Raw genomic sequence first — 59,955 nt, forward strand, 5'->3', positions numbered from 1 at the left:
CATGTTCATCGCCTGAATATAGCTGAAATATTGCTGCTCGGGCGTTAAACCCAAGCAAACAAACAAACAAACGCACATTTCACTGCTATTCTACCTTCACTGAATCCATTGATTTGCTCTCCCTGGTATGTGTGTAGAAATCATGAAGCAACCGTAATTTCACGCTATTTACTTTTGATCTCTGTTGGTGTTTCTATTTTTCGTGGTGGTTTTAATTTTTCTTTAGCTTCGTTTTCATTATTTTTGTTTTAAGTTTTGGATTCTTTTTTTTCTTCAGGAATTATGCTTTTTTAACTGACTTATCTGCTTAAACTACCAAAGAAATGAGACGCTTATGCTATGACTTTTCCCACATTTTTAGTTAAGGAAATGAAGATATGACTGAAAAAAAGTCAGTTTATAGCTCTGTCATTGTTTGAGAGAGGTGAATTTTTCAAACGATTTACTATTGTCGTATAGGGGAAATAAATAGTACCGTTCTACCTATAGAGTTCACCTAAAGCTCAATAAATTGTGTAACTACATCTCGGTATATTATAAAATTAATAGAAATAGAGTTTTAGATTAGAATTGTCATGAAAACAAGTGCTACAGACTGATTAAGAAGACGATTGAGTTTTTTCTTTTACGTGATTCAATATTTCTAGGCTGAAAATTCACTATTCAACGTCTGATATTATCTGTATAACAAAATTTTCTTTGCATTCACAAAAAAATCATTCCCGTTCCCAGCAAGCAATGTTTTCGTAAAAGAAAAATTGAAGTAACACCAGAATTTCACGATGAAAATATTGTTTTTCTAACTACAATGAAACCAGTCTAAACCGAACTTACGGCAGATTTTCAAATATGTTCGGTTTAGACGGGTGTTCGGTATAGACAGGTTTCCATCTAGTGTGTTCGTTTTACCGAGGTTTACAAAAACAATGTAATATAATAATATATTAATATAAAGGGAATTTAAAGAGTGTTCTGGGACTATTCAGGGTTCAGATTAGACATATTTCACATTTTAAGAATGTCGTTTACATTTAAAAACTGTATCTGCGGTTGATAAGATACATAGCCATACTCGAAATATCGCACTCTATTAACACGATGACAAAAATAAATTTTAATCAAATAGACAGCAAAATGCACCCGGAATTTATACATTACAAGGCAAATAACGGGACAATAGTAAAAAGAGGTTATCGATTGTATCACAAAAAGTCAACTTAATGCAATAAAGCTTTTAACATGCCCCATGATGGATGCTCATTGTATTAAGTAATCTCGGTTAGACCAAAACTCAGCAGTATCCTTAAACATAAATTTACAACCATTGTCATGGCTGATTTCCCATGAGATCTGAGGCTTCTGGAACTATATTAAATGTTGACATTTGATTATAGATTAAAACCTCTGCGCTAAGTACAATACCAGTATCCGGTGTCAGCAGTCATGATCCAAAATAAAATTATGAACCAGACAATACTGTTATGTTACAATACCAGTCTATCAATACAGAAACGATAGATATTGCTCATGTGTATAAAACGAACGACTTGGCTTAACTTAAGTCGCTGTTATTTCATTGTGATGCATAATTTTGTATATCACAGATAAAAGAGTAATCAAGGGAACCAAGATTCTATATTCATGTCTGTTTTTAAATTGTTCCAAAGTTTTAACGATGTCTGCATTTTTTTTTAATCTTTATTTATGTGCACTCTGCTTATGTTTTGTGTTGCCTAGGGAATTGTATGCATGTACGTGTTGTTTGCATGAGACGCTTTCAAAGGTTGCTAAATGGTGTAGAGGCCCAAAAATTATCAAATGAAAAATGATTAAAATTATTAAAAAATACCGTAATTTCATGACGTCACATCGAAATTTGTTTAACATCTCCGAGGGTTATTTGGAGTATCTTTGTTGGGTTCACGGTTTTTTTTTCTATCTGATAAGCATTGGATTATGTTATTATTTTTCATTTGAAAATGATTAATTGATAATTCTTGATATTGAAAATAGTGTGCTGTAACAATTTGAATATGTGTTTTAACAAAAGGTGCATCTTAATTAATTGTGCTCTATAAAAAAGAGACTTTTGTAATGGTCGTCATCACTTAATATAGAAAGGCTGGTAGTTTACTGTTAAAATAACATTATCACACGACCTGATTATCCATTAAAACAATGGCAAAGAACCGTTAAAATCTGAATATTTTAACTCCTGCTTTTGAAAGTTGTGAAATATGCATTTACACCGGTTCTTATCTCAATTTTCTCTTTGCACTACACATTATTCTAATGCTACATTCGTTTGTAGCGGTTATTTTGTCCGATTAAAATGAAACCTTCACGCCATCCTTAATGTGTTTTAACGAATTTTATAAAGGCTAATTTCAAGGTTTTTATTGCTATTTTGAGATATACTGCATAATCGAGACATATTTAAAAAAGAATGTTGTTATCTTGGTTTGATGCCTCCAAATTTGCAAATATATTGCAGTTATTTCGTAATTACAATGATTTACTAAAAGGTAAGAAATATTTATTCAAAAGTTTAAAATTTTTATGAAAAGTTTAATTAAAAGTTTCCAAAAGCAAAAAAAATCTTAACGATTAATAACACTATGCCAATGCAAAAAGACCAAGACATTCGTTATTAAAGACTCTTTAATAGTTAAAAACGCATGTAAGGATCATAAACGACAAAGTTATTTACTGAACAGAACTATATTGATATAACGATAACATGTATTATCATGTTTGTTCTCAACAATTCACAACAAAATGTGAAAAACAATACTGATCTTAGCACATCATAAATTAATTATAAAATACCAAAAATAGACAAAACACGAAAATTCATTCCACAAATAAAAGTATCTTCACAGTATTTGCAATTATATAATTAGTGATAGAAAAGGGTAGAAAATTTCATGAAATTAAACAAGCTCTTGCAGAGCATACGTTTGCTTTATATACAATCCCGCCTTAAAATTAACTAAGTGTGAATATTGCATATTATTTAGTAAACTGCGTGCTTACATTTTACAGTTCATCCACGCATAAAATGAAAATCTTATTTCCTTTTACCTGTATAGAAAAATTTATGATTTGTTTTATATTACAGAAAGTTATATGCGTCCCTTACTTTGCATTCTGTTGTTTTTAAGGGGGTAACGGTTACGTTTTTAGGTCTTGTATAGTTTCGAAGGTTAGATTAGTAACACAAATAATGTTTAATTTATTCATGAATATCATAAAAGTGCTCAGACGAATGAAATAAATGAAAGCGATAACGGTTACCCTTCAAATAACAAAAGGAATACCAACTACATCTAATTAAAGAAATCTTACTTAAATGGCTCTTTTTTTCTCATTCTTTTTGAAGATAAATAAACCTGTAATCTACAATGTTATTTCCCCAAAGTATTTTTGGCTTGATTAGTTGTTCGTTCTGACGTAAATGTTAAATAAATGTCAATTTTATTGCAACAGTTAATTTACAGTTTATTGCAATCGACTAATGCAGAATCGTCTGATACATAAAACTTAAAGGACTTTGAATTAACTATATATTATCAGAAAAAAATTAAACAATGTGAGTAGAAATAAGTGCATGAGACATTCTTCAAATATGAATAAGTGTCTTTAACCGGTTTATTTGTCCCTTGCAAGACGCTTTTGGTGGATCTTTGGATCATTATTTGTTGTTTAAGTTTTTATTCTTTAGATGTTATTGAATATCGGCAAAAATACGGAAGTGCCAGCAGTGGGATAATTTAAATACGTTTAATTTAACAGTGCATTGACCTGATATACGAATAAAGCTTTGAACCGCCGGAAAATGCAAGACTGTGTCGGGCATTTTAACCAGTTCGAGCCGAATTCGTACATCAAAGTTTGTGTCAAATCAATGCACGGTTATTGTCTTTATACAGCAAAAAAAATAAAAACGAAAAACGACGTTTAGAATGTAACATTTTATTTATTCGAAGCGGGCGACATCCTTGCAACTTAAAAACAATGTAAGTAGCTTTTATGTCGTCACAACAGAAACTTTCTCGTATATCACTAGTAAATATGCGGTCAATGCATTTTGACTGCTCAAATAAAACGGTTGCAGTATAAAATCCCAAAACATGACCCGAAAGTGAACACACGAAACAGAGACGATCTTCATTCACAATGTAGCGAACCGAATAAAACAAGATTACACATAAATAAAAAAGACGTCACACGAAAGAAAACAACTAAAGCGCTAGCAAAATGAACACCCACAAAAAACCGTAAGTGACATCAGGTGCTCCGGAAGGGTAAGCATGTCCTGCTCCGCCAGCGGCACCCACCATATTGAAAGTGAGGATATTCCGAGTATATTCTAGCAACAATAACGAAAATTTCCGATACTTGTCAAACACTATTCACACAAGTGCAAAACCATTGATTCAACTAAACATCATGATGTTATTAAAGAGTACTTTGATCGTTACGGTTATCAATCTGCACCATGAAAATTGATTTGTTCAACGTGCCACAGTTTTCCTTTCCACTTCCGTCTTCCCCGGACTTGACTTTTATGAGCAACTCGGCGGATGTTTCTAGAAAAGCAGAGGACGCTAACCCTATCGGTGTTCCTGGACCATGCTCCTAGTTTTTAGTGCAGTCCGAGTTGCTCATTTACTTTTGTTACTTTGTATGTATTATTTTAGTTAGTTTATGTTCTTTGTTGTGTATCTCTGGTTTTTGTCACTGGGTTACATTCTTTCGATTTCCGCTACAAATCTTGTTCCCTTGATTACTCTATCTGAGTTTGGGTTTCGGTTTTATCATGTTGATTTCCCATGTGGTTAGTTTAAAAGCTGGTTTAATCCTCAAGAAAATTTGCTTTGTATCATTAACTTTTCTCAAAATATAAGTTTGAAAAAATGGAACAAAAATAAAGAAGAGTGTTTTTGTGTGTTTCTACACTCTACAATATATGTTCAAGAGTGTCGGAAACAATGGGTGATTTCCATTATGCGATTCGTTCCACTTCAACCACAGTTTCATGTTCCATTTAATGGTTCGTACCCAGTGATTTATCTCAGATGATGTAGCAGACGCACCGGGAGTAGACTTTGTGAAAATTGCTTCGTAACACTAACATATGTATAAATAAGTAAACAATCAGGAAATATCATTTAAGCTGTTGTTAAAATTCTCATCACTTTCTCAATTTCTGAAGTCAATATCTTTTTCTTTAAATTAGGTACAACCATATATTAAGTAGAAGTTACCTGCTGATTGTAAGGCGTACAAAAATGTTAATAGAAACACGAATTTGTACGGTCATGATTTATTTGTCGTCTTCAATCCTAATTTCCCATTCAACATCTACCTACAAAAATAGCCAATTACTTTTGTCCTTTCAGGTCCGGGTGTCAAAAGAATATGCCTGCAGCAGCGTTAAGCTTGTCGTAAAAGGCGGCCCCGTACAGGTCTGGGTGTCAAAAGAACAGGCCTGCAGCAGCGCTAAGCTTGTCGTAAAAGGCAACTAAATAGTGCCGGGAGCTACTGGGGTGTGTGCCTCAGGTGGTGGAATGAGGTACCCCTGGTGTGTTACATGCTGGGGTTGTCAGGCTATAATACGGAAAACCTGACCGCAAACCATAGTGGTGCACCGTGTTGGGAAAAATGCCACGTTCCTCGCACGTTGAAAAACCTTACTGTGGTATTCTCCCGGAACCATAGGGCTCCGCCACAGGAGGCTAAATTGCCCGACCCTACCCACCTCCCCCTATTTCCAGTGGCAATCAAACTTTGTCGACCCCATTATCCTTGTGTCCCATCTCTTTTTCATTTTATCATCCTTTTCATGTTCATCGCCTGAATATAGCTGAAATATTGCTGCTCGGGCGTTAAACCTCAACAATCAATCAATCAATCCTTTCCCGTTTTGTGTACAAAACATAGCTATTGAGATTGTATATCGGTAGGATTTTAGGGATCCCTTTTCTCAGTCGGACTATCATTCTGAAATGTGTATTATCGACAAAAACGATGGGATAATTGAAATACGACAGCATCCAATTACAAGCCAGGACGTGAAAACAGGAAACAAGGACGACCTTCATACACGATGTAGCGAACTAAATGAAATGTATTACATATAAAAATTGAACATAAGTAAAAAATGACGTAAAAAAACCTAAGTAATATTAATGTCAACGCCTACAAAAAACGGGTGTGACATCAGGGTAAGCATAAGCATGTCCTGCTCAACTATCGGCATATTGCATATGAGTGTAGTCCGGTAATAGCCTAGCAACACTAATGCATGCAACTCCTCGACACGAGTCACAAAGGGGTTTGTTTACTACGGAATGATGCTTTATTAATGATTTTTTGTAAAAAAAAAAAAAAAAGAATGGTTGTCTGGGTAAACGGTCATTTTGTTTCGATGTATTGAAAATTGAAGGACAGTTATTGTGTGCTTACACGAAACTGTAATAAAATATTTTTCTTATACTACGTTTTTACTTGAAATATTTGTCATTCAGAGCATTCAGCTTAATTTCATTGCATTGGTTAGCAGCTTTGTGAAGTGGGATTGTTGTTAACATAACACTAATGAAAAAATATCAAAGCAATTTCATGGTATATTCTATTCACGATATAAAGTTACTCCTATTGGTGAAACACGCTATCGTTTCAAAATAACTCTACATCATCAATGATAACATCCAATGGTGCTATAGACCAGTAATTGAAATACCGATAGCAGTCCTACTAAGTTCAAGAAAAGAAAACATTGATTCGGTCAGAGACTTATCACCAAATGGATAAGCTGGTGCGGAGTACTTTGATTAATTGACTTTAATTTCCGGTAACAGAATATTCTACGGTAATCCGCTTCGGAAATGTGGCTCTTAGTGATCACTGACAACAAAATATCAACTCTGATGGTGATTGTTTGAGGAAACTCGTATATTCATTGCATTTATAGTGATTTACATTGGATTTGGTCATTGACGTGTGAATCGAGATCCTAGTAGAAAATATAATTTTTGTATCAAAGAATTATGTAAGCACACTGTTGATATTTCTAGAAAGGTAAGTTTGTGGAAAAAGTGTATATTTCCTTGTTCGTTTCCTTTCCGTATTTTGTTTCTTTTCTTATTGCTTCTTTTTATATTTGTTTTTATTTTTGTTTTGTTTCAGTGTTTGATTTTTATTTAATACTGAATTTAGCAAGATTTGCGATTCATAAAAACACATGCTTTAAATCTTTAATTAATTGGATAATCTCTATAAGCCGCTGGTAATGATTTTAATGGAACCAAGAAATGATGTTTTGAATATTAATTTAATATTAAGGCTTCTTGTAAATATTTGGTGTAGTTTCCTTTTGTTTAACGTATTAAATATATAGATGAATATATTTTACTTTTTTATTTATTTCTTCCACTTGAAAAATGAATGACTTGTTTGAAATCATAAATCTTCATCGACGTTTATGAAAGAATGTGTAATACCTTTGTTGCCCAATTGAATATAAAATTTTGAAGATTTAATTTATTCTGATATAGAACCAAAGTAGAAACATTAAGATAGGACGAACTATAAGACATTTATTCATTTAGTGAAAATCTAAACCATGGTGACTAACAATAGGATAATAATGTTTTGGAATGAAAAATATGTGACAGATTGAATACTCTCATACAGTACATTTCATAGTCATAAATGCATAGTGCTAATCGCGTTGTTTATATTAAACATATGGCATTTTATTAGCCGCATCTAATTCCTGAACTAAAGCTACTGTATACTTCTATATAGATTGGAACTAGATTGTTCATATAGTGACTTCCAATAAAACAAAATGTGTCACATTAAGTTATTACGTGAACTATTAATTTTACTTGTATATGAATATATGACTTTTATATCTACAATATCGATGTTTTTGCACAAGTACAAAATTTATATTGCGTATTTCGATTATAGCTATCACATACCTGTCAGCAATTTCAATTAAAAAAATATGAAATATCGAATTGCATTTTAACACATTTAACTTAATGTGAATTTAAGTTGTGTTTATGAAGGTATTGGCGTTTCTAGCTAAGTTCTAGTTGCAATGGGTATCGGTATGTTTCAGTACATTTATACGGTAGCGCTATTTATGAAGTCTTGGGTTAAACTGTTAGGAAAACTGTTCATACTTTCATTTGAAAACTTTTTAGATACTCATTTTCAAATTATGACAAGAAGGAAAGTGTGTGTGTGTGTGTGTGTGTGTGTGTGTGTGTGTGTGTGTGTGTTCACTTCATTCAAATTTGAATGAATACTAGTTTTTTTTTGTTTTTTTGTTTCTTTTTTTCGAATTAACTGTTAGATATATTATAGTCCATTTATCCGGAGACAACAACAGATTGATTGATTGAGCAATTGTTATGAATCATGCTTTATTGATGTCCGCATTTGGGAGCTTACATCAAACATTTCTTAGATCTGAGTTTTTATACGTGTAGAACAAAATGGAAATTGATTAAGAATCGCCAAAATAAATGTAAGTACGTTTATTGGAATAAACATATAAAGTGTACCGTGTGTAAACATGGGTGTTTTGAGTGTTTATAAATTCAAAAATTAAACAACAACAAAAAAAACACTCAAACCAATGTTGCAAATCTCAGTACGCTGTACATGTGTTTCAAAAGGGATAACCTTCCATAAGCAACATAAGATCAGAGTACATATGCTACGCTGAATCTAAGAATTAATTGTATAGAAGATGTACTTGAAATTATTTTGAAATGCCAAGCTAAATCTAGCATCGAGAAGTCCCATCAAATGCAATACAAGGAATAAAGCCTCGGTATTTTCATGCTAATGAATTTTCAATACTGTGAATTTCTGTGAATAATTTATGAAAAAATGGGAAAAAGCAAAGCATTGCTAAAGAACGTCTCTCGCATGTATATATGTTTTTATGAAAATATTATATGACATGTAAAAAGTGATTTGGTTGTCAAAAATTCGAGTATTTTGTCCAATGCTATTATTCTTGTATGGTCATATTAAGTTTTAAGATTACACACGCTCTATGAAAATGCTACAAATGTATGCAACTTTTAGTTATATTTTAAAGTAGACTCTTTTCGCGATCTTACGAAAAGCATGTACATTCTCAACAAAATTTTTATTATTAATATATAAAATATGACAAAGTTATTAGGAACAAAAATGACAGATTTGCTTTAATTATCTTGATATTAAATAATGAAAGACGACTTGTCAAAATTTGTCAAAGAATTTATCAGACTCCAATTTGTTCACAATATAAGATTAACATATTGTCACTCGAAGTCATCTAAACAGCTCTGAAGACGTTAACACTATTAATGAAAATGGCTGTTAATTGTCTTTAAACACTACAAGCATACTGGATATGTCTTTTTAGATGGCGTAAACTGTAATATTCAGTTACTGGATTTGCTATACATTAATTATATAAGAAAAGGATCACTTAGCTCACTCTGCAATGCTTAAAGACATTCTGTGACAGTATGTTTTATTTAATTATAATGAAGACTGTGTTATATGTCATTGTTACAAAATTACAAAATGCATGTTTAAGATAAGAATCGTTAAGTTGAATAAATTTATCCTTCGTGAGTGTTTCTTGATTAACAGTGCAGCAGCGCTAAGCTTGTAGTAAAAGGCGACTGAATAGTTCTCAAAACCCTAGCCGGGGGCTAGGGTGCTCTGCCCACAAGGCAAATGGGTTGTGTGCCCCAGGTGGTGGGGTACCTGACTGCAAACCATAGTGATGCACCGTGTTGGGAAAGATGCCACGTTCCTCGCACGTTAAAAAAACCTACTGTGGTATTCTCTCGGAGTAGGAATCATAGAGCTCCGCCACAGGAGGCTAAATTGCCCGACCCTACCCACCTTTCCCTATTTCAAGTGGCAATCAAAATTATCATTGTGTCCCATTCCATTTTTCATTTCATCATCATTTCATGTTTATTTTATGATCCACTTCATGTTCATCGCCTGAATATAGCTGTAATATTGCTGCTCGGGCGTTAAACCCAAACAAACAAACAAAACAATCTTGATAAACAGAAAGATTAATAGTATATATGCATCTATTCATTTGATGTTAAATTCGGTTCTTCCATACCGTATTCATAGTATTCTTGGCTGATCTTACAACTGTACAAACATGGTGGTTTTCTTTCAGATATATGTAAAGAATAATATGGTCATGAGATTGAAATATCAGTTCAAAGTCATATATGATAGAAAGACTTGATAAAGGATTCGCTCCCTTAATTGAATAAATATACTCTCACAACAACAACAACAACAACAAAAAATGACATTTACTTCACAAATAACAATACCCATTTAGCACAGTAAGAAGATTAAAAATAAAAATAATAACATTTTTGTTGCGTTTTTTTCTTTCTTTTTTTCTTTTTTTTTTTATTTTTGAGAGAGAGAATATTTCTTGTTTTAAAGTAGACCAGGGTAGGTGCTAGTTCCAAACGAACGAATGAAATGTTAAATGGTATATAACGTGTATTATTGTATGTTTGATGATTAAGTATATCGGAATCAGTAACACGAGGAATTTTGTTTCAAAAACTGTTTGTTAAAAGAAAGCATTGAACAGGTACATTTTTTGACTTCATTTGTAAGTAAATATTTGTAGAATTGTAGCGGAGACGAAAACCGTTGAAGAACAGTTGTAAAAATGTTTTTGGATTTCCTTGTTTAGTCAAGACATGAATTCAGATTGTTAAAATAATTTTGTAATTCAGTCCAAATATTATTGTCCTTTTTAACTCCACGAATTCGAGATTTTATGATATTAGGTAATGTGATATCCTCGAGAAGTCCCTTCACAAAATTCAAATACATTATTTAATTTTTGACAAGTGTTTATGCTGTGATTTGCATGCATGTTGCTAGAAGTATATTGACAAATGCTTACAAAAAGTTACATTTTATTAATTTTTGCTTCATTTTATTGAATTGGATTTTTTCGTGTACATAATAAACCGAATCTTATTAATTCTAAGTACATTAACTTATACATTAAATTTCTGTGCATTCTCTTACACAATAAAATTCCGAAATTACGGAGTCTTCAACATAAATTGCATAAAGATGCAAATGAATTAAACAAAAATTGAGTAATTTAATTTTTTCACTTCTTTCCATAATCATAAATTTATTTGTCAAACAGATAAATGCATTAAGATTTCCATTTAAGATAATTGATGATTTGAATAATTCCATCGGTGACATTTTAGCTTTAAATATCATCATCCACATCAGACGAAATGCTTTATTAAATAATAGAAATGTAATGTTGAATGGTTTTATAGCCTCTCTCTCATGTCGTTATTGAAAAATCTTGGATTTCTTTAGATGAAAGTCAGTGTCAACATTTAATGAGTGAAGCACAGAAAAAGACTTCAAAAGACATTGAATTTTAACCAGAAGTGAATATATATATATATATAGGATGAAATCGATAGAACTATTATATTGTTTACTTATCTTACTACTAGTTTTATGAATATATTATCTACACATGTGAAATCTTTTATATATATATATATATATATATATATATATATATATATAAACGTCTCAGAATGTGACGACTCTATTCACTACACTGCTCCATCGGATCAAATTGATACAGGGAAGATAACGTTAACTTATAGAAGGGTCTTAAAAATTCCCAACGATGTTAGAACTGTCAAATATACGATGCAGATTTTTGGTCGTTCCCTCCGCGGGACTCGAACTCGTACCACTGTGACATCTATGGCAACACCGCCTGCACAAAGTCCAGCGCCCTTGACCACTCGGCCAGCTAGGTTATATAAAAATATAGTTTTCGCTGGCCGGGTCATTCCTCCTCGTAGGATTAATCTAGGGCTGTAACTTAGTACACGATGTATGGTAGTACGGGACAGTTCATTTAGATGTTATTATGTAGGATAGAGGATCAAATTAATGATGCATGTCACACCAAATCAATATTATACAAACGTTTCAGAATGTGACGACTCTATTCACTACACTGCTCCATCGGATCAAATTGATACAGGGAAGATATGTAAACGTACATAAAGGTCTGAAAAATTCCCAACGATGTTAGAACTGTCAAATTTGCGATGCAAATTTTTGGTCGTTTTCTCCGCGGGACTCGAACTCGTACCGCTGTGACATCTATGGCAACACCGTCTGCACAAAGTCCAGCGCCCTAGACCACTCGGCCAGCTAGGTTATATAAAAATATAGTTTTCGCTGGCCGGGTCATTCCTCCTCGTAGGATTAATCTAGTGCTGTAACATAGTACACGATATATGGTAGTACGGGACAGTTCATTTAGATGTTATTATGTAGGATAGAGGATCAAATTAATGATGCATGTCACACCAAATCAATATTATACAAGCGTTTCAGAATGTGACGACTCTATTCACTACACTGCTCCATCGGATCAAATTGATACAAGGAAGATATGTAAATGTATAAAAAGGTCTGAAAAATTCCCAACGATGTTAGAACTGTCAAATTTGCGATGCAAATTGTTGGTCATTCCCTCCGCGGGACTCGAACTCTTACCTCTGTGACATCTATGGCAACACCGCCTGCACAAAGTCCAGCGCCCTAGACCACTCGGCAAGCTAGACTATATAAATTTTTTGGTCGTTCCCTCTGCGGGACTCGAACTCGTACCGCTGTGACATCTATGGCAACACCGCCTGCACTAAGTCCAGTAGGATTGATCTAGGGCTGTAACTTAGTATACAATGTATGGTAGTACGGGACAGTTCATCTAGGTTTTATAATGTAGGATGGAGGATCAAATTAATGATGCATGTCACAACAAATCAATACTATACAACGTCTCAGAATGTGACGACTCTAACCGCTCTACTGCTTCGGATCAAATTGATATAGGGAAAATAACGTTAACTTATAGAAGTGTCTGAAAAATTCTCAACGATGTTAGAACTGTCAAATTTGCGAAGCAAATTTTTTGGACGTTCCCTCCGCGGGACTCGAACTCGTACCGCTGTACTGATGAACTGTCCCGTATTACCATACATCGTGTACTAAGTTACAGCCCTAGATTAATTCTACGAGAAGGAATGACCCGGCCAGCGAAAGCTATATTTTTATATAGCCTAGCTGGCCGAGTGGTCTGGGGCGCTGGACTTAGTGTAGGCGGTGTTGCCATAGATGTCACAGCAGTACGAGTTCGAGTCCCGCGGAGGGAACGACCAAAAAATTTGCTTCGCAAATTTGACAGTTCTAACATCGTTGGGAAATTTTCAGACCCTTCTATAAGTTAACGTTATCTTCCCTGTATCAATTTGATCCGATGGAGCAGTGTAGCGAATAGTCGTCACATTCTGAGACGTTGTTTATCATAGACCTTACTGAGGGTAGTGGTATAGTGCATTCTTGGTACGATTTCATTTATTAATATGAAATCAACCACGCATTGATTATTTATAAAACACAAGAATATTCGATCTGCACTTTACTTGATTTAAGACTCCTTATGGTCTCTTGACTTCAAAGTAAAAAAGTAAAATATGATATTTACGTTGTATGTGTTATTTCAAAGGTTTTAATCATATTCACTTCTTACAAAAAGATGTACTTTTATGGCGACTTTGTGAACCCACCTTATTCGTCGTTAAAAAGCAATATCAATGGCGCCTCTAATTACATTTATTAAAGTCAGAACTTACATTATCCTCATTATATTTGTCTATTTTGAATAATTTTCCACTTTTTCCGTATTATGTACTTTATTTACATCATAATACTTTGTCGATTTGAATAATATCGTCCAATCTAGAATTGTGTTGATATAGGAGTAATCAAGGGAACCAGGGTTATAGCGTTAATCAAAAGAATGTAATCCAGAGACAAAGACCAGACACGGAAAACAGACATACACAACATAGAACATAAAGTAACTAAAATAATATACAAAGTAACGAAACCAAATGGGCAAATCAGACTCCAATAAAAACTGGGAGCATGCACCAGGTGCACCGGTAGGGTAAGCCTCCTCTGCTTTTCTAGAAACACCTGCCGAATTGCTCATTAAAAGTCAAGTCCGGGGTAGTTGAAAAAGGTAAGGAAAATATGACACGTTGAACAAATCGGTTTTCATGGCGCAGATGGATACACCGTAACGATCCACGAGTTCATGATGACCATTAAACTTCTGTAGTGATGACTTCAATCTTGAAGCAACATAACCCTGTTCCCGAAGCCTACTTGTTAGAAGTCTAGCGCAATACAAATAGTCTGCGTAGCTTCGGCAAACACTCCATACGCAGGTGCTGAAGGGATACCCATTTGAGACTCGTACCAGAATGCTTCATTGTTTTTTGTTTTTTTTATATTACTCTTACTTGCCATATGACGGCTACCGTCGGCGGAGCAGGAAATGCTTACCCTTCCGAAAGAACGTATGTTATTACCTATATTTATTGGAGTTGATGATGATGGGGGTTTTAACGAACTTGAATACCAATGCAGGCCTCTCACGGTCGATGTTAGTGGTTAGTCGAACCAACTGGTTTTGGTAGCGGTGCCCAGCTTTCGGGATATCTGACGGAAGAACCTGGTCAGAGTATGTCCTACTAGCGACTGGACTGCTTTGTAGACGCTTTGGTCTACTGCAAGACCCCACTTCGATTTGGGAACGTTAACCCACTCTAACTGTCCGGAGGTTGACGGAAGAGTATAAAGTTCATATTACTAATGCTTTGTTTTTCTTTTTTGTGCTCCGTCTTGTTCTCCTCCAGCTTTTATATGTAATCTGTTTAACTCGGTGTTCTGCATGGTGTATTTAGATCTTCTCATACAAATGTGTGTTTCCTGTTTTCACGTTCTGGTCATGTATTTGGATTGTGACGTATTTGATTTGTTCACGCTTCGGTTTTGTTTTTTGTTTTTTGTTTCTTGTTTTTGCCGATATTCTGTGTTTAAATTGTACTACAAAATTAAGTATTTAACGGAATGTTTGGGTTTCTGCAGAAAATATTTTTCTTCAAAGATTTATTAAGTAGAATTTCGATGATTTTAATGTCATTTTAATATTGAAATTTTCCTTTGCGATATTTTTCCAACTTACACGATGTTGTTTGTTCGTTTTTTTTTTAATTTAGTGAGCTTTATTTTAATATGTTGCAAATTAATTGATATTGAAAAAAGAAAATATGTTGGGATTTACAAAGTACCGAAACATGCACGTAACAACAAAAAAACTGCTCTGTAATAGTTGTAAATAATCAATTTGAATAATATCATAATTGCTTGCTAGAGAATTCGGGTAGGTAGAGTTAAATTGTGAGAAACATTAGAATAGGTAATTCATGTTTCTAAACTTATATTATCTTGGCAAGCACGACTTCATAGGTAGTCGGCAAATTTTTAAAAAATTAAAGATGTTGAAAATTAAAGTTAACAAACATTTTTATAACAAGCCCTACCTAAGTCTCATGATGGGTACAAACAACCCTTTTAATGTAACGTGTAAGAGACCGACGTTATTTGCTTCAGATGTCATATACATCGATCTTAAGATTGATGTCGTCTTAGTTTTCTAGAAGATTTCACACGAGTTGTCCAATAGTTTAAACTTCCGTGTCGGCAATGCAGGTATCTTCCTCATAGAAATAAGATCCCTATTAATTCTAAGAGTGTACAGATGAACGTTTGAAGAATTCGTCCTGTATTACGGTGTAATAACTCTTATATTTCTTTGTATTTCAGATGTATCTTCATACATATCTACTGGTAATTCTGTGGAATGCTGGTGAAGCGCTGATCGGTCTCCGTCCGCCCTCTGCTGACCCTACCTACCGGAAACATCATCCTCTACCGTCAGTTGTTAGACCTGTTCACCATCCTGCTCTCGTTTTAAATCAGACCGAAAGGAGTATTGAAAAATTCATTCTGCAAAGGTAAGAACTGATAAACGAAGTACTTTGCAGCTAAGACAATTGTTGCTATTTAATGATAGACACGTAAGTGCGATATACATTTAATTGGAAGAAAATCTGTATTCTAGTATGTTTTGTAATTCCTGAATACAATTAAGTGGTGTGATGTAAGGACATTTTCTTATAATTTGTTGAACGTAAATTTTATTAAGTAAACGTGACGATACTACAAACAGTAAAAAACACAGGATTACTGAATTTAGCAAAACAATAATAAAAAATATAATTTCAGTTCAGTTTTCATAATTTTCTCCTTTCACAAACCGTCTATTCAAGAAATGCATCAAAGTTTTGCTTATTATTGTTTAAAATGGTTTGGTCTATTGTAAACGACTTGAAATTAATTTAGTACTTAGTTACTTGTTTCTAGAAAAAGTAAGGATTGCATCATGTTATATTCCTAGAGGTTCGATTCTATGTTTTGTATTATAAATTGTTGTGTGGATTTTTTTTTTTATCATGGTACATATTTGTAGTTTTGTCTTTCACTCACATACATGTCTTGGTTCGTCGATGTTCACTGATTATATATTTATATATTTCCATTTTAATAGCTGCACTTTGTTTCACTGACAACCCATATAACTCCGTGTTATGGGAATATCATGGCAAGTTGTTTTACAGCTCAACAGCTCTATATCTCTCAAATAGTATTGAAAGGAATAAAATGTTTCATGCAGTTTTTTGTCCATATGTAAAATAATGGATCTTTCTATCTTTTCCCATATTGAGTTTCATTTCTGTTTATGTTTTTTTCCCCATTTTATTTGTTTATTGTCCCTTTGCTGTTGAAAAACATAGTTTTAAAGTCAAATAGATTTTCGATATTTTTGTTTTTTAAATTGTTCGAGAACATTCGAATATATTAATATTGACCCTTGACGTGATTTGTACATCAAAGTAAAAAATCTACCAATTATATATATATATTGCAAATGAGTGGTAAAACAAAACTATTTAGAACTAATAGGGTTAGATGGATAATGTTATATAGCAATCACTATCAAGAAAAACTTTAATTAAAATTTGCAAAAACAACTGTTGTGCATATTATCGTTAAAATGTCTTTCTTCGGACGTATGTCTCATTTAGTGTTCTACACAAATGACATTGATGAACCAAGTGCATATGTTATATCTATTTAGAACTTTTATTGCTTACACTGATAAACTGTTAAAGTGTATAGATAAGGTAATATTTATCCAACCCAAGAATACCATGGTTATACTGCTATAAACAAACCTTTTAATAGTGTGTTCAGCAGTAATAATAACTGCTTTTCCCTACAAGCTCGTCAAGATAGATCATTTTGCAATACGATAAATATCTTTGTGGCTTGAAGTGTTACATATTGACAGATACTAATCCTATTTCATGTTGACTAATTTAATCAAAGGAGATCTATGTATGTTTTACGTTGCCTTAAACTGTACTTGTTCCCAATTACATTTTACAATGTATGACGTCTTCATTCAATCATAGAAAGAGCTTTGGGATTCGTTTAAATATGTTGAGCTTTCTAATATTATTATCCTGCCTTTCAGTTTCTGATGATTTTAGACAACTAGTTTACACGTACAATAGCAATTGAATACTCACATATATTACAAAAGAATAAGTTTTCTCATCCTACATGAATATATATTAACCAATGGTAAACTTTGATTAACGTCACCTGATCACAACTTAATTTTCCGTACTGTACACCGTAAGTTTTATATTTGACGTTACTTCACTTTAAACAGCCAAAAATAACAAAATAGTCTTGAACGAAAGAGTAATCAACGGAACCAAGATTCTAGCGAAAATAAAAAAGAATGTAATCCAGGGACCTAGACCAGACATGGAAAACAGACACACACAACAAAGAAGATAACATGACCTAAATAATACATACAAAGTAACAAAACTAAATGAGCAACACGGACTCCACTAAAAAACTGGGAGCATGGACCTGGTGCATGTTGGTAAAAAAAAACTTTATTTTATTTTTTTTAAAGTTCAATTAATTTTAAATATTTTGTAGTAGGTGTAACAAACACTGAATACGTTTATACAATTACTATTAAATACGAAATAGAAACTAGTCATTTTTGTAGTAATTAGCGCAACTACATATAGACTCCCTGCAAAATCAGTTTGAGTTTTTTTTTGTTTTTGTTTTTTATATATTCATATTTTTCGCCATATAAACTAATATAATATGTAAAAATGACCTACACTTAGAGATTGATTGAAAAGAAAACTATTGACAAAACGACAAACGCGATAACTATTCATTCTGTATCGTCAAATTTCCTTTCGTCTGCGCCTCCTGCATTTGGGTATGGAGTTTTCATATCACTACTCATACAATATGCTAGGCTTTGCCGTTACTACGCAGCTGGTCCATGCTCCCAGTTGTAAGAATTCGAGTTGCTTATTTACTTTTATATAAAAATGGTATTTTTGTTAACAGTTTTTTCATGACTATAATGCCAGCTTCTTTTGGTCGTATGATATTTGCAATCTGATTTACGTCTTTATGTTACATTTAGTCACAATAGTATGTCTTGCTGTAAGATACCTGTGTTTTATATAACAAAATACTAATGAGTCTTTTTTTTCTCTCTATGCCATGTTATTACCCTATAACTTTTTCATACAAATGCAATTATTGTCTTGGGAAAATACCTAATGGGAAATTGAAAAGCTTTGCACTTAGGACCTCAATTATTGTGATTATCACAATAAGTATACCGTAGCTTGGTGTCTAAATAATATCCAAAACAATTAATTTAAATGACGAAAAAAATATAGCATGATTATACGCGTCGTCAGAAAATTATACGTAGAATATTGTAAACTGTAAATGAAGTAAATGCTCATATAGACTTGGAATATCCTAGATCAAACGCTTGACCAGTCTATGATTATTGCCATTAGCTTTTACATCTCCGGTTCGTTTGGAGTATCATAAACGCGTAATTTAATGTAAGTATGAAAGCCGTTACCAATTAGGCCACCGCTCTGCAGCTTTGTACTCAATTACAGATATTTGTAAAATAGTTTGTATAATGTACAATGTTCGTCTTTATTGACGATTTTTGTGTATTTGTTTGGTTTGGTTCGGTTAGATTAGGTTTTTTGGTTAGTCATGCTTTGTTTTTGTTACATAATGTCACAATAAGACGCCTACATGTAATGCCATCGGGATTTTATTAAATTCGGACCCGGAACCTGACTTAAAAACGTATCTGAAATCCTGAATTTTATTAGTATATAAAAAGATATTTCCCAATATCATACGATATAAGAAGCTACATTTAATACATGCAATACTTTTAAAAAAGGAAAAATAGAAGCATCTGGTTCATCAACCAATTCAAAATAGTTTGTGTTAAACCGCCGGTTCGTGAATTTCACTGGATTCAGTCAGCTAATACTTGCGTTTAAGCCTAGCAAAAAAAATTACTTTTCAATAATATTTATTAGTTTAGTAAACTCAATATGGTTTTGTCAGACCTTACAAGTTGATGATACGAATGTTACATATAGCACTTATCTGTCTGGCAAATTGGAAGTGTTACTTTAGAACAAAATTTCTGCAAAGTTCCTATTAGCTAATTTAAATTATGTTTTCTTATTATTGATAAATAATAAATAAAATTGTGTTAATATTAATTCTACACAACATTATTTTTAATTTATTTTTGATTTTAACTTAGATTTTTGGAATTTAAGTTCTAATATGTTGTCTAGTTTTATTTTATTCACGTCCATGGATATGAAACAAATGCACGTACTTTTTTATATTTTACAAAATAAGCAATAAGGTCAATAATAAATCTGTGCACAATATACTGTTATTGGTTGTTATATATAAAAGAGACTGAAAAATTTAACCCCAACTAATAAAATCCGGACTTAGAATTCTGAGTCCGTTTCGGATACGTTTTTTGGAGGGCTGGCCGTTTTTTTTTTGTTTTTTTTTTTTTTTGTTTTTTTTTTTTTTAGTTTTAGTTTATACACTCGTCATAGTGTGAATTTTGGAAATAAAATGGAATTGTATACTGCCAGAAAATTATATACTAAGTAATCTCAAATACCCTTGGTTCAGATTTCAAATCTTCTTGACACCTTGAAATCTTATATGTCCGTGCTTTAATTTACATTTATACATGTCTTTCTATGATGAATTGTTTTATAAATTTATTTTATATCTAACCTTCTGTAGCAATGTCGTTTAACTGTAAATCAGTCATAGACATTACCAAGGCATTCATTGGTTAATATAAGTTCGCGTTCTAACACATATTAATTGTATAAAATTTTCAAAGGTCTTCAAAGAATTTTATGCTGACAAAAGACATTTTAGAGAAACTGAAAAATGTTACAATGACAGATAAAAACAGCTTACATCAAACAGCCATACCGATAAATTACAGTCGTAAGTATAATAAATGTAGTTCTGTAGTTTTATAAGCAGATAGGCAGTTCCAAGAGGGCTCCTCTTTTAATCCAAAGGTTTGGTTGAATTTATAGTAAACAGAAACGAAAATCGCTGGGGCGGTTCACTTCTTTTGGATATTTTTTTATCCACCACTGGTCAGAGTTACAATGGGTTCTTCTGAAACATAAATTTAGAGGTTTAAACTAGCTTTGCTACAAAAGACACTGTTGTTGAATAGGCTATTGGTTAATGGGTTTTTTTTGTAAACGTCATTAGATCAGTGGTTGTTTCTTCAAAAAAAAGTTGCTTGAATGTACTTTTTTTCTATTTTTTCATGTTCATTCTGTTTTCTTCTTTTTTCGAAGTTAACTTACCCGCTAGTATAGATGCGCTTATACACCATTCGAATTTGATATTTAAACAATAGTCTTCATAAATATCAGAAGGAAATGATAATTGAAAAGACCTACACATTTCAATTTATCTTCAAGTTCAGTTTTATGCTTAGGAGTATTTTATTCGGTTGTTACACTTTTGAGTTGTAGATGAATGTGCCCTAGGACTAAAGTCACATAAAAGTATGGCGCATGCAGTTGGAAAAAGTATCAAATGTTCGGCGAATGTTTTTTTTCTGCAGCATGAATCACATCTGCTATGAGCAGTGTCTACATTTTGTAAATTTATTACATTCTATAATTATTTGCGCCAAAAATATTTGCGGAAAAATGTCTAAAAACTACCAATTTATTTGCAGTGAAGAAAGCATGCGAACCATATTACTCATTAAAATGCAGTATACGATTTTTAAAATCAACCATCCGTGGAGAATATAATGAATGCAATAATTGGCAGGTAGGTTCATTATATTGTACACTTTTTGTCTTCTCAAATAGGAAATTCTTCATAAAGATAAATGGGTTTTTTTGTACATCTGCATCAAAATCTGTCATAACTTAACTTCTAACAGGTATTGCTCAACTAACTACGACTTGAGAGAGGGTAAATTAAAATCCCAGACATAACTGTAACAGCTTTATGACCAATGAATCATTTGCCCAAAATATGTTTGTACTGTTTCAGATGCCATTTTATGTATTCATACAAGTATTACAAGAGGCCAGTCAGTAGAGAAAACGTCACACAAAATAAGCAATAATAGATACAGTATACATAGATATATTTACTTTTGATCTAAAATACTTAAAAAAAACTAATCATTACATAGATGATATCTTGAATGAACATACGAAGTCTTTTATGCAATCTTCATTTTTTACTTCCCCAGGGAGTCATAAGCCTTCATTTTACACAATCAAATTGCAAAAATACGATGTCGATACTCAAAGTTATACTTTGCCATATACCATTACGGTTGATTATACCAGTTATATTTTTATACCCCAAAAAGAAAGATACATAGTATTCATCATCAATATTCTAGTTGTAAAAGCAAGGTCTGCCTTGTCCAGGAATGTAATATCATCTTCTTGTTCCTTTTCATTATGCAAATGATGATTAGAAGGACGTTAACTTGTGAGCCAAATTTTGGTAGTTTAACTAGGTAGTATTCAAGACCGAAGAATGTTTAAAAAAGAGAGTAGAGTTCGCCTCAGGAGGAGCTTGAAATTTTGTCTTGCGAATTGGATGAATTGTTTTTGCAAAACTTGCTTTATATACTGACATTTAAAAATGGATATTGAATCGCGAAAATTTCACTCCTATAATATCCACATAAATAAAATGACACAAGAATCTATATTATAATGATCAAATTATTTAATGTGTATTGATATATACCTTGTGAGAGAGTGTTACATGCATGTTTAGTTTTTTTCCCTCTCTCTTATCTAGGATATTGTAGATTGTCTGTGTCCACATTGTATGCCCAGTGTGTGTAACATAAAACAAACCCTGAATACAATTATAGAAGATCTTAAATGTTCTTTAGAGTCTACAACAGCAACAGGTATATTAGTAATGGACGATGTGGTATATGATGCATGCCATTTGTAATAATTGTTTTGGAAAAACATATTTTGCAGCAGAATGATATGTAACAACAAAACTGAATACGTATATGTGTAGCGTGTGATAAAAAAATGCATGACTAAATTGAATTTTAAAGAAGGAAAACCTGTTTGATACATGAATGCATTTACATTTAGCACTGTTTCTCTCTGTTGATGCTTATGTTTTAAAAAAAGGCCTGGCTGTAGCACAGTCCAAATGCTTCTTTATCCTGATATATATGGACTTGGAAATACACCATGAATTGAAAAAGTTTTTTCACTATACCTGTCAATTCATTTATGTATAAGTCAACGTAAACGACGAGAATTCTTTAATACAAAGTTAAATGAAAGTTCTCAACAAATTAATATCATGATAATGCTATCACATTCACACTAAAAGTATGTGTTGTCAATGAATGAAAACTGAAAAGATCAACTTAGCATTTTGTATTGTGAGACGATGCGATCCCAGTCTGGAGATAAATATACAATCAATATAATTCAATTGTTATCAATAGTGATTGGTTTAGCATGGGTATTTGTTTTTCGAGTCAATAGGATCAACTGTTTTGCTGTACCTGTGTATAATGTTGTTTTGGGAACAGTTGCAGCCTACCCGATGGGTTTTGAGCTGAAAATTTTCGTCCCGTTGGGGTTGTTGTCTTTTTGACATACTCACCATATCCATTCTCTTAATATAAACTTAAAGCATAGTAAATCGATTTGAACAAAGAACAGTGCTATTTTACAGACTATTGCAAGAATTAAGGACGAATGAATCATAAAAATAATTGTTACCAAAAAAAGCATCATTATTTTGGATGATTAACGGAAAAAAGCTTGTTTACTGACGTGTTTTCATAGTCTACTTGTAATGACTGTTATTCACAACCATTGACTTAATTCCTTTTGGGTCAAGCGCCACTAGACATTCAACATTACAGAATTCTGAAATACTATTTAATTAAGACATTCAGCAATGTATATGTTCAAAAAGACAATTAATTAAAACTAAATGAAGTTTGTGCTACCAAAAGCTGGTCTGAATTTAACCTTTTTATTTTTATAACACTACATTTTATAATATAATTTGAAAAGAAAAAAAGATTGTTATTTGAACAAATATGCTTCTGGAACAGGGTTATGTTGCTACAAGATTGAAGTCATCACTACAGAAGTTTTATGGTCGTCATCATGAACTCGTGGACCGTTACGTGTATCCATCTGCGCCGTGAAAACTGATTTGTTCAACGTGTCATAGTTTTCCTTTCCTCTTTCGTCTACCCCAGACTTGACGTTATATGAGCAGAGGACGCTTACCCTACCGGTACACCTGGTCCATGCTCCCAGTTTTTAGTGGAGTCCGAGTTGCTCATTTGCTTTTGTTACTTTGTATGTATGATTTTAGTTACTTTATGTTCTTTGTTGTGTACGTCTGTTTTCCATGTCTGGTCTTTGTCCTTGGATTGCATTCTTTTGATAATTGCTATAATCTTTGATTCCCTTGATTACTCTCTACCACATGCTTGAGGTTTTTTCTTAATCGCAATTGAAATTCGAAATTACGACAAAGCTGACATGACCTTTATACCAATGATGTAATCCTTTTATGGCATTTTTTAACACATAACGTTATTTCAAATCTAATCCTATATGTATTTATATATGTATCATGTTAAAATATTATAAACGTAATATTATTTGAGCTTTATTTTCAAAGATTGCTTTGTTTATGAATTTTATGATAACACATTGTAACTGAAACATTTTTGTACTTTTTTTTCTGCCAGCAGGGAGTAACATTTGTTGTCGGGAAGGCTTGTTAAAGTGTACAGTGGACGCCTACCTTGATCTACGTTCAAAATATAGTGACTGTTACTCTATCGAACGTTTTACTAACTGCATTGTTCCTTATACACAAGATCTTTCCAGCAAGGATTTTGGGAGAATATTTAAGCTTATACTCTCATTGACAAAAACGTGTATATATTCAATAAAGACATAAACTTGAAAAAAGATCTATTTATACAAAGGAATCCTGGTTTTTCATGTGTGATACTTTCTTTGAATAAGTTTCGAACATTAAGAATCGTGCATAGGATGTAGTGATGTGTACCAATATATTTTCCTATTCTTTACCTCTTTTGTATATTTTTCAACAGACGAACATATTGTTTAAATCCAGGAATATGAGCAAAAATAGAACGGTAAATTACGCGTGTTAAGCTTTAAAATCTTTATAGACATGCTGGTAGAGTACATTATACAATAAAAAATGACAAATCTTCGCCTCACCCTTTCAACAAAAATTAAAGCCAAATTAATTACAATTAAACGAGAATTTGCTAAAACGAGCTCCGATAAATCATCTCTTATTCCATGTGGGAAGTTCACGATGATTAAGACAATGATATCAAAGACGATAATTCAAACGATTGAATGTTTTAGCATCAATAATACACTCAAAGTAAACCATTATTTATTGTAACGGTCAATAACTTCATTGACTAGATCTGTTCTTAAAGCAAATCAAAGCCACCAATAAAGCAAACTTCAATAGGTTTATTTTCAAGTTATATGGAAATTAATATCAGTGAAAAATATCGGATTTCTAGTAATGTTCTTCGGAAACATCCTTGATATTTTGAAAAAAAAATCTAAAGCTGTTTCGGGGAAATAATGTATTAATCAAAACTTTGATAACTTTTTCTTAAAGTGGCTTCTGTTCTATAAGCTGGAATAAAAGAAAATAACCGTTAAAGGTGTGCCCACATTTGAAAACCGTTGGATATAACTTACATAAAGGATAAATTTAGTAATATAACGTATAGCTGTCGAAAGAATCCGAACAAATAAATATAACGTATAGCTGTCGAAAGAATCCGAAGAGATAAATAAAAGTAAAGAGGAAAAGAAGCAGCTACGTCAAAAGCTTTGAACGAAAATTGACGCAAAAAACTCATTTGTAAAATGCTATGTTAAAGAATGGAAAAATGCAAAGTCAGGACATTATTTCTGCTTAATCTTTTGCTAAAAGTAAGATCAAATAATCATTTTGTGCAAAAGTAACCAAAAGAGTAAAAGATTCCTATAACAGTAAAAATGACAAACCTGTAAATTTTACAGATATCAGTTCACTATGCGTGCTTGGTACACAATGCTGAGTGGTTACAAAGAATGGCCGTTGATTTTTGGAGATTTATGGATAAATTTCACATGTAAAAGGATCTCGGTTGTTAAATTCGATAAAACAATCAAATGTGAAATTTGATTTTTTTTTTACATTTTCTGTGAATGTATTTTTAATTTTGTTGATAACCCAGTAGCTTCGAATTAACCGCGACAAAATACATGATAATTTACACAATAGGAGTATGAAAGGTATTTTCGATCAATCTATTTGTTCATTTTCCATGTCGCCTCTGTCATAAGCACGCATGTTAAAGACATTTTTTCACAACAAACCAAGTATTGTTGTCTACATAATCTTTCTTTTTCATAAATACGACAAAATATTTTGCGAACAAAATATATACTCAAAGAGGTCAGACAGCTTGAACAAGAAGGTAAATGATTCCATTCTAAAGACAAGACGGTTATAGTTGTTAAGTGTAAGAATTTGAAAGAACCAGGTCAAATGGGAAAAATCAGAAACATAAATGTCTCAAGGATGCTTTTACTATTTGAAAAGACCACTATTTGATCTCTGTATCTCTGGATTTGCTCAGAAATATTTCAATAAAATGTTAGAAAATTGAGTTTTTTGACAGAGTTATCTGCCTTGAAATTTTCATTTTCCAGTGCATTTGAATGAAATTGTTACTCAATTTACCAAAATGATATGGAAAATATCTTTGTTTATTTGTTCTTTTTTTTTTTTTTTTTTTTTTTTTTGTTTTGAACAACATTTTCATTTCCAGATCAAGAATATCTTTTTTCTTACATAAATAACTGCTAAATTACATCATTCAGTAGTTTATGTTGGTATTTCCGGCAAATCAGTGACAATATTCCGTTGTAAGAGCTCTTGTCGCTTTTAAAAGCCTTAATAACATTCAACGTTCTTGTCTGTCAGTAGAGAATGAATAACAATGTAAAACAGTCGTAAATCAACAATGTTACGGAAATAAACACTTGTACCATGCCATTATATAAACTGAAACACTTCATTTGTCTACAAACATGGGTTTATTTAGAATTTAGAGCTTAATAGATTTGGTTCATATCTAAAATTATATCATCTTAGCATGACTGGAGCTATATAAAAGATAAAGTGGAACTTGAGTGTTTATGAATATTGATTACTTGTTAATTAGTCCTCGTATTTTTGAATTAAAATGAATAATATATTAGTTGGAAATATCATAAAGCCAGCTGTATCCATACGAATGTCGATGCAAAATCACTCCCATGACAAAATATGTAATCCGTGTTGACCCGTAATAGTTTAGATATACTTATATCATATGAGAGTAAATACAATGATATTAGCGAGATGCGAATTTACGGTAACAATGATTTTTATATGTATTTCTCTTTCCAGGTTTTGATAGATAACATTTCATATTTACAAAAATGAGCTCTTAGTATATACTGATTTACTTATTTCCATTTTCGTATCCCCCTGTTTTAGAACGGCTTTGTGACCTTGATATTAATATTTTATTTAGACTCGAATAAATCATCTTACTTCGATAGTTTTTTTTAATCATAATGATTAGAATCATTTTCATGGTATTAGTTTTAACAAACGTTTAACGAGACCAACTTGTGTTCGCGAATGGAAGAAAGCACATAGAAAATGTTGAATTTAACAATATAAAAACAATAGATATTTCAAGAAAAAGTACTTTTCGTACTGATCCACGATTCTTCAAGGGGTTTTAAGTTTTATCATTGTTTGTTTGTTTGTATGCTGTCGTTCTTGTAGGTTTTCATTTCTGAGATGATTTTTGTTGCACAGTCTTCCTGTTTTATATGTATTGTCGTTTTTATACTGTCTGGTTTCGTATCTATGTGATTATTATCATTGGTTCTGCATCTGTTTTTTTTTTGTTTTTGTTTTTTTTTTTTTTCGTTTTTATATATAGTTTTACTAGAATTGATCGTAATAAATTCATTTCTCAATACTAATAATAAGATGTTGTTTTTTTTATATATTATCTAAGAAACCCAAACCGGACATTCATTTCTCGTTGCTATTTTAGAGGTGGCAAAAAAGTTTCTAAATTGAGATTTCTATTTAAAGACACTACGAACCATCGCATTTTGTTTAAAAAGTTATTTCTTTTATTTTTATTCTGTCAAGGTAGAATTAACATGTCTAATATTCATGTAGATATACTCTGGTAGAAAACAAAAGCAATGGTTATATATCAGAGGAAAAAATCCGTGTTGATAAAAAAGTGTTATTAGTTTCGGGGATATTTATAATATTCTAACTTTTTTCATATTTCCAAGACTCAATCTAAAGTTGGAATTTATTGCGTCCCTACAATTTGCAATTAAATTATTGCATTATGAGGCTCTATATACGACTGATACTTAATCGAAAATAAAAGTGTCAGTTTTCTAAATCCTTAAGGATGAGACAGAGACAATAAAGACTTTATTCAATCTAGATGCTGACAACCGACAAAATAAATAGATAGCAGTTTTAAGGATTTTGATTGAATTAAAAAAGACACACATTTAGAAAATAAGTCATGACGCTGAGGGTTAAATTGTAATATATGGAACAAAAAATTCAACAATGAATCTCCTCTAAGCTACGGTTGATAAGAAAGAAAGAAAAAACATACACAATTTCTTAAATTTTGACGTGACGTCCTGAATTTGAAATTGAGGCGGTCCATATAATTTGTTGCCGGTTCATATGACATTATATCGGCAAAAAATGGCATATAGAATTAAGTCGCTGTTTTAATACTAAATTATCGTTCACTATAGCGATTACTTATAACGCGCAGTAAGAACAAAGACAAAGTACTGAATTCTTACTTTGGAATTAAACTAATTTGGATGACAGTGCCCGTTCTTTTAAAAAGGAGTCCCGATTTATTGCATGTTTAATTTTCGGTGTTTTCTTTCTATTTTTATTCTTTACGTTAAGAAATATATTTAGCTTTGTTACACAATGGTTGAATTGATTTTTACTCAGTACCAATGCAAGTAAAGACCGTATCAAGACCATAGCTCATTCCTGTATAATGCGTTTTATTTCTGAAAAACCTGGAGTTTTCTTTAATATTGATATATATGTCCCGTGAGGCTCCGGGTGTCAAAAGAATAGATCCGCAGCAGCGCTAAGCTTGTCGTAGAAGGCGACTAAATAGTGTTCAGAAACCTAGCCGGGGGCTAGACGCTCTGCCCACAGAGCAACTAGGATGTATGCCCCAGGTGGTGGAATGGGGTGTTACATGCTGGGGTTGTCAGGCTATAATACGGAAAACCTGACCGCAAACCATAGTGGTGCACCGTGTTGGGAAACGTTCCTCGCACCTTAAAGAACCCTGCTGTGGTATTCGATAGGAGTAGGAACCTTTGCACTCCGCCACAGGAGGCTAAATTGTCCGACTTTACCCATCCCCCTTTTCCTAGTGTAAATCAAAATTAGTCTCACCTATTATCCTTGTGTCCCATCCCTTTTTTCATTTCATTATCATTCATGTTCATTTTATCATCCATTTCATGTTCATTGCCTGAATATAGCTGAAATATTGCTGCTTGGGCGTTAAACCCCAACAATCAATCAATCAATCAATAAATCATTAATATTGATATTATGAAACAATACAAAAATATATCCCTACAATATTTAAAACCAGCACAGGTTATTATCACTTCATACAACGCATTCAGCATCCACAGTAATTACAAGTAATACCTACTGAGTTACAGAGATAAGAAAACTTGTTCGTCCCAGACGACATCTTTCTTTTACTTGTGACGACTAATCGTAATTGATGAACTAACCTATTGCATATGGTTTCATCTTACAAAGACTGCTTCATAAGTTGTTGTGACTGTATCTCCTCATAGCAGGGAACTTCTATGTTTTTTTTATTATTCTTTTGACCGTACATAATTGGTTTTCTCAACTTACGATAAGTTGGTTCTGATTTGAACTGGTGTAGTTAAAATGACTAGTGCGTCGCCTATCAAGTTTATCATTTGATATGATATATTAGCAATAACTTGCAATTGGCTCAATCTATCAGTTTTCAGAATACTGTTTCCATACATACTTCCAATACGATACTATACGTTTTAGAAAACCAATTTAAATCAAAATTTTAGACAAAAAAATCTGCTATATATTTTAAGACCTTAAAACCAATGAATCAAAAAAGTTTCCTTTTGGAAAAACAGTAAAACAAGTTTTGATAGTTTATTGAAAAATTGCGTAGAAAGGTACCTTATAAAAAAATCCAAGAGATTGCATGACCGACCCACTGCGACTGGCGACTGTCAATCAAAACGAAATGTGTAATGATGATGGAATGACTGACGATGATTTTATGTAACGCAAAATGTCTTGGTTGATAATGACGAATGGGCTTTGATGAACAATAATCAAGAAATTTAAGTTGTTATTTCCTGTATCCTGGAGCCACTGCATGAGTATGAAAAAGTTAATAGGAGACAGAGAAACAATGGATATATATTTCTCACTTCTAATATCAACGTAACAGTTACAAATATGTTATTTTGTTCATTGTATTGCTTTCCCATAGTGAAAGTATATATTGAAACTAAGATTTCATAAGTGACCTCAACCGTTGTTTAAGTCAACTTTCATTTTTCTTTCGATTGGACTGGTAGTTCATTTTAAACGAAGTATTGTTTATATTTGTTGATGCAAACAAAAGTGATATAGATTCTGTAAGATCTGTCGTTATGAACTAAGAATCATCGCACTCGAACAATTCTATATTAGTTTTTTTACCATTTTTTTTTTTGGGGGGGGGGGCGATTCTGTCAATTGAACATATTCGCCGGTATCAATTTCCGCAGTTTTTAAAAACTATAGGTGTTATATAGTGATTCAAATCTATTTTACAGGTATTATTTCTCGCGCTTTTCTTTTCAATCGCAAAAAAAAATAACAAAAATAAGTACGTATGCAGTATATTTGTCCTCGCTTTCATTATACCAGCCAACATTCAATTAACAACCAACATATTAGTCATTAAAATATACTCTTTCAATGTGTAACTAAGGGCTGAAAAAAACAAAAAACAAAAAAAAAACAAGTCTTACAAGCCTGACTTAATGTGTACCAATGTAAAATGTACTTCGGCATTGACTAGAACCGATCTTTCACTTTAACATATTAAGACCATATAAACTTCAGACATTGCCTTTAGTAAGGTGATTCATGGTGTAGAAAACCCCAAATATCAGAACTCTTTTTGGTCAATAACGAGAACTCTTGCAAAGATGTAAAATCTACAAAATGAAAAACTAAGGTTGGTTATGGACCAGGAACTGTTTCTGAACAAACAATTAAACTGAATTCGGTGGGTTTTGGACATGCTTGAATCACCTTCTGTCTGATTTTTTTTTATAAAAACTTATACTTAAGTACCATTCTGTGTAAGAATCAGGCAATGGATGGCACATCATATTTCTCAATTTGGTCTTTTTGCCTCAAATACATTCAACACATCTAGAAAACAACTGAACAGCTATTTAAATTTATCCTGAATCATAGGTGATGTAGATATTTTATGACTGCTTATATAAGGAAAAAGTTCAGGAAAATTTTCCCGCCATTTTTCCACAGTGCATTTCAACTAAATTTGACCTATCAATATGTTAAAAAGGCAAACTTTTCAAACACTTTGACAGTAATTTCTTGATGTTATGAGGTATAAATGCATGGATTATGCAATAAAATGTTCGTGTATCTTTTCTTTTCATGTGCCACACCTTATACACTTTTTACCTGATTCTTAGACGGAGAAGTACTTAATACCATGTAATAGTAATAAACAAAATTAACTTATTACTAATGTGACACTTGTCAAATGAAAACACTCTTGTATACGTATGTTTAAACTTCTACTGTTAAAGCAAAACAGATTTGGAGTGAATGCAAGTATAAATGTCAACTGACAGGTTCACTTGAAAATCGTGTTGTTGTATTCATTTGCATTTTTTATCAGTTTACGGCATTATTTACCTTTTAACAAACTGATTTTCTTTTAGGCTTATTTTTATTGTATTTTGTGTAGTGGGTAATATGTTTGTTAAGATGCTTTAGCTACGGTCGTTTTTTTTTTTTATATTTTTCATTCATTATCGCACTTCCGTATAGTATTTGCCTTATTTATTCTAAGCTGGATATAGTTGCAAAACCGCGTTCATGCTGAAAACAAATCTATTATTTTTTTTTTTTGTAAAAAATAGCGATACGGTTTTTAAAAAGAATTTGATTTATGGTCTATCGAGTTATTGACAAAGATATCTCGTAAATGAAGTAAATGTCGGAAATCAGCATTCGAAAAGTGTCAACCACACGAGTCGGAGTAGGACATTTTCTGTCTACAAAATTTAAATCGAATACAAGAGGTTGATAAATAGACCTGTTTTCTGTTGTTGTCAATGAACCTTTCTGTAATGTTAAGTCGTTAGTAATGAATACTTTACCAGCGTACAGTCTTAAACTATTCCTTTTTGGATTGCATTAAAGTTTAATCGGATACTTTTGCAAATATCATCTTATTGCGACACTGCAGAGCCTTGGTATAGACTTGGAAAAATAATGTTTGCCAAATATTTCCAAGTACTCGGCTTACATCAATCTCAAACCACATTTAGTATATTTCATGAAAAATGTTATTAATTGCACCACTCAACTTACGGTCGGTACATACTTTTTCGTGCCTTCTGCGGGACAGCCAATTAGTAAGTTATACTTCCGGAAGGTTGGGATTGGGGTAGAACAAAAGAGTTTTCCTTCCTGTAAGGCATATTGACCATGTTCATCGACTGCCCCGCAGTTAGTACGAAAAGGTCTTTTAAATAACACTAACAAAATTTAAATATGCAAATAGATAAGCATAGATTGGTTAAGGCAAACATCTGATTTGAATTAGGCAATTCAGTAGTCTTTATGGTAATATAAACATAGTTGTAACAGCGTTTCATAATTAATAAATCTCTCTCACACACATTCACTAGTGTTATTCGAGTTTTGATTTGTCTGTAAACACAGCTTTTTTTTTGTTCTCCCTTTAACACAAGTGCCCTTTAAGATTTGTATACAATCACTGAAATTTGAACACTGAAGTATAAATCATAATTCAAAATGAACATACACATTCAGAATAGCATTCTCTTTAAGAGAGGGTAAATTCGCTATTTCAAAGCTTTAAATCTCTGCCACACTCAGTACTTTACCCCGCTTCTATATGCAAATAAGTACAGTACAACGGAAGTAGCTTCGCGGATTCGTTTTGAGTAATGCGTATGATTTTTTTTTTCACATTCGGTATAGCAGAGCCTTTAAGCTTGCGTAGTGATATTTAATGAACCAGGAAGTAGTCATAGGTCTGCAGAGGAGATTGTCAGAAAAGCAATGTTTTACTTGTTTGTTAAAAAGACCAACTCGAAGTACAAAAATTAAGGTTAAGAGCGCAGTTTGTTCAGAATGCTATTTCCACTTCCAATAAAATCTAAATGTAGATTCCGATAAAATTTCTCTAATTCAACATAAAGTCGCTTAGATATACCCCTATAGCTTTTATTTTTAAATGAAACATACCATGTCGGTGGATTGAAGATATATAAACATTAATATTCAGTAGCAACTTTAGCCTAGAAGTGTCCTCATAAAATACACATATACGGTTTGTCACCTTCCATTTCTATGTTTTCAATTCTTTTTGATCATACAATTTTTAATGTATATCTCTGTTTTAAATATACACCAATCAGAAACGTCTGTATTTGCTCCAGGGTTTAATGTTAGGGTTAAGAATTGACTGTATGCCAACGAGACACATACGCGCTTTTGTAACCTTATAAATTCGGAGAAAACCTTATACTGGGCTTGTGCATATAAAAGATGATAGTATAAGACCTATTTACATCATTAAGTGATGTCATTGCTATTAAGTAAGAGTGAGAGGATAAAAACCATATCCTTAAGAAACCTTGCATAGCCTGCAATGATGAATGCTCTAGCTCAAAATGATATATCATTTAGTAATCTAATAAATATCTTTCTAGTTTGAAGTGCCACATATTGACAGAAACAGATCGAAACTGAACACTTATACAGATTCAATTACTCAGTGGGATTCTGTTTAGCCTGTCCTCACACTGTATTTGTTTCCAATTACATTTTACAATGCACGGCATCTTGATTCAATTAGATGACGAATCTCTGAGATTAGTTCCGAAGTGTTTTGTAATAACTTCGTTAACTTCGTTGATACCTTTCAAGTTCCAATGACTGCGGATGTAATAGGTATACGTGAGACCTGGCAGGCGTTAAATCAAAAACATATGCCATGAGTCCTAAAAAGATGTCTGCTTATCTTTTAACCGTTTATGACAAACTTAGTATTACAGGAGAGTTAGTTTTAATTGGAATTTTGTATGTATCAATCAAATACAATTTTAAGATTGCCAAAGCAAAAAGGCAAACAAATCCTTGTTACCAAATATATCAATTATATCAAATAGTTAATTATGCTACATAATTAGAAAGGAAATTGAAAGCACTCACTACATCTGTCACCAAGAACTCCTAAAAATCAAGAGGGGTTACATTAAACTTTTTCTTGTGTGGACTTTTTAAATCGGTTTCTTGAATCAGCTACACATGTGTGTCGCTCTCGACATGTAAATAATGAATACTCCTTCTTTGATTGACAAAAAGACACAAATTTGGTATTGGTGGAAGCACATTAGATGACTGCTTTCCTTATTTTTTTTTTTTCATTTCCTAAAGTGTTTTTAATGAACTTCCTACTTCAATCAAAAGTCTATTGTTCACACTCACTCCTGACGCTACATGAAGCTCCTTGTCGAGGAAAAAGCGGAAGATTCTGTGCGACGTTATCCGCTTTTGGGACGACTCAAAATATTGAATATATACAACGCTTTTCATATGTATTATTCATTCATAAGCGTTATCCTAATGTCTGTTTTTCAAAATCAAGTGTTTTTAAGATATGCGAATATTCAATATCAAATCCTCCTCCAACTTTTTTTGGGCTTTCCGTTTTAATCACTTTCTGTATTTTCTAACAAATTAATCATTAATGGCAATATATACGAACGAAATTTACAGAATTGAGGGGAATGCAACTATGAAAGTCAAGTTAAAGCAATTCAATTGCAAATCATATTGTAATCTTGTGCAAATTTCAATTAATTGACGGGATTATTCAGGTTTAAACATAAACGATTTTCTGATTCAATCTTTAAATTCGGTCATAACTTTACTTCATAACTACTCTCCCTTCTCCTGGTCCAGAAAGATATGAACAATAATTAAATGAACAAAAGTCACATTTAAAATGTAAAAAGGAACTACATACAAATAAGATACAAATACAAATTAAAGACTATGGGCCCATAAAGATATGTACCTGTTTCCAGTCACTTAATCTTTATTTTATATTATATATTCGTTAATTGTCAAGGGATTTCAAATGCCAGGACATTAACATTAAGGATTGTTTCTCTTATATTCTAAAATACAACCACAATAAAAAAAAAACTGATGGCTCTCAACAATTTTTCGTTAATTTCCTAGTATTTTAGAGATTTCATCTGATAAGATACAACAGACTTTATCTAGTTATAGATATTTAGGTTGCTATAGAGAGCGCAATTAATTTCCTGATTTATCTGAACTTTAATAGACTACAATACTGAGTATACATTGTGACAAAATATATAAACTTTTAAGAAAAAGCTACTTCCTGTTTGTTCTGAAATAACCGTTTATGCACCTTATAATAAACCATTATATTTCACTTCCTAATATGAAATCTTTGAAACTGGCGAAAAATAATAAAAATGTTTAATTAGCATGAAAAAGACTTTTGATTTTGGGCATTAATTTTGCAAATTATTCTTAGTTTTCTGATCCTTATTGTTTGAAAATGGAATATTTTTCTTCATGCCAGTTTAAATGGAAATGTCAAGGAAATTCGTGAAATAAAACGATTTAATAGATCCTTTTTAATGCCAAGTAAAAATCACAACTGAAAAAGAAATATTCATTCAATGTATGCGAAGTTTTGAAAAGCAGTGGCGCTTTTGCTCCTTTTCATTTACATTTTATTTTGGCTTGTCGAGTTGCCCGCCTGTATGGTTTAAAATAGCAGCCAAAACATAACAGAAATTTAAACAAACTTGGTCAAAAGATTTAAATCATCCATAGGACGTCACATATTGTACAGCTTTCTTAATACGATATCCATAAGCACTAAATAATATGAAATATCATTCATCAGTTCTTATCTAAAAAAGAGCAACTATTGCAAAAAATTCATGACACTTTGAAGACTTTTAGTTTAAAAAAAAACAGAATAATCTTTAAAATATGTAAAGACAGTCAACGGCTAAAAGTTCTGCAAAAAAAAACAAACAAACAAACAAACGAAAATGGTTTAATAATTTGTATTATATACAGATTGCCTGCTGCAAATTAACTATAAATTATATGAATCAATGGTTAATTATCCTAATATTTTCATTATTAAAGTAAAAATTAAATAGTTCATAAAACAATATTTTGTTCCAAATTAATCCTGTGTTCACACGTAATTTGCATTCAATTTGCATTGAGTTTATGCGCATTGAAAAAGACGATGACGTTAACACATATTTTGAATTCGCATCAATGTGTATTTAAATTCTTTTGCGTTCACATGCGTTTAGTCATTTAATGCGCATTGATAAATCGCGCACTTATTGTAAGAAATCGTCTATGTCAAAATAATCCGTTCACACTGCATTTGCATGCAAATTAAATGCACATTATTGAATTCGCATTAGCGAAAACTTATCCGGGAGCGAATTCAATAATGCGCATTATTTCAATTCGCAACAACTCTCATTGAAAATTCGTTTTACGTGTGAATACATAATTGGACTTCAATTCACATTGAATGCGAATTGAATGCACAATATTTAATCGTATGAATGCACCATAAAATTAGTTCTTACTATAATACTTCAGTATTTATTATGTATAAAAAAGAAGTATAACATTTTGACTTATTGCTTCAAAAGTCCTTCGTTATTCGTTTTACCCGATCAACATTTGTGTCTGCTATTGATCATAGTACTATACTCATATTTCCTATTTTTCTTCCAATTCTCGTTTGCTTATCAAAGTTCGGATGTTCTTGGGGTTTACTATTACCTTAGGCGTTCCATGAAATAATAGTAGTATTTTTGGATGATAAAAGAGTAGGTTCGGTAAGGCCTATTTTGGTCCCAGTTACTGTGAAGTCAGCCTCATATCTTGACCTACACATAGAAATCGGTGGTAAAGGAAAACTATTGACCAAACTTTACGACAAACGTGATGACTTTTCATTCAAAATTGTCAAATTTCCTTTCATCTGAGGCAGCATCCCTTCAGCACCTGCGTTTGGAGTGTTCATATCACAACTCACACATTATGCCAGAGCTTGCCGAAATTACGCAGACTTTTTGTATCGCGCTAGAACTCTAACAAATAGGCTTCTTGAACATGGTTATGCTGCTACAAGATTGAAGTCATCACCACAGAAGTTTTATGGTAGTCATCATGAACTCGTGGATTGTTATGGTGTATCCATCTGCAGCATGAAAACTGATTTATTCAACGGGTCATAGTTTTCCTTTCCTCGTTTGTCTACCCCGGACTTGACTTTTTATTAGCAACTCGGCGGGTGTTTCTAGAAAAACAGAGGACGCTTACCCTACCGGTGCACCTGGTCTATGCTCCCAGTTTTTAGTGGAGTCCAAGTTGCTCATTTGCTTTTGTTACTTTGTATGTATGATTTTAGTTACTTTATGTTTGTTCTTTGTTGTGTATGTTTTCCATATCTGGTTTTTGTCCCTGGATTACATTCTTTTGATTACCGCAATAACCTTGGTTCCCTTGATTACTCTTTCAAGATATGTTTTGGTATGTACTAGTTAGTTAGTTAGTTATTTGAAAGGATAATGGTTGTAATAAATACATCTCAGCCGATTTTGGGCGATATCATGAATGTTTTTGACCTGATAGAAGACAAAATAAACACAATTACCTTAGTTACCATACAACATATAAATACTCTAAAATACTGTTTGCTAAACATTTTTTATTAAACAAGTTGTAAAATAGATAAACAAGAACATACATCTTGTAGTACGGAGATTTGACTTCTAATGTATCGTTAAAATTGAGATTTTTCAACAGAAATAGTGAAGAAGTCCGGTAGTGGCTTCCAGTGTTAGGGTAGCTATATCCTATTATCACTCCAGTCTTGTACAGCACAAAACGAGCATCGTTGTTGGTATTCGTCATGATATAAATTGATATAAGATAAAGTCCACTCTTCTCTACTCTGTACGTTCCCCTAGTTGATACAGCTAATACTTCAGAAGTGCTGACCCCATATTGAGTGTGGACAGGTAAGAATAATATTGCACTGCCAGGATTGTAAGTATTGCTAATTGCCCCTACTGTAAGAGCAACTATAAAAAAATGAAAGAAAAGGGGTTTTTTTTGCTCAACAAAGGCGTCGGTATCTTTCTTTTGTTTTGATATAAGTATTAACATGTGTTAAAACATATTTTGTATTATGAATTAAAATACTTTAACACGTTTGGTTTGAAAGGCATTAAACATATCATATCATTATACTGTTAATAATTAATTATTGCCAACATTCAGTCGATTATGATATATGAATAATCTTTGAAATTGAAAATAGAAAGAAGAGGGCATCAACTATCACTAGTGTATGATATGAGGCAGGTGTAACCTGTGAGAGGACGAAGTTGAATATAAAGATATATTTCAAAAATCTTATTGTCGCTATTTTTCCCCACATGTCTTGATGCTTCTTGACATTCTTGTCGCTAAGAAGAGAGACCTTTATTGCTTAGTGTTCATACTTCCGACTTTCTGGCTAAAGCAAAAAAGGCTTATACCCTGATAGCATATCAGAAAAGAAATAAAGTTTCTCAATTTAAGTAATTATTGAAGACCATTTAATAAATGCATTTTAGTGACGAAGATTAGAGCTATGAAAAGTTCCAACAGGACGTAACTTCCTGTCAGACTGAAATCTGGCTCTCAGAGCTTCCGTGGCTATCATTTTTTTTCGAATTGAATACCATTACGATGACTTTGTCCTCTACAATTTGTAGTACAAATATTATATGAGTTCTGAAAGAAATTTTTGTCACGAATAATATTTTTTGAAGGAGCTTGTGGTAGAAATGTTTTATGGTAGAAAATATTTTTTAACATTCAAATTTCTAGAAATAACCAAAGTTACAGTTTTCTTTGAATTATTTTTAAGACCGTTCTTATATTGATAATATCATAAATATTATGACCATGATATTTCCACTAGTGTGGTATTGCAGTTTTACGTTTAGTTTCTCTCTGAGTTAAATAAACTTGATGATGTACAATAATAACTATCTGCCTACTAACATTACGAACCTCGTCCTGACATACTGTGAATTTCCCTATTAAGTCGGTCTGAAGTTTGAAGATGTAAATCTTGCAAATGGTGCATTTCGTCTTGAATGACACGCAAAGTTTGGTTTTGAATAAATGATATTTGGTTTAGAGTGCGATTCATCGAATAGCTAATATTTGCTATTCTCTCTTCGGTTGCCCTTTCCTTGTTGTATAGAGCTAGGAAGTCCTGTTTTCTCGCTTCAGCATCAGCTGACAAGGCGTTTATTCTGCTATTTGTTGTTACCAATTCATCTTTTATCAGGCTGGTTTTATTTCGCACTCCGACTAACATGCTTAAATCTGAAATCCCTTTTTTCATGGTCATTTGCTTAATATCGTCCTGAAATTGTTTTATATGGGCATCTTGATTTGTATTGTTCCTCTTCAATTCTTCGTGCTGTACTTGCAGAGGATCATATTTCAACTGAATGGCATTTATGTTTTGATTTCAGGTCGTCAATTATTGTTTGATATGTACCAAGTGTTTTGTTGTACTTCTGGTTTTCGTTATACATGTCAGTTACTCCTCGTTGCGTTTCTACCAACTCAATTTCTAAATGTGTAACTCTTTGCTCAAGATTCATTCTAGAATCCCTTTCGGCTATAATCAAGTTTATCAAAGCAGTGTATTGGTGGTTTGACATCATTGGAGTATTGGTTGGAGCAACAGTTGTTCTACCATTAAGCAGGAAGCCATCACTAAGATACACTAAAAGCATCAGTGGAATTATACAAAGTCCGTCCATTTTAATAACACAAACGCTTTCGAAATATTAAGATTATTAGTTAAATCGTGCTCTATAAAACCAAATATTACATTAGTGAACTTTGACAAAAACAATTTAATTCATATAATGATAAAGATGATAAATTTGTTGTTATCAGCATGTTTGTGTTTTTAAGAACATTTATTTACTCAAACCTGAATATAATATTTAGATAATTTTATTTTGAGTAATCTATCCTCGTGTGTATTAGAAAAGAGACATTGCAATCAAATCTCCACATTTCGTTATGTTTTTTTTTAAATAGTTGTGCTAGATTTCATACTATGGAAGAACTTACAGAAAATATCACCTATAAATCTTAAATGAAATATTTATTCACCAGGATTCTCTACCCTTTATACAACCATTTCTCATAACTCAACGAAGTAGTAATCAATGGAACCAAGATTTGAGCGAAAACCATAGGAATATATTCCAAGGATAAAGACTAGATCGGGAAAAAAGACACACACACAACTAAGAACATAAACTAAATAAAATAACACGCACAAAAAAAACAAAAGTAACTGAGCAATCAGGACTAAAAACGGGATGGTAAGTTTCCTCCATCTTCGTTTTCTTCCTTGAAACACATTCTCTACTTTTCTAGGAATACCGTTGAATACACAGATGGATTAAAGATTTTAGTTTGATACTTCTTTTTCTGGAAAAAATGTTTCATGTAGGAACAATTACCTTCTTGGGTAGGGATAGGGCATACTATTAAATCACGCAAAATCTTTCCCTTATCTCCAGTTTTTATTTGTAATCTTTTTTTATAGTCGGTTCCTACATTTTGTGTGTAGATCGTCTCTGTTTTATTTGTTTACGTTAAGGCCATGTTTTTGGATTTTGACGGATTTGAATCATCCTACTTCTGATGCTTCGGTATTATTACCGATATTCAGAATCATATGAGAAATAAACCAATGGTACAATTATCACTATGTTGCTTATTTGTCGACAACGAATTTGTACAGTTTGGTAAATTTAAGTTTCAAACAGACATTTGGAATACCAATGAATACAAATTTGCACCTCTTCTAGCCAGTCTGTTTCTGCATTCATTCTTTTGATGCTCTCTTCACACAGGATTTTCTTTAGCAAGAAGGACGCAATTTAACCCAAACGTCTTTTCGGTGTCTTTAAATGGAAAATCTATTCTCGTCTTTGCGATGTTTGGTGATCTTCATCTCATCTCTCCCAACTTGCGCATACTTGAAATTGATAACACTACAGATACACCTTAGTTTGTTCACACTCATTTCAAAATAAAAAATGGAAGACCATTACCCCCCCCCCCCCAAAAAAAAAAAAAAAAAAAAAAAAAAAAACTCGTGACGAATTTGATCTTCCCATTGTTTATTTTTATTTATTATTAAACTGCCACGGCGTATGCCGCATTCATTTTCAGATATCAGAAAAATAACAAAACAAGATTACAGTAAAAGCAACAAAGAAAAAAATAATTGAATAAGTCTTAAACGAATAGCGTGGAACTCAAAAACTAAAGGAAATACACGAACATATAATGATTCCTTGACACTTCACCATACTACATTTTTGTGTGGTTACAATTGTAATATACTTCATTCTCCTAGAGAGAGGATTACACATGCGATGTACTTTCTGAATGATTGTAAAGGAATGAAAGCGGAAAAATTTCGTATTTATGGAAATACATTTCTAGAAAAACAGAGGACGCTTACGCTACCGGTGCACCTGGTTCACGCTCCCAGTTTTTAGTAGAGTCCGAGTTGCTCATTTGCTTTTGTTACTTTGTATGTATGGTTTTGGTTACTGTGTATTCTTTGTTGTGTATGTCTGTTTTTCATGTCTGGCCTTTGTCCCTGGATTACATTCTTTTGATTTCCGCTATAACCTTGGTTACCTTGTCTACTCTATCAAATCCTCAAAATTAGGATTGTTTAAAGATAATACATCATCTATATAGCGGAAACTGTGATTAAAGGATCTAGCTAAACGATATTCTTTCTTTCGGATCAGATCAGCTATAAATTCAGGCTCATAAGAGTGAAGGAATAGGTCAGCAAGTAGAGGAACACAATTTCTTCCCAATGGAGTGCCGACCATTTGTTGAAAAACGCGTCCATCACACTGGACAAATGTCATCGATTAAAAATTCCAGTATTTTGTACACATCTTCTGTATATTTAGGAAGATGATTTGGAATCATATTTTATGAGGAATCTCTACCAAAAACTATATATTTGTATCTAGGTGTACCATCTTTTTTGGAAAAACAACGGTGTGTGTTTTAAGTCGGGACTTTAACTGAGTTTGGGGAATAGAAGTATACAGTGTTGAAAAATCATAGGTTTCAATGCTATTATATTTTGATAATAGTCTTGAACTGATTGTCTCCAAAAGATCTTTCGATTTTTTGGGATCCACATTAATTTTATACCACTACGGGAGTAACAAGTGTTGTGGTAGATATATGAGAAAAACTTCTCACTGACTCCTTTGTTATATTTTAGTAACAGTGGTCATGTTTTTTTTCATGGATCAAAAATCCCTATGTCAGTTCTATGAAAATACCCTAAGGAACATTCATACTAAATTTGGTTGCAATTGGTCTGGTAGTGTCAGAGAAGAAGATTTTTGAAATAAATAACAATAAAAATAGCAAAACAATTTAAAAAGAGCAATAACTACAACATGGTTTAACAGATTAAACTGAAATTTTGTGCACTCTCATCCCATATCAGAATTTGGCTAAACCTTACGGTTTTGGAGATATATGCGAAAAACTACTGCCTATGTTGTATTTTAGTAACGGTCGCCATGTTTTTATGACATATAAAAAATCTCTACGCCAGTTCTATGCAGGATACCCCAAGGAACATGCATACCAAGTTTGGTTCCAATTGGTCGAGTAGTGTTAGAGGAGAAGATTTGTGAAAGAAATAACATTAAAAATAGCAAAAAGGCGAAAAATGGCAATAACTCCTACACGCCTTAAAGCCTTCACAAATGAATGCGAAAATTAGACCACAGATAGATCTCACCATGCTAAACACTTTTACCTTTTAGCTATACTTTTAATTTGGCATATGCAAAAAACTACTATCTGACTCCTATTTTTACCACAAAAAAAAGGTTGTCTTTCAAAAATGCGCTTCTGAAACCACATAAACGCTTATATCAGCTAATCTATATGTTTTGTAAATTCAGAGCATGACTCTAGACCCCTACTTACATTTTATGTCAGTAAAAGTAAATGATGATGTAAGGAAGGTCAAGAAAACTTGGATTCGAACTGTAATAAAAAAAAGAACATAACCCAGAGATAACGAATAGACAGGGAAAATTGACCCACACAACATAGAACACGAAACAGTTTAAATATATGCATACACAAATTGAAAGTATATCATCAACTCGAACTGGAATAAACGTCGCTTTCCTAAAAACACCCATCTAGTAACTTATAACATGTCATGTTTGGGGTAGATGAAATAGGTCATAAAAACTATGACATGGTCAGCAAATGTTGAAGATATTAACTGGATTTACCATGGTATGGTATATTTTCATTTATAACAGTTTCTAGTTCTAATCATGGTATCGTGGTCGCCTTGATTTAACTTCAATGCATTATAACATACCACTTTACCAGTCCCCAACTCGTAGTACAAATACTGGAGTGAAGAACATAAAATATACGCCACTCTAAATGCGCATATCGCATTATTGAAAAGAAAGATGCTTAAAGTAATATTTTGATCTAGAAACGGACAACGTAAATATACAACATATATCTATTTAAGATACAGTGTATTATGAAAATATTATATATAGAAATACTAGTAGATAAAGATATTGAACCAGATATAGACCCCCTATTTCTACATACAAAATATTTCTCACACCAAAAACTCTTGTCCTATATCTATTACTAATTAAAAAAATGCTTATATTGCAAAAAATATAACTACCCACATACATTCAACAATTTCATTCGTGTCAATAACCGTACATCAAATGTTTTTGTCACCAGGAATTTCAAACATCCATAGAACTATATTTATCAATCTACTGATAACTTCAACTTTGACCCTCGTTTTGATATTTTTTGTTGACAATAAAAGTAATAATCGTCAATGATGATATCTTGTTTTTTTATTTACATAACCTAAAATCGAAATGGTGGGTTTTATAAGTCCTGTAACTTTTTCTGCGTTATTTTTTTCTATAGTAATGTTTACACTGGCAAACAGCGTATCTCGAACCGTTCAAGATACTTTGGGTAAGTTGAAAAAAAGACATCAATTATTTTCATAAAATTTACCACGGGATTAAATTCTTTCAAAATTTTAATTTTCATATGTATATTTCGATTTGAAAGCTGATCGTCAAATTATAATTTTGAAGCTCTCTTCTCTTATATGTTAAATTGAATATTAATATATGTTATATTTAAAGATATGTTTTTATTTTTATTTTTTGTTTTTGTTTTGTTGTTTTTTTCTTTTTATTATGTTTTTTTCAGGTCCTGTAGATGTTTGCCAAAACTGTTCATACAAATGCAACAAGTTGACAGGATTTTGCTCCGGTTCATGTCGTCACAGTTTCTATGGTGACAAATGTGAAAAGGTATGTGCAAATTGCTACGATTGTAACAAAAGATCGGGGGACTGTACGTCATGCAGGAACAGAAACTTCGGCAACAGATGTGAATTCAAGTGCAATGAAAACTGCATGATAGGCTGCTATATAGATGGACGTTGTTACAATTGTAATGCAGGATTCTGGGGAAGATTTTGCAACAACACGTGCCCGTCTTCACATTGTAAAAATGGATGTGACCGATGGACTGGAAATTGTAATTCTGCGGGTTGCTATGGAGGTTACTGGGGCAACGATTGCAAGAAGATCTGCCCTAAGCATTGTGGGTATGGATCGTGTAAACAGACTGATGGAACATGTCAGACATGTGAACCGGGATATAGCGGAAGCAGGTGTACTAAACGTTGTAATTACGAACACTGCAGTCTTTGTCAGTTCGATGTTACCACGTGTTTCAACTGTTTTCATGGATGGTACGGTGAACATTGTGACAAAAAATGTCCCACAAATTGCAAGGAACCTTATTGTAACCAAAAGACTGGAAAATGTCAAAAGTGTCTGGACGGATTTTTCGGTCCCTACTGCGACGGTGGTTGCATGAACGTTTGTAAAACTTGTTCGGACAACGTTACATGCGATACATGCAACCAGGGTTTTTATGGAGAGGAATGTTTGACATCATGTCCACCTGAATGCAAAGACTGCGAAAGAAATGGAAAATGTAAATCGTGTCAAGATGGTCACTTTGGAGACGGCTGTCGCTGTAGAGAATCCGAATGTGCAAATACAACAAGCAGTGTATGCTTAGGTTGCAAAAACGATTCCACTTGGTATCCCTCTGGCAATGGCTGTTGCCCTTGTAGCGAACACTGCAATGCCAACGATGATGGACAATTATGCAACAGTTCCGGTTGTATAAATGGCTGTGATTCGGAACATTATGGAGTCCATTGCATTGACTCATGTAGTGAAAATTGTGCGGAAGGAAATTTCACTACCTGCAACAACATAACGGGTTTGTGTGAGCACGGATGTAAGCCTGGTTGGTATATGCCCAAATGTGACATCAACTGTACTTTGTATTTTCCTCATTGTATCGAATGTGTCCAATATCAGAAAGACATTTATAGTAAAGAGCAACTCGTGTCATGTCACATTTGTGGTGAGGGTTATTACAAAGACTTCTTAACAAGCATTTGCAAGCAATGTGAGAACTGTATTGACGATATATGCGATGGATATCGAGGGTCATGTAAGAAAGGGTGCAAGCCTGGTTGGTATGCCCGTAGAAAGCGGTATCTTTGTGAAAATCGGTGTCCTGAAAACTGCGCAGATGACCTTTGCAATGAGGTAGGTGGCACATGTACCAATGGTTGTAAACACGGCTACTATGGGAAGTATTGTAAGAAAATGTGCCCCGCTGAGTGCAGAGGTAATCTCTGTAACAATATTACGGGAGATTGTCTACTAGGATGCAATGCTGGACATTATGGTTTCCAATGCAATGAAACATGCAATAAGAATTGTCAAGGGAGTTGTGACAAAGATTTGGGCTTCTGTAATGGTAGGTTGTAAGTACCGTATATTACTAATTACAAGTAACTTTTCTTTGAAATGGGTATATTTGAGCTTCTATCATACAGGTTAATTGGGAGTTCAATTCAATATCAGTTACTAACACACAATCAGAGATACGAATTTACTTTTTGTCAAAGAGTAATTCTCAAGGGAACCAAGGTTATAGCGGTAATCAACAGAATGTAATCCAGGGACAAAGACCAGACATGGAAAACAGATATACACAACAAAGAACATAAAGTAACTAAAATCATACATACAAAGTAAAAAAGCGAATGAGCAACTCGGACTCCACTAAATAAATATGAGCATGGACCAGGCATAGAAACACCCGCCGCGTTGCTCATAAAATGTCAAGTGGGGATAGACTAAAGAAGAAAGGAAAACCATGACACGTTGAACAAATCAGTTTGCATGGCGCAGATGGATACACCGTTACGATCCACGATTTTGTTTTGTTTTGTTTTTTTTTTACCCTTACCCGTAATATAGTTGATCCCTGAGTGTAGGGTTGCCATGCTTGAAAAGAAAACAAAATCAGCTATGGAGTAATAAACGTATTCGGCATGAAATTCAAAACAGAACAAAAATTGATCATGTTTATTTTCTCAAAGGTGTAGGCAATGGGATTATAACATCATAATCGTAATAAAAGTCATTCCATCTGATTTTCTTTGTGTCAACTAAATGAAAGAACGTAGGAGGACTGTACTTTGCCTTTTAGCTCTCACACACAGTGTAGTTTTGAATCTACTTTAAAGATAGTTTTATTCATTGGGAACATTATTTTCGACGATAATTTGCTTTCATTATTTTATTATATTTCTGTTAAGTTTTAATGTTTTTGTTCAATACTTCGACCTGACAAGAGGTCAAAGTTTTCTTTCTGAGATTGTTAAGAAAACGTTGTATATCTTAACGGATGACACAAAGAGTTCAACTCTGAATTATGAAGTAGCAGTCTTTATAAAAATCAGGTAGAAGGGTCTTCATGCATGTCCAAAACCCATCGATTTCTCTTTTATTTCTAATTCAGAAACAGTTACAGACCACATAACATGTCTTAGTTTATCATTTGGTTGTTGCACTTTTGAGATAAAATGTACATAATTTGTTATGAAATTGGCTCTTTGCATAAGTTATCGTTCTTGATTTTGTTATATTTGGTGGGAGGGTAAAGAGTGGTTTCCTCAAAAGAACAGATCTAAACACAGAAAAGACTATTGTCATACAAAAGTATAGTATTTGTAGACAAAAAAAATGATCGATGGGTTTCACCATGATTCACTTTAGCATAGGCAGTGTCTGGAGTTAATATGGACTGGTATTTACGAATTGGTTGTAGTATTATTCATGAGATAGCTCTATATTGTTTCAAACTGGTCAATTTTTAATTCATTTGATTTGTCTTTGTTGTATAGAACTAAGAAGTCTTGCTGTCTCGTCGTAACATCAGTAGTAGACAAAGCGTTCATTTTAAAATTGTTTTATTTCTCTCTTTCATTCCTGGTTTTATTTTGAAGCTTGTGTAAAAAGACCAAATCTTACCTTAAAAAACCTATTTCTGCTTCGAAGTGTCGTGTTCTCGAAGTGATCATAAGTTAAGACGATCGCAATTTTCATCCTAACTTTAGGACGACTAAATAGGTGCCTTGTGATCATCTTATCGTCATTTCTATTATTCCCGCTCAGCAATTACCACAGAATGACCGGCACGCGTCGATTCGAACATATTTTTAAGGAATGCGCATGATTTTAGACTTTGACCTGAATGTTTCCCCCTCCCCAACCCCCATAATCAAATGGATTTTGCCTTATCATGTATGCATTTTTGTTTATTTGTTATAACAGTATCAACCATTTACCTGTGTTCAAAATTTTTTTTAATAAAAAACATAATATAAGTAATAATTTATACATTTCACAAAATATACTTAGGATGTCTTTATGACGTTTTAACTTGAGACACGTCTGAGATTGCTTCGAGACACAATCTAACATTATCATAAGATGATCCTAACTCCATCCTAAAGTTGGTCTTGGGACGTGACTTAGGACATATCTTAGGATAGCTTCGAGAACCCCACCCCTGATTTTCATTTTACGGATACTCCTTGTAGTGTGGTAAGCAATTAGTTGCCTGAATAAGCTTTTTTCTGCTCTGTTTTTTTTTACTAGAATTCCTTTCGTTCATAATTATGTTAGCAAAATGCGTATTGTCGATTAGATTGAGCTACTGGTTAAAGCTGATGTCTTTCTATCGTAAAGGAAGAAAACATCACAAATTCAATTAATAGTAAAAGCACAATATTTTAAACCCCCTCATTTTACTGCAGTATGACCAAAAAGCTAATGAACAGCTCACATTACACATACGATAATATGTCCGTATCTTTATCCTTGCTTTACAAAATATATCTACAGATTCAAACATGTTTACATACACGTGGTGTCAGCGACGATAATAACTAATCTAATTCAGACCTCCAACTACTGCCCCGTGTTTCGTTATTAAACGTCATTTGTTGGAATGGTGATAAAAGTTATGATTGTGTATACAATTTAGCTCCAAGTAACATCCTAAGCTACTGATAAAAGTGTTAATGAACTTCATTTTTTATTTAAGCGTAATAGGATAGGCCAAATATGTGTAACAATTTCTCTTGTTTGGTTTTTGCCGGCTAGATACATAACGATTTTACACCAAGGTCGATAAGATACGAACAAATGATAATATAAGAAAAACTGTCCTTGCAATTGGTCATTTTGTGATTTTTGCGCATTTATTCTTTTAAATCTGATTAGTCGGAAGCGACGTTATGGCATGTCTTACGTTGACTCTCAGAACAAATAGTGACGTCATAGACAAACGATTTCTACACTCCTCGCTATGGTGTATGCTGGGAACCAGTGCAACTCAAACAGTTCAAGAAAAGTTATAAAATGGAACATAAAATATTTTCATATAATTTACTATGAGATTTATTTTAATCATTATACTTATACTCTGAGTTTTGACTAGATAGATGAATTTCTAAACTCACTTCTCTTATATCCGGTATGTTAAATTAAATATACATAACTGTATACATTTGTATTTCTAAATAGTTTACGTTACTGCTTCAAGGTTCTGTGGATGTTTGCCAAAACTGTTCATACAGGTGCAACAAGTTGACAGGAATGTGTTTAGGTGCATGTCGTCACAGTTTCTATGGTGACAAATGTGAAAAGGTATGTGCAAATTGCTACGATTGTAACAAAACATCCGGGGACTGTACGTCATGCAGGAATAGACATTATGGCAAGAAATGTGAATTCAAGTGCAATGAAAACTGCATGATAGGCTGCCATATAGATGGACGTTGTTACAATTGTAATGCAGGATTCTGGGGAAGATTTTGCAACAACACGTGCCCGTCTTCACATTGTAAAAATGGATGTGACCGATGGACTGGAAACTGTACTTCCTGGGGTTGCTATGGAGGTTACTGGGGCAACGATTGCAAGAAGACCTGCCCTAAGCATTGTGGGTATGGATGGTGCAAACAACCTCAAGGAACGTGTCAGACATGTGAACCGGGATATAGCGGAAGCAGGTGTACTAAACGTTGTAATTACGAACACTGCAGTCTTTGTCAGTTCGATGTTACCACGTGTTTTAACTGTTTTCATGGATGGTATGGTGAACATTGTGACAAAAAATGTCCCACAAATTGCAAGGAACCTTATTGTGACCAAACGACTGGAAAATGTCAAAAGTGTCTGGACGGATTTTACGGTCCCTACTGCGACGGTGGTTGCATGAACGTTTGTAAAACTTGTTCGGACAATGTTACATGCGATACATGCAACCAGGGTTTTTATGGAGAGGAATGTTTGACACCATGTCCACCTGAATGCAAAGACTGCGAAAGAAATGGAAAATGTAAATCGTGTCAAGATGGTCATTTTGGTGATGGATGTCGCTGTAGAGAATCGGAATGCGCAAATACAACTAGCAATGTATGCTTAAGTTGCAAAAACGATTCCACTTGGTACCCCTCTGACATTGGATGTTGCCCTTGTAGCGAACACTGCAATGCAAATTATGATGAACCATTATGCAACAGTTCCGGTTGTATAAATGGCTGTGATACGGAACATTATGGAATCCACTGCTTTGACTCATGTAGTGAAAATTGTGCGGAAAGGAATTTCACTACCTGCAACAACATAACGGGCTTGTGTGAGCACGGATGTAAGCCTGGTTGGTATATGCCCAAATGTGACATCAACTGTACTTTGTATTTTCCTCATTGCATCGAATGTGTCCAATATCAGAAAGATATTTATAGTAAAGAACAACTCGTGTCATGTCACATGTGTGGCCAAGGTTATTACAAAGACTTCTTAACAAGCATTTGCAAACAATGTGAGAACTGCATTGACGATGAATGCGATGGCTATATTGGATACTGTAAGCATGGGTGCAAACCTGGTTGGTATGCCCGTAGAAAGCGGTATCTTTGTGAAAATCGGTGCCCTGAAAATTGTGCAAATGGCCTTTGTAGTGAGGTAGGTGGCACATGTATCAATGGTTGTAAACATGGCTACTATGGAGAGTATTGTAAGAATACGTGCCCTGCTGAGTGCACTGATAATTTCTGTAGCAACACTACGGGAGATTGTCTACTGGGATGCAATGCTAGACAGTATGGTTTCCAGTGCAATAAAACATGCAATAAGAATTGTCAAGGGAGCTGTGACAAAGATTTTGGCTTCTGTACTGGTAAGTTGTAATTAACGACGGAATGTGATAAATTACGAACATCATTACTTTGGAGCTGTTAATTTCGAACCTCTATAATACAGGATTAGGGCGATTTACAAACACACAATTACAGATACAAATGTGAATATATTCCAAGGACAAAGACTAGATAGGGAAAAAAGATACACAACAAAGAACATGAAATAATCAAATAAATGAAATAACACGTACAAAGAAACAAACGTAAATTAATGATTAACATTGACTCCACTAACAACTAAGAATATGAATCAGTTGCATCGGTTGGGTAAGCGTACCATAAATGTGTGTCCGTACTCTAATAGTATACCGTCTGTACCCTTCGTGGGCTGGGCGTGGTATGTCTAGTAGTAGCAATTATGTTAGATTAAATTTAAACAGCGATCTGAAACATGAATAGTTTGTTGATATCTAAGGGCGGTGATCTGAATTTGCGATTTCTAACCTAGCACAAGGTACAGGAAACGATATTTTGATATTTTTCTTAGTTTATTGCACTCAGTTACTTAGACAACCTAAAAAAAAAACGTTGAACATGTTGTTTCAATTATGTTTATAACAGAGTGTGTGGAAGGATTTTATGGACTGGACTGTAACCAGTCTTGTAATACTACGTGTAAGTTACGGACCTGCCAATTATCCAACGGCTACTGCATAGGTGGTTGCTCCTCTGGGTGGTCTGGTGTGTTTTGTGAAGGTATGTACATATTCGTCCGTAAAATATCGACCTTTTCTGTCATATTATGGTTATTTGACAGGGTGAGCGTGTGAGTATATATTAAAACTGTGATCAAAACTGACCACAATTTTGCAAAAAATACTTTTTTTTCATAGTTTTTATAAAATGTATTTATATCGAAGGTATAACAGATAAAAAATAATTCTCACAATTCAACACAATGTCATGAACACCAAAACAGCAACATACAAATCAAACAAAAACAAAAGTAACTGAAAGTGCGCATACAAAAATGAACAGCATATTTCAAACTAAAAAATCCGCGGTGAACTTGCTCAGAAAGGTTAAGTACTTCCTACTTTTTGCAAAGATGTGGTTTGGAAATTTTATCAATAAAGCATGGCCGCTTCCTTCATCTAGTCCGTTAATTCGTAACTGCATGCATCGAACCTGTGCGTACTGAAAAATATTTGATGTACTTTGACTTCGTACAAGCTATAATTTCTCGAATGAATGAAAGGTACGAAATTATTAATAATACCGGTAAACTAATAATCATCATATTAATTGCTTTTTTAATACATATTTTATTTGATTTGCCTTTTTCAAATTGTTTGTTTATTGTTTTAGTTGAACTGCCACAAAGTCAAACCGCACCTAAGAAACCTATCAACATACTGCTTTATGTAGCCATTGGTCTTTCAGTTCTACTTTTAATAGCAATATTGTGGTTGATAAAACTCAAACTTAGTTATAGGTATGTAAAATTGTAAGACTTGTGATTGATGAAACTCAAGTTTAGCAATAGGTATGCTAAAACTTACGCCATGCGGCTGATAAAACTCGTTTATTGGTCATATGTGGTAACCAAGGTCGATGCAGGATTTTATGAATGGGAAGCGTAATTACGAGAATCAGTATAAAAGGAAACTAGATTATGATATGTTAAATAAATGATAATGATAAATTGGCATATTCAATGCAATATTTAGCAGATTACGGTATTTGTTTATCTTTGAAAAGGATGCGGGGCGTACGCTCATTACGTCCTCACCTGGACCCCCCCCCCACCCCCCCCCGATAATATAACTTGTTTTTAACAAAGATAAAGTTTAGTCATAGGTATGTTGTTGTTGCTAAAACCCGAGTTCTGATAAAGATAGGTAAGATAGATCTGACGAGAGTTTTTCCTTACATTACGTATCAGAAAGTAAAATCAAACATTTAAATTATTGAATGGTGTAGTACAATGATTGCAGCACCACAAGAATATGATATCATTTGAATTCGTATAGGCGGCCATTAATTGTTTTGCGGTGAGTCTCGGTTTTGGGGTGAGTTTCGGTTTGTGGTGAGTCTCGGTTTTGGGTGAGCATCGGTTTGGATGAGTTTCGGTTTGGGCCTTTTTAAGATGTTATCAGCGCTGTTGTTTTATTGTCTTTGACTTTCGATTTTTAAAACTCTTTTTGTTTTTGAAACTTAATAACAGTTCTGTCAGTTTTGTTATAACAATTTTGATTTTCTCGTGTTTTTATGTATTTTGTGTTTTTGTATTTTCTTTGTTTTTTTTCACATTATTGTATTCAAAATGCATTAATCACCAATTATGGTTAAATTTTATACCTTACCTCTTAGTATAGGTCCATTGGGATTCGATAGAAATGTTTATCTTTTCTACTAGGTATATTCATTTATTTGTTGTAGAGGCCGCATCGAATGACATTGTCACAGTGTAAGAAGTTAATACTTGAAATTAAAGTTTTCTGATACTTCCACTAAGTGCGCATTTTTTATTTATTTTTTTTTTTTTTTTTTTTTTTTTTTTTTTTTTTTTTTTTTTTGTCGTTATTTGATAGTGAAATAACATAATCAAATCAATTTTTGTTGTCGTTATTAATTGAAATAAGGTACTGATGATTTTCCTTTAAAACTTTTTTTCAGAGGAAGGGACAACTCAATGACACAGGATGATACTGAAAGCAGCAATGATGAAAATAGCGGTAAAGAGGTCACTCGTCTATAGAATTCTGAATAAAGGGTTTTAGATGTAAAGCTTGAGAAAAAGTGGACTAGGCGACTTGAAGTCGAACATTTAATGTGAAAGTCTGCACAGCGTCAGTACTTTTTGAGTATTGGAACTTTGGAGCTATAAGTAAATGCGAAAAATGTGGCAGTCAAAATAATCATTCTCGCCACGAACGTTTGCATTTTTGTGCCTGTTGGAAGTGATTTTGTTATCAAAATTACGGTATATAGTGACGATATAATCACAATTGATTAACTTCTAGTAACTGGGTATCGCTTTCGGTGTTTATATCTTTGTTTCGTGAAGGGTTAAGATATGATTAGTGTTAATTTTTAAGCTTCAACACTTTAGTGGTTGGGGTTTATTTTAACTAAGATGTTTTATTTTTCTGATTTATTTATATCTTAAACTACAAGTATCTGCAACATTGCAAGTCTGCTTAAACTGTGATTGTCTTTATTTACGACGTTTTCATTTGTCAGTTGGTTTTAATTCAGTTTTAAAGCTGACAAATCAGGTTCACTGAAAGTAAATTGGGGAAATGTATAGTAGTACTTATATTAGGTGAAGCCTGTTTGTATCAGCCATTATTTCCTCTTTGTAAATCATTATTGATATATCCATTTATAGCCGGTGAAGTATGATTTTAGTATATTCGTTCACGTTTGCATTATAATTAAAATGTACACATATCTAGTTAACTAATTTTTTGTGTCCCTTTTTCCTGCAGAACAGCAGTGAGACAAGCAATACAGTATTATACTGATCTTTTTTCATGGTTCAGGGTACTTTCAACCATACTATAACTTTGATACGTTATGTTGTACATAGCAGCATTGTTTGCTGATACAGAAACAAGCTGCTAAATTCCTATGACTAGAATTATTTTGTTGTTTTGGTATACAGCTTTTATCGGTAAGTGACAATGTGCAGACCACCACTGATGAATCACGCAATCCTTAATGTTATTACAAATTCCCACAAAGACATATTAATGACTAACATCTCCTGACTGTGAACAGTAGTGTGTTAAGGTTTATAAAGCCTTAACCATTTCCTTTCAATGTAAGGTCAAAGGGAAACAATAAACACACAATAGAAAACATTCACTGATACATTCAACCTTCTCAATGGAAAAGGATATCTACTAAAGAATGCTCAATATTACTGAATGCTATCTAAAAGCATATCAAAGAGTGATGAAACCATTAGAACTGTCAGCATTAGACATAATCGGTCACTATACAATTTTAGCGGACTTTGTTTGGAGTTGAAAGTCAAACGCTCCGTGTACTTACTACCTTACTCCTATCTATTCTTAATGTACATAAGAACTACGAAATATATACCATCCGCGCAGGTAGCTCTTTTTGCACTTTTATGATATTCCAATTTTTTTCTTTCTGGGTCGATGAAATCGCAGTGCGTGGATTGGAATTATTCTATAATAATGATCAATCCTTTTCAATCTTCATATATATTTTCTCCAGGTGAAGTAGGTGTCATGTCTCTTTCATGAGGTATGTTGTGGATGCAACGGGGCTTGCAAGTATGGTTGTAATGACATTAGTTTACTTTCTTCACTACTGTGAACCACATAGGTCACTGGACCTGAAATAATGACCCCTGATTATTATAAGCCCTACTTTGAATGGCGCATTTGAACAATTATTTTCCGCTCGAATCTTGGTCCCCTTATTACTCTTTTACGTTTGGCTATTGACCAAACTTTACGACAAACGTGATGACTTTTCATTCAGAATTATCAACTTTCCTTTCATCTGTGGCAACATCACACCTGCGTATGGAGTGTTCATATCACAACTCATACATTAGAGCCAGAGCTTGCCAAAAACTATGCAGACTTTCTGTATCGCGCTAGACTTCTGACAAATATACTTCTGGAACAGGGTTATGTTGCTGCAAGATTGAAGCCATCACTAGAGAAGTTTTATGGTCGTCATCATGAACTCGTGGATCGTTATGGTGCATCCATCTGGGCCATGTAAATTGATTTGTTCAACGTGTCATTGTTTTCCTTTCCACTTTCGACTACCCCGGACTTGACTTTTTACGAGCAACTTGGCTGTTGTATCTAGAAAAGCAGAGGACGCTTACCCTACCGGTGCACCTGGTCCATGGTCCCAGTTTTTAGTGGAGTTCCTCATTTGCTTTTGTTACTTTGTATGTATTATTTTGGTTACTTCGTGTTCTTTGTTGTGTATGTCTGTTTTCCATGCCTGGTCTTTGTCCTTGGATTACACTCTTTTGATTACCGCTATGTCCTTGGTTCCCTTGATTACTCTTACAAGAACGATGTGTTATTGGCGTACTAATTTGGCAGTACATGTACATGTGTAAAGGTTGTTGATGAATGTTTGAAGATAAAATTTGGATGTACATGTGCTTATTTTATAATGCAATAAACAGTTATAAGAGAAGGCTGAAAAGCCTAATTTAGGAACGCAAGGAAGTACGATTAAAATGTCTAATCTCAAGTCATACCATCTAAGGAAAACACTGATAACTCTGATAACCATTTTTCTTTTTTTTTTCTTTTTTGAAAATATCAAACCAATTTTCGGATATAAGAGATCATAAATTTTCTGGGAAAAAAGAGCGATGGTTCGCAGTTAACTAAAATGGTAAGAATTAAATAAATTGCGTAGATAGCACAAGAAAATTTTGAAATCGAGGAAAATAACTCTTTGATCTGTCCATAATTGAATTCATTTGTTTTATATTCTGAGTTGATATAGACAAATCCATGCTCTTAATTGGCAATTTACTATATGCTGTCCATATCATATATAGTACAGTATTTGCATGTCTGGTTTTTACGCATTATCACGCATTTTTTGCAAGAAATTTAATGATTTTTTAAAAATATTTCTTTAAAACATTGTAAAAACATCAAAACGTTTTAAAATGTTTCAGAAATATTTCTGTACATGTTCCAAAAAACCTTGATCTAGTCATACAAAATATCTTTTAGTTATCTATATGTATCGTTTGTAGTTATTTTTGGTCTCGTATTTGTTTGTATTTTATATTTTTATATTTGTTTCGTTCTTTATTTAAATGAATTTCTTTCACTTGTTGAAGTTGACACTTAGGTATTTGCGCTGAAGTGTTAGAACAAGAAGCATTTGCGTGCAAGAGTATAAATCAAGGGAACCAAGATTCTACTGGATATCAAAATAATGTGATCCAGGGACAAAGACCAGACAGGGAACAGAAACACACAACAATGATCATGAAATAACCAAAATTATACGTACAAGGCAACAAAACTAAATGAGCAACTCGGACCCCACTAAAACTGGGAGCATGGACCAGGTGCACCGGTAAGGTTGACCCTCTGTTTTTTCTAGAATCACCCGCCGAGTAACTCACGAAAAGTAAAGTCTGTGATATATAGACAAAAGAGGAAAGGAAAACTATGACACGTTGAACAAATCCGTTCTCGTGGTGCAGATGGACATAAACACCGTAACGATCCACGAGTTCATGATGACGACCGTAAAACTTCTCTAGTGATGTCATCAATTTTTAAGCAATATAACCCTGTTTCAGAAGCCTACCTTTAAGAAGTCTAGCGCTGTACAAAAGGTCTGCAAAATATACGGCAAGTTCTAGCATAACGTATGAGTGATATAAAACCTCCATAACCATGTTTTGAAGGGATGTTGCCACAGATAAAGGAAAGTTGAAAATACGTAAGGAAAAGTCATCGCGTTTGTCGTATAGTTTTTCATTACCGTCGATCTCCAAGTGTCAAAGATTAATCAAGGGAATCGAATCAATATTCTATCGGAAATCAAAAGAATGTAATCCGGGGATAGAGTCCAGAGATCAAAAACAGACACACAGAACGAAGAACATAACATAACAAAAATAATACATACAAAGTAATAAAAGATGTGAGACTGACTGCGCAGGGTCTGTAGTATTCATGAATCCGTGAATCGTCCATGTGAGCTATACTACGTACGTACGTACAAATAAACCATACCCGTGCAGGTCCGGGCGTTAAAAGAATAGGCCTGCAGCAGCGCTAAGCTTGTCGTAAAAGGCGACTAAATAGTGCTCAGAACCCTAGCCGGGGGCTAGGGCGCTCTGCCCACAGAGCAACTGGGATGTGTGCCCCAGGTAAATTGCCCGACTCTACCCATCTCTCCCTATTTCCAGTGGCAATCAAAATTTGTCGACCCCATTGTCCTTGTGTCCCATCCCTTTTTCATTTCATCATCATTTCATGTTCATTTTATCATCAATTTCATGTTCATCGTCTGAATGTAGCTAAAATATTGCTGCTCGGACGTTAAACCCCAACAAACAAACAAACAAACAAACCACGCGTAAGCGCTATTCAAAATTTTCTTTTAAGGAAGTAGACCTAGGGTAAGGGACACAACTCATACAAATCAATGGAACGTTTGTATTCAGCATTTTATATAAATCTCATGCAAGCTTCAAAATAAATTGGACTGATTTCATTCTGTTTCATAGGAAAGCTTGATGGGCTTTGGTAAAGTTGAATATGATACAAACATATCACTGATTTCAAGAGTTATGTCCCCTACCCTAGGTCTACTTCCTTAATCTGTAGTCCTCTTTGTCCTTACTTGACAGATTAAGTTAAATGGAGGAAATCAGACTTAAAGAGGGATTCGGGAGGGAAATATAATGGGTAAATGTTACGTACTTAAATCATGTGGAACAAACAAACATGTTCTATGATACCACTAATAGTTAAATATTTTTAAAAATTGAAAAGAGAGCAGGTGGGCTCAAGAACAAAAGCGGTCCCAGGTTATTATGTGCTCCTTTTTCGCTAAAATTTTCAAGAAATTAACAAAATTTTCCAACAAAAGGGGTCTGACCCCTAACCCCCGCACCCTCCTTTGTCCCCTACATCCACCACAGTGATTGATAATATTTTCCGTATTCAATATCTACTTGCATGTACATGTACCATTAATCAAAATTCATTATATATATTTCAAATTATTATTATTATTATCATTGATCTTTATAGTAGACTTTATTTAACTCCTTGTTATCCTTTAATTTCTGTTTTCAAATTAATTTAGTGTTTTTTTAACTTCCTTCTTTTGGTTTGATTTTTTATTTGTTTACATACATGCTTTCTGGCTGTTTTTTTTTTTTTTTTTTTTTTTTTTGTTTTTTGTTTTTTTTTTGTTTTTTTTTTATTGGTTGCTTTGTTTGTTTGTTTGGTTTTTTTTACTTGTTTTGTTTTGTAACTGAATACTGTAAACTAAAGCAGTAATTCACTTATAGATTAGGTGTATATTTTGTATTCCATTCTTTTTCCGTTTTTTTTTATTTACTATTTCACTCTCACTCTCACTCTCACATTCTCTCATGCTCAAAAGACAATCATTCTATGATACATAAATTTCAGTTTACAATTTGAAATAAAAAAAAGACGAAATATATACTTGTCTTGTATTTTAAAGTCTAATAAACACATTTTTAGTCATCAAATATCTGAAATATTTCTAATAGGGGCTCATATCTTCTCAAATTTATGCAAAGCATGTTCAATGCGATAGTAATGTCGAATTCTTTGCTTTAAACCAACAATGTGAGACAGTTTTTCTTCCAATTTGCATTTGATTATGTACTGTTTTCTAATAAATAACAAAAGATTTAATTTGATATCTGCCTCAGGAACACGAAAAAAGAAAGTGCTTTTTTCATAACAAAATCAGAACAGTATTTTCTAAGAAAAATCTGAAAATCGTATAAAACATTTGAAGTGACTAAGCAGTCAAAAAACAGATGTTCTATAGTCTATATACTCTGGTTACAAAAAGAACACAGATTGAATCTTTCATATGAATCTTGTACAAAAACAAATTCGTAGGTACAACTCGATGTAAAAACTTGTATTGGAAATTGCCAAGATAAGCATTACTACAGCACTTCTTATTCAGAACAAAATATTTTTTCCAATCTGGTATTTCAGAGTATAATTCATTTTCCCATTTCAAAATCTAATACATTTATTATTAACAAGCATTTTCAAAAATGAATCCTCAACAGTGTGTCTCACTGTGTTGTCTACATTTTTTTAATAAATTGTCTTAAATCAGTAGGAATACTTGATATCAAGGAAAAATATTTCACAGAGTTTTGTGTATGTACCTTGCATTTCAGTTCTGTAAAGATGAGGAATTTTGTCCCCACTGTATCAAATACATCACTAAGATATTTGACATTTGAATCTTCCCACTTAATAAAGTAAGAAAAATCTTGTAAAGACACAAAATTTAAAATATCTAAGCTTAAGTAATTTTTTGTA

At 33.1% G+C, this 59,955-nt stretch overlaps 2 protein-coding genes and 1 long non-coding RNA gene across 10 annotated transcripts; 2 read left to right on the top strand and 1 right to left on the bottom strand.

Moving 5' to 3' along the window:
• Positions 1 to 6,064: 6,064 nt before the first annotated feature.
• On the top strand, positions 6,065 to 25,046 carry LOC148617746 (uncharacterized). 6 transcript variants are annotated; one of them, XM_088585276.1, is made up of 6 exons: positions 6,065 to 7,086; positions 15,817 to 16,007; positions 20,366 to 20,475; positions 21,233 to 21,330; positions 22,330 to 22,444; positions 24,284 to 25,045. In XM_088585276.1, the coding sequence occupies exons 2-6, from the start codon at positions 15,817 to 15,819 to the stop codon at positions 24,493 to 24,495; spliced, it is 726 nt and encodes a 241-aa protein (XP_088441402.1). In that variant the 5' UTR covers positions 6,065 to 7,086; the 3' UTR covers positions 24,496 to 25,045. The 6 variants fall into 6 exon arrangements, with proteins under 6 accessions (XP_088441402.1, XP_088441399.1, XP_088441403.1 ...); XM_088585273.1 differs by having other exon boundaries at positions 6,077 to 7,086; positions 24,281 to 25,044; XM_088585275.1 differs by lacking the exon at positions 6,065 to 7,086 and adding an exon at positions 8,069 to 8,126 and having other exon boundaries at positions 24,281 to 25,046.
• Positions 25,047 to 37,796: 12,750 nt separating this feature from the next.
• LOC148617747 (uncharacterized) lies at positions 37,797 to 40,010 on the bottom strand. Its single transcript, XR_015922523.1, has 2 exons — positions 39,172 to 40,010; positions 37,797 to 38,192 (listed from the first exon to the last, which is right to left on the bottom strand). It is a non-coding gene; the product is annotated as an uncharacterized LOC148617747 (long non-coding RNA).
• A 4,086-nt stretch (positions 40,011 to 44,096) lies between these two features.
• Positions 44,097 to 54,325, top strand: LOC148617748 (uncharacterized). Of its 3 annotated transcripts, XM_088585279.1 has the most exons (6): positions 44,097 to 44,232; positions 44,476 to 46,116; positions 49,258 to 50,898; positions 51,482 to 51,616; positions 52,229 to 52,355; positions 53,540 to 54,325. In XM_088585279.1, exons 1-6 carry the CDS (start codon positions 44,130 to 44,132, stop codon positions 53,619 to 53,621), a joined length of 3,729 nt encoding a protein of 1,242 aa, XP_088441405.1. In that variant the 5' UTR covers positions 44,097 to 44,129; the 3' UTR covers positions 53,622 to 54,325. The 3 variants fall into 3 exon arrangements, with proteins under 3 accessions (XP_088441405.1, XP_088441407.1, XP_088441406.1); XM_088585281.1 differs by lacking the exon at positions 44,097 to 44,232 and having other exon boundaries at positions 45,879 to 46,123; XM_088585280.1 differs by lacking the exon at positions 44,097 to 44,232 and having other exon boundaries at positions 45,879 to 46,116; positions 49,239 to 50,898.
• The last annotated feature ends 5,630 nt before the right edge of the window (positions 54,326 to 59,955 follow it).

The sequence above is a fragment of the Perna viridis genome, chromosome 5 (assembly GCF_037379345.1).
Source record: "Perna viridis isolate PV_CMFRI_1.1 ecotype Kerala chromosome 5, ASM3737934v1, whole genome shotgun sequence".
Classification (NCBI taxonomy): domain Eukaryota; kingdom Metazoa; phylum Mollusca; class Bivalvia; order Mytilida; family Mytilidae; genus Perna; species Perna viridis.

Coding starts and splice junctions, on each gene's coding strand:
- LOC148617746 (XM_088585273.1), top strand. CDS start 15,817: ATGTATCTTCATACATATCTACTGGTAATTCTGTGGAATGCTGGTGAA. Junction 16,008..20,365: donor GAAAAATTCATTCTGCAAAG/GTAAGAACTGAT, acceptor AAATTTTCAAAG/GTCTTCAAAGAATTTTATGC. Junction 22,445..24,280: donor AGAGTCTACAACAGCAACAG/GTATATTAGTAA, acceptor TTTTTCTGCCAG/CAGGGAGTAACATTTGTTGT.
- LOC148617748 (XM_088585279.1), top strand. CDS start 44,130: ATGGTGGGTTTTATAAGTCCTGTAACTTTTTCTGCGTTATTTTTTTCT. Junction 46,117..49,257: donor AGATTTGGGCTTCTGTAATG/GTAGGTTGTAAG, acceptor TACTGCTTCAAG/GTTCTGTGGATGTTTGCCAA. Junction 51,617..52,228: donor GTCTGGTGTGTTTTGTGAAG/GTATGTACATAT, acceptor TTATTGTTTTAG/TTGAACTGCCACAAAGTCAA.